This window comes from Schistocerca cancellata, chromosome 1 (assembly GCF_023864275.1).
Source record: "Schistocerca cancellata isolate TAMUIC-IGC-003103 chromosome 1, iqSchCanc2.1, whole genome shotgun sequence".
Taxonomy (NCBI): domain Eukaryota; kingdom Metazoa; phylum Arthropoda; class Insecta; order Orthoptera; family Acrididae; genus Schistocerca; species Schistocerca cancellata.
Genome location: NC_064626.1, coordinates 350,491,675 through 350,563,763, shown reverse-complemented (window position 1 = coordinate 350,563,763; position 72,089 = coordinate 350,491,675). Strand labels below are relative to the sequence as shown.

The 72,089-nt window shown below is 44.8% G+C and overlaps 1 protein-coding gene across 1 annotated transcript; it reads left to right on the top strand.

The window, feature by feature from the left end:
- Positions 1–28,522: 28,522 nt before the first annotated feature.
- Positions 28,523–67,133, top strand: LOC126175471 (uncharacterized). The gene is made up of 3 exons (XM_049922322.1): positions 28,523–28,648; positions 35,476–35,807; positions 66,798–67,133. The coding sequence occupies exons 1-3, from the start codon at positions 28,523–28,525 to the stop codon at positions 66,847–66,849; spliced, it is 510 nt and encodes a 169-aa protein (XP_049778279.1). The 3' UTR covers positions 66,850–67,133.
- The last annotated feature ends 4,956 nt before the right edge of the window (positions 67,134–72,089 follow it).

Here is a 72,089-nt window from a genome sequence, read left to right as displayed (position 1 = left end):
AGTTTACCTCCTCCTCTTGTGATTCTTTAACAGAGTATTCGCTATTACTAGCTGAAACCTGTTACAGAACTCAATTAGTCTTTTTCCTCTCTCATTCCTTTTCCCAAGCCCATATTCTCCTGTAACCTTTTCTTCTACTTCCTCCCACACAACTGCATTCCAGTCTCCCATGATTATTAGATTTTCATATCCCTTTACATACTGTATTACCCTTTCAATATCCTCATACACTTTCTCTGTCTCTTCATTTTCAGCTTGCAACGTCGGCATGTATACCTGAACTATCGTTGTCGGTGTTGGTTTGCTGTCGATTCTGATAAGAACAACCCGGTCGCTGAAGTGTTCACGGTCATATGTTTTGTGAAGTAAAAATAAACGAATGTATCAAATTATTACAAAAAATATGTCCGCCTATTTAGTTGTGTGGTAACGTGCTCGCCTCCCATGCAAGCGGGCCAAGGTTCGATTCCCGGCGGGAGATTTTCTCCGCTCGGGGTCTGGGTGTTGTATTGTCTTCATCATCCTTTCATCCTAATCACCGGCACTCAAGTCGCCCAATGTGATGACGAATGAAATAAGACTTGCACTTGGGTGCCGAAGTTCCCCGAATAGGGTCCTCCCGGCCAACGATTCCATACGCTCATTTCCATTTCCATTACAAAAATATAAATTTGGTAGGCAACTTTGTAATATTCAGAGAACATTTATTGCGATCTAAACATTCTATATGTATCTTTGGTGTAATGCTGTAAGTGAATTCAGAATCGTATGAAAACGGCGTACCTGTAACTCAATTAGCTATACATGAGGTGACAAAAGTCATGGGATATCGTGTCGGATCTCGTTTTGCTCGGTGTTGTGCTGCAACTCAACGTGGCAAGAATTGGCTGAGAAAAAATGACAGCTCCGCCAATGCACTGCCCTTTTATACCTTGTGTACGCAATACTACCGCCATAATGTATCGTTATCCCATGACTTTTGCTCGTCAGTGTATGCTGTACATTACCTGCATTCTCTGTAGCTTAGACTCTTCACAGCTGTAATACCCATATAGTTTTTTGAGACTGAAGATTATTTTTTTGTGAAGGAATGATTGTTTATACAAGTATTTCAGTCGTAATTAATTGAAAAACACGGTCCGTCATATTAGAAAGTGTGGGTTCATTTCAGCCCCTGCACTACTGCATCCATTCACAAGATAAGTACAGGTGATTTTTTATAGAATTGCCACTGAATGGGCTATTTTTATGCTGCAAAAAAGTGTTAATTCACCAAAGTTGCATGCTACAAATTTTGTTGACCATTGTCGGTAATACCACTGTATAGAATAATTATAATGGTGCTCTTATGCGCAGAACCATAGTTCTTCCTGATAAGGTGAAGTGCCAGTTTACATCGCGCAGTACAATGTGTTTATCTTATTATTACACAGTATCGTCATGTGACATAGTTTCTTTAACTTCGACTGGAAACTATCATTATAAAGGCACCTTAATTTAATTTTTGAGTTGCCGGCTTTCGTTTTCGTGTACCTTGCTGTCAGACAGCAATTAATATCGACTGAGCGAGGTGCTGCTCTGGTATGACACCTAGACTCGCATGCGACGCTTCATATCTCTATCTGGCCAGCTTGATTTATGTTTGCCTAAATTGTTTAAGATAAACCCTGGGATGGTTCCTTTGGAAAGGACACGGACATTTTCTTCCCTGTCCGAGTTTGTGCTTCGTCGGTAATGATCTCGTTGTTGATGGGATGCTAAATCCTGATCTTCCAATTTTGCTTTTGCGATAAATTCGCAGTACATTCCTCTGACGTTCTTTCCGAGTATCTGAATTCAGTATCATCTGTAAATTATAGAACTGTTCTCATAACAGCTGTATCAAACTGCATCAAATGGCACTGTATTCTCCTCTGCAGCGTTGCTTCTTTAGAAAGTGGACATTTAACATTATTTCTACTGGAAATTCTGGGGTTCAAGTGATTTTTACGAAGTGTATTAGAGAAAATTTTGGGGAACTACTAGACATGAAATTTCACAAGGAAAGTTTGTGTTAAACTTCTACTTTTTAATGTCGTACAGTTACAAGAAAATAGTGGTTGCTAAAAAATTGCGGAAGTAATATAGGTAACCTGATTCCTCGGATGTAACATGTGCTGTCGGATTGAGATCAGTGTAATTATACAGACACGACACACGATTATGCTAAAAAATAAAAAAATAAAAAGGAATCTGGCACAGCCGAAGCTGTTATGGCGATGCAGACACATACTGGGTCTGTTACACTTAAGAGCCAAAGAAACTGGCAGCTGCCTAATATCGTGTGGGGCTCCCATGAGCACGCAGAAGTGCAACAACACGACGTGACATGGACTCGACTAATGTCTGAAGTAGTGCTGGAGGGAACTGACACCATGAATCCTGCAGGGCTGTCCACAAATCCATAACAGTACGACAAGGTGTAGATATCTTCTGAACAGCACGTTCCAACGCATCCCAGAGATGCTCAATAATGTTCATGTCTGGGACGTTTAGTTGCCAGTGGAAATGTTTAAGCCCAGAAGAGTATTCCTGGAATCACTCTGTAGCAATTCTGGATGTGTGGGTGTCACATTGTCCTGCTGGAATTGCCCAAGTCCGTCGGAATGCACAATGACATGAATGGATGCAGGTGGTCAGACAGGATGCTTACGTATGTTTCACCTTTCAGAGTCGTGTGTAGACGTATCAGGGATCCCACATCACTCCAACTGCACACGCCCCACACCATTACAGAGCCTCCACCAGCTTGAACAGTCCCCTGCTGACATGCAGGGTCCATGGATTCATGAGGCTGTCTCCACGCCCGAACACGTTCATCTGCTCGATACAATTTGAAATGAGACTTGTTCGACCAAGCAACATGTTTCCAGTCATCAACGATGCAATGTCAGTGTTGACGGGCCCAGGCGAGACGTAAAGCTTTGTGTTGTGCAGTCATCTGGGGTACACAAGTGGAACTTTGGCTCCGAAAGCCCGTATCGATGATGTTACACTTCTCCCACGTTGAACGATTCTCTTCAGTCGTCGTTGGTCCCGTTCTTGCAGGTTCTTTTTCCGGCCGCAGCGATGTCGGAGATCTGATGTTTTACCGGATTTCAGATATTCACGTTACACTAGTGAAATGGTCGTACGGGAAAATCCTCACTTCATCGCTTCCTCAGAGATGCTGTGTCCCATCGCCCGGGCGCTGACTGTAACACCACGTTCAGACTCGCTTAAATCTTGATTACCTGCCATTGCAGCAGCAGTAACAGATTTAACCACTGCGCCAGACACTTGTCTTATATAGGCGTTGCCGGCCGTATCACCGCATTCTGCCTGTCTGCGTATCTATGTATTTGAATACGCATGCCTATACCAGTTTCTTTGGGGCTTCAGTGTATTTGTTAAGCGTGTCGTCTCGCTACAGTATCGCCAAAGCACCGATGTCGACTATCAAGAGATGGTGCCTGTCTGCCCGAGTGCAGCGAAAAAAGCTTCAAACTCTCAGAAGAGACGAACTAACCTGTTACTCTGTGGTGACAGTTATCGCAGTTAAAATTATTTTTCAGTATCACTTGATTTTGACGGTTATTAACAGGCATTCGTTACCTGTATTGTGATTAGCTGTTGGAGAACAGATCTTAGTTCATCATTCTAAATGTAATATCACATATATGAAGGTTTTGGTTTATAAATTAACTGCAATGGAAAAAAAAATGCTTTTTGTAACACTAACATCTATGAGAAGTCTACCACTTTTAGTAGAATTTCTTAAAATGAGATAGCAGACATTGACAGGTAAATATACAAGTTTTACCGGCTGTGACAGGAACGATCTAAGAAGCAAAAAAGTCTAGTAAACATGGGCTCCAAAATGCATGCCTTAAGAGCTGAGAGAGCATTTCTTTACCTTCTGTGCTGTGAAAAGATCTCTTTTACTGAAAAAGTGCTCATAGCTCTTAAGTCATGCACTTGGAGCCCATGTTTAGTGGACATTTTTTTCTTCATTTGGTCCATACTACATTCACCTAAAATACGGAAAGCAAAGAGCTTGCTGTAGAAGAGATTTGTTTCACTCTTCGAAGAGGAAGAAGTGGTCGTAACTCTTAAGTGCACTTCAAAGTCCATGTTTACTAGCCTTCTTTGCTTCGAATGATCGTTCCTGTCACGGCCATAATTACAGGTCATTCCTCATGGGAAAGCCTGTACAGGAAATTACCATTCCGCTATCTTGCAATGCAGCCCGAATATAGTTCAAAACTTATTACGTAGTTCATTCAGGTGCTATATTTAACAGTTATTTCCATTCTTCTGTCACATTTTCGTTGTGTTGTTGTTGAGGTCTTCAGTCTTAAGACTGGTTTGATGCAGCTCTCCATGCTACTCTATCCTGTGAAAGCTTCTTCATCTCCCAGTACCTACTGCAACCTACAGCCTTCTGAATCTGCTTAGCGTATTCATCTCTTGGCCTCCCTCTACGATTTTTACACTCCATGCTGCCCTCCAATACTAAATTGATGATCCCTTGATGCCTCAGAACATGTCCTACCAACCGATCCCTTTTTCTAGTCAAGTTGTGCCACAAACTCCTCTTCTCCCCAATTCTATTCAATACCTTCTCATTAGTTATGTGATCTACCGAACTAATATTCAGAATTCTTCTATAGCACCACATTTCGAAATCTTCGATTTTCTTTTTGTCCAAACTATTTATCGTCCATGTTTCACTTCCATACAAATACTTTCAGAAACAACTTCCTGACACTATACTCGATGTTAACAAATTTCTCTTCTTCAGAAACGCTTTCCTTGCCATTGCCAGTCTACATTTTATATCCTCTCTACTTCAACCATCATCAGTTATTTTGCTCCCCAAATAGCAAACCTTATTTACTACTTTAAGTGTCTCATTTCCTAATATAATTCCCTCAGCATCACCCGACTTAATCAACTACATTCCATTATTTTCATTTTGCTTTTGTTGATGGTCATCTTATATCCTCCTCTCAAGACATTGTCCGTTTCATTCAACTGCTCTTCCAAGTCGTTAGCTGTCTCTGACAGAATTACAATGTCATCGGCGAACCTCAATGTTTTTATTTCTTCTCCGTGGATTTTAATACCTACTCCGAATTTTTCTTTTGTTTCCTTTACTGCTTGCTCAATATACTGATTGAATAACATTGGGGATAGGCTACAACCCTGTCTCACTCCTTTCCCAACCACTCCTTCCCTTTCATGTCCCTCGACTCTTATAACTGCCATCTGGTTTCTGTGCAAATTGTAAATAGCCTTTCGCTCCCTGTATTTTACCCCTGCCACCTTTAGAATTTGAAAGAGAGTCTTCTAGTCAACATTGTCAAAAGCTTTCTCTAAGTCTACAAATGCTACAAAGGTAGGTTTGCCTTTCCTTAATCTATTTTCTAAGATAAGTCGTAGGGACAGTATTGCCTCAAGTGTTCCAACATTTCTACAGAATCCAAACTGATCTTACTCGAGGTCGGCTTCTGAAAGTTTTTCCATTCGTCTGTTAAGAATACGTGTTAGTACTTTGCTGCCGTGACTTATTAAACTGATAGTTCGGTAATTTTCAAATCGGTAAACACCTGCTTTCTTTGGGATTGGAATTATTATATTCTTCTTGCAGGCTGAGGATATTTCGCCTGTCTCATACATCTTGCTCACGACATGGTAGAGTTTTGTCAGGACTGGCTCTCCCAAGGCTGTCAGTAGCTCTAATGGAATGTTGTCTACGCCCGGGGCCTTGTTTCGACTCAGGTTTTTCAGTGCTCTGTCAAACTCTTCACGCAGTATCAAACCTCCCATTTCATCTTCATCTACATCCTCTTCCATTTCCATAATATTGTCCTCAAGTACATCACCCTTGTATAGACCCCCTATATACTCCTTCCACCTTTCTGCTTTCCCTTCTTTTCTTAGAACTGGATTTCCACCTGAGCTCTTGATAATCATACAAGTGGTTCTCTTTTCTCCAACGGTCTCTCTAATTTTCCTGTAGGTAGTATCTATCTTACCCCTAGTGAGATAATTTGTCCTCTAGCCATCCCTGCTTAGCCATTTTGCACTTACTGTCAGTCTCATTTTTTAGACGTTTGTATTCCTCTTTGCCTGCTTCATTTATTGCATTTTTATATTTTCTCCATTCATCAATTAAATTCAATATTTCTTCTTATACCCAAGGATTTCTACTAGCCCTCATCTTTTTATCTACTTGATCCTCTGCTGCCTTCACTACTTCATCCCTCAAAGCTACCCATTCTTCTTCTACTGTATTTCTTTCCCCCATTCCTGTAAATTGTTCCCTTATGCTCTCCCTAAAACTCTGTAGAATCTCTGGTTTAGTCAGTTTATCCAGGCCCCATCTCCTTAAATTCCCACCTTCTTCTAGTTTCTTCAGTTTTAATCTACAGTTCATAACCAATAGATTGTGGTCAGAGTTCACATCTGTCCCTGGAAATGTCTTACAATTTAAAACCTGGTTCCTAAACCTCTGTCTTACCATTATATAATCTATCTGATACCTTCTAGTATCTCCAGGCTTCTTCCATGTATACAATCTTCTTTCATGATTCTTGAACCAAGTGTTAGCTATGATTAAGTTAAGCTCTGTGCAAAATTCTACTAGGCGGCTTCCTCTTTCATTTCTTATTCCCACTCCATATTCACCTACTACGTTTCCTTCTCTCCCTTTTCCTACTATCGAATTCCAGTCACCCATGACTACTAAATTTTCGTCTCCCTTCACTATCTGAATAATTTCTTTTATCTCATCATACACTTCATGAATTTCTTCGTCATCTGCAGAGCTAGTTGGCATATAAACATGTGCTACTGTAGTAGGCGTGGGCTTCGTGTCTATCTTGGCCACAATAATGCGTTCACTATGCTATTTGTAGTAGCTTACCCGCACTCCTGTTTTTTTTATTCATTATTAAACTTACTCCTGCATTACCCCTATTTGATTTTGTATTTATAACCCTGTATTCTCCTGACCAAAAGTCTTGTTCGTCCTGTCACCGATCTTCATTAATTACCACTATATCTAACTTTAACCTACCCATCTTCCTTTTTAAATTTTCTGACCTATCTGTCCGATTGAGGGATCTGACATTCCACGCTCCGATCCGTAGAACGCCAGTTTTCTTTCTCCTGATAACGATGTCTTCTTGAGCAGTCCCCCCCCCCCCCCCCCCCCCCCCCCGGAGATCCGAATGGGGGACTATTTTACCTCCGGAATATTTCACCCAAGTGGACGCCATCAACATTTAACCATACAGTAAAGCTGCATGCCCTCGGGAAAAATTATGGTTGTAGTTTCCCCTTTCTTTCAGCCGTTCACATTACCAGCACAGCAAGGCCGTTTTGGTTAGTGTTACAAGGCCAGATCAGCAATCATCCAGGCTGTTGCCCCTGCAACTACTGAAAAGGCTGCTGCCCCTCTACAGGAACCACACGTTTGTCTGGCCTCTCAACAGATACCCCTCCGTTGTAGTTGCATCTACGGTACGGCTATCTGTATCGCTGGGGCACACAAGCCTTCGTGCCTTCGTTATTGTTTGTAAATGTAATATGTAAGATAGCATATAGAGCGCTGTACATATACAGGGTTTCCCACGAGGAATAGTCAACATTCAGGGCTGTAACAGGAACGATTGTAAGAAGCAGCTGACACCGGTCACTCCAAATACAGCGGCTGGACGAAAATATGGAAACATCGAAAATACATTACCGTACATAATATGGTGTAGGAAATCCGTTGTCATTCAGAACAGTTTCTGCTCTTCTCAGAACTGATAAATGCACGTCGTGTACGTCCTTACACCATTCTTCTTGCAAAATAATGGCTAGTTCAAGTAAGAGTGATTGAGGTGGATAGCGAACACACTCCATGATCTGCAAAAGCATTCCACAAAGGCTCAGTAATATTGAGATCTGGTGACTGTGGTGGACAGGGGTGATGCCACAATTCATCCTCTTTTTCACAAAATCACTCCTGATCAATGAGAGCTGTTTGAACAGGGGCCCTATTGTCTTGGGACATACACTCCTGGAAATTGAAATAAGAACACCGTGAATTCATTATCCCAGGAAGGGGAAACTTTATTGACACATTCCTCGGGTCAGATACATCACATGATCACACTGACAGAACCACAGGCACATAGACACAGGAAACAGAGCATGCACAATGTCGGCACTAGTACAGTGTATATCCACCTTTCGCAGCAATGCAGGCTGCTATTCTCCCATGGAGACGATCGTAGAGATGCTGGATGTAGTCCTGTGGAACGGCTTGCCATGCCATTTCCACCTGGCGCCTCAGTTGGACCAGCGTTCGTGTTGGACGTGCAGACCGCGTGAGACGACGCTTCATCCAGTCCCAAACATGCTCAATTGGGGACAGATCCGGAGATCTTGCTGGCCAAGGTAGTTGACGTACACCTTCTAGAGCACGTTGGGTGGCACGGGATACATGCGGACGTGCATTGTCCTGTTGGAACAGCAAGTTCCCTTGCCGGTCTAGGAATGGTAGAACGATGGGTTCGATGACGGTTTGGATGTACCGTGCACTATTCAGTGTCCCGTCGACGATCACCAGTGGTGTACGGCCAGTGTAGGAGATCGCTCCCCACACCATGATGCCGGGTATTGGCCCTGTGTGCCTCGGTCGTATGCAGTCCTGATTGTGGCGCTCACCTGCACGGTGCCAAACACGCATACGACCATCATTGGCACCAAGGCAGAAGCGACTCTCATCGCTGAAGACGACACGACTCCATTCGTCCCTCCATTCACGCCTGTCGCGACACCACTGGAGGCGGGCTGCACGATGTTGGGGCGTGAGCGGAAGACGGCCTAACGGTGTGCGGGACCGTAGCCCAGCTTCATGGAGACGGTTGCGAATGGTCCTCGCCGATACCCCAGGAGCAACAGTGTCCCTAATTTGCTGGGAAGTGGCGGTGCGGTCCCCTACGACACTGCGTAGGATCCTACGGTCTTGGCGTGCATCCGTGCGTCGCTGCGGTCCGGTCCCAGGTCGACGGGCACGTGCACCTTCCGCCGACCACTGGCGACAACATCGATGTACTGTGGAGACCTCACGCCCCACGTGTTGAGCAATTCGGCGGTACGTCCACCCGGCCTCCCGCATGCCCACTATACGCCCTCGCTCAAAGTCCGTCAACTGCACATACGGTTCACGTCCACGCTGTCGTGGCATGCTACCAGTGTTAAAGACTGCGATGGAGCTCCGTACGCCATGGCAAACTGGCTGACACTGACGGCGGCGGTGCACAAATGCTGCGCAGCTAGCGCCATTCGACGGCCAACACCGCGGTTCCTGGTGTGTCCGCTGTGCCGTGCGTATGATCATTGCTTGTACAGCCCTCTCGCAGTGTCCGGAGCAAGTATGGTGGGTCTGACACACCGGTGTCAATGTGTTCTTTTTTCCATTTCCAGGAGTGTAGTATCACAATTGGGAAAAAAAAAACGTTGTACCAAGGGATGGACCGGATCAGCCGACGCGGCCACATATTCCTTGGCAGCAATACGACATTGCAGAGTAACCATGTTATGGGTGCCCAAATAATCAGTGAACCTTCCCCCCCCCCCCCCCCCCGCCCCACCACCACCACCATCATATCTCACTTTTGGACGTAAACTCGGCCAGAAGATGTAAACAGTGTGAAACAAGACTCATCCGACCAAATGGTGAGCGGAGCGCTCTGCGTGAAGTCAGGACAGCTGCTGGGAACCTGTTAAGCGTCAACGACGCCTGTAAAATATTATTAGAATTCAGTTACTTATTCATAATGTTCACAAGTCGTTGTCTTTCTGCAGCAGCCTGGGCTATTGCTAATTCATGTGCGTGTTGGATTCTAGCTGACGTCTGTCGAGTCAGCTCAGCGTTTGCACACCCAGAGGCGATGTCAGCGACCCTGACGGAACGGCGACTGCCGGCTAGCTGGACAGTGGCTGCCCAGCGCGAAGTGGTTCTCGCGCCGGGTGCCAAATGTACTCGGTCCCAATCGGAATTCTACGATGTCCCTTAATGACCCATTCGCGATGTATCTGGTGTCGGTAGTCGTGTGGTCAGTTGACATCCTTCCTACGCTAGTAGGTTTCAGCACCCGTTGGTGCATGAGTGTTCAACAGGAATGTGAACCCCAGGAAGCCCTGTTGCTAGCTTCCGCATTGAAGTCTGGTGTTGGCAGCACTCTGCAATGTGGTGTTATTGGAAGACAGTCAGTACCACCATCAGTAGATAGTAGGCTGCGAACAGCATGAAGTTCATCAGATGAGTACGTTCGGCTAGTTTATGGACTGTGCAGGAGCATCTAGGACACATCCACTATAGTACTGTAATCATGGACTTGAGTGCTATTAATGTGAATGCCATCGATGCCAATGATCTACTCATTAAAAGAGCTGGAGTATTTAAAGGGAGCTAGCATGAGGCTATGAAGCAAAGTTCAGTTCGCAATGACCGAATGTGTCCTCCTTATTCTGTTACAATTCCTTAACAGGCTGTTAACTGTTCTGTCGGTCCCTCGCCAAGTGCTATTATGAAATAGATACATTTTCTTGGAGTATGCCTTGCGACCTAACGAATATGCTTGTCTCGCTTCCTATGGTTTCCCGTCCTCTTTTCTGCTGAATGCTTATTCCTTACTCGGCAAACATGTCGTCGACCTGACCTAGTTGCGACATAATGGCTTACTTCCTGCCTCCACTTCTGTCTCTGGCATGACATGAATTTGCCTGTGGCATTTTGAGTGAGTTTAAATAACTTTTTTTTTCTAATTTCTACCCCTTGCTATTCTGTACTACAAAACATTTTTCCATAGTCTGGGTTTTATGGCTTCGACACAACGTTCTTCTGTTACAGGCATTTGCATCTCTGATTTTGGAATTGCAGCTCGCCCAGTAATTCCCTCCGTATGGAGCTCCCTTCGTGTTGTTTTGGTGCTGACAGGGTTCGCAAGTGCGACTTTCAGTTCTGCACTGACTTTTGCAGCTGTCTTCCTCTTATTTTTCGTCACAATCCTCTTCAATGACCGTCTGTCACGACCACGCAGCACACTCTTTCGTCCGTGTTGTGATTTAGCGGATAATGCTTTTCCACTTTCCTTGTGTGCAGTGTAAAAGTTCTAAAATGCGCATCTTGAAAAACGAAGCAATTCAGCTCCCTAGGTTACGAAACCCCTCACCATACGAGCACAGACAGTTTCCCCATGTTTGAAATCACATAGCTCCGACATAACGCACTCACAACTACACGGGTCTGTCCACAGCTGACTCTTGCAACGTATTGAGGACACTGCACAGGTGCCGCTCGTGATGAGATACAACAACGTAAACATATTTTGTCTAACGTCTGGATATCCACAATATGTAAACGCATGGAAGCGCAGTTTCCATTTGGTTATAGCGGACAATGCGGTGATTTTCTGATATACGCAAGTGTAACGTTACAGCTGCTTAGTTTTGACATGGATATTATTATTTTGAATGGAACTGGTAACATTTTTTGCGGCTTTGGGAAGATCTCTTGGAAGTCCTAATGGTCTCCAACGACTTAACGAGCGTGAAGCTTCATTAAACAGTAACCAGACAAGAGCGCCGCACACTATTCATCTGAACTTATCACAAACCAGTCCCGTGTTATTGCGCATTTCATGTTTCCAAGTGTCGTCGGCGTTTTGTTGTAGCCCTCTTGTTTTAATTTTCTCCACAGATAAATGTCTAGGGGTGTTAAATCTGGCGAGCGCGTAGATAATTTTGTGTTTCTCCAACTACCGATCCAACGGTCTGCAAATTTTCTGTTAGGAAGGTCTCTAATTATGTGAGGTGCGCGACATCCGTCATGGTAGTAACACATGGGCTACCATACGTCCAGTGGGATGTCTTCCAGCAAGCGTATCTGTTTGGGGCTGTTGATTCATGTAGCTATTTAGAGGTCCATCAGTAAAATGGGGACCAATGATCTGATCCTTGGACAACCCACTGCACAAGTTGACATACCAAAGTTGTTTGACTACGCACTTCTTCGACGAGCGTGAGCCTTCCACTGACCAACCTTACGAAACCCGATTGGCCCGGGCTTTGATATGTTGCTTCATCCGTAACTAAAATCTTGCATAGAATCGCTGCGTCGCTGTGTAGATTGCGCATACACCACTCCGAGAACCGGAACTGTTTTTGAACGTCCTTGCCGCGGAATTGTTCACACTGCTAAATGCGTAAAAAACAAAGTCGGTCTCTTAATTCTGCAGATAAAAACTTAAAAATTACTTGTAAACGCTAGAATATTCGCCATTTTGCTAGCTATAGTTTAGCAAAAGCGTTACTTCAACACATTTACTTGTAGTGGGCATACACTGGCGTGCAAACACTACGAAAGTAGTGAGTCGTTGACTCACCTCGGAAGATGTTCTCCGTAGTTGAGAACGAAACGTCAGGGAGAAGAAGTTCTACAGATCGACCACGGCAACTTAGCCCGGAAGTGTTTACTGATGAAGTAGCCGGCCGTGAAAGCCTACATGGAATGACTACGAAAGTAGATTTCGCGTGATATGTCACTGTCAAGTAACATAGCTCGATGAAACTTGGGCCACACATAGAAAGTATTAGTAAGTATAGCGCGCAGACTAACAAATAAATACGCAAAGGGGCGAACAGAAAGGACACTTTTATTCAAAGACAGTAATTATACGGAAGGACCGCAATTTGTGATAGTCCCCTAGATATTACATAAGGCAGGACATGGTTCTTAATAGGGTATGTGATCACTACGGACGACAGTGCATGCTCTGAATGTTCTCCCATGCTGCCAACAAGGATGGTAAGTATTTCTTGCCGTAGGGCGTTCTATTCCTCCACCAGCCCGGCTCACAACTGCTAGATGGTCGCTGTTGCACGTGGATGTATTGTAGTACGTCTCCCAAACACATGCCTCGCGTGGGATTTAAGTCAAAGGAACAGTCAGGCCAGATCATTCGCCAAATATTCTCCCGTTCCAAGAGTTCTTTCACCTGCTCTGTTCGATGCGGTTGCGCGTTATCCATCCGAATGAACTCAGGACCGAATGCACCCCTGATAAGACGCACACGGGGAAAAAGTACCGTGGCACAATGACGCTGACTGGTGAGTGCACCGTATTCAATGATTTGGAGTCATTACGGCCATACACCATTATGCCTCCCCACTCCATAATATCTGACTACCAAAACGGTCATGTTCCACAATGTTCCTGGGTCTGTTACGTATTCCCAACTCTCGCCATATGAGGGTACATCAGCACTGGCAGTGAACATGATCGTTCTGGTGATACAAGTGTTACGGTACGGGGAAGCACTTTATTGGTTGGGAGTACTGACCTCCAAATCTTTGAACATGGTACATTATCGATCAACGCTATTGTGACACTGTATTCCCTTCCCGTATGCGTCTTTTCAGGGATGCATTCGGCCCTGATTTCATTTCTATGGATGACAATGAGCGACTGCATCGAACACTGCAGGTGGAGGAACTCTTGGAACGAGAGGACATTCGGTAAATGGACTGGCCTGCCCGTACCCCTGACCGAAATCCAATCGAGCGCGTGTGGGATTCGTTGACGAGACGTACTGTAGCTCGTTCACGTGCACCAGCGACCATCCAGCAGTTGTCACCCTGATAATGGAGGAATGGAACGCCCTACCACGAGAACTCCTTGCCAAACTTGTGGCCAGCATGGGAGAACATTCAGAGCATGCACTCACTGTCGTCCGTGCTGATCACATCCTCTATTAAGAATCATCTTCAGCCTTCTTTAATGTACAGGGACCACCATAAATCCGTGGCTTCAGTGTAATTATTGTCTTTGAATGAATGTGCCTTTTCTGTTCGTTTCATTGCATATTTCTTTCTGATACTTTATGTGCTGTACTGTAGCAGTTCTTTTTATTTATGATGCAAGTTTCATCGAGCTATGTTACTTGGCAGTGACACCTCATGCGAAGGTTACTTTAGTCCTTATGTTTTGCACACCAATGTAGTTGCCGTATACACTGTTTTTGAACGTCCCAGCCGTGAAGCTGTTGATGGAGCGAAATATGTAAAATAAAAATAAAAATCGGTCTCATAATTCTGGGTCTAAAAACGTTAAAAATTACTTGCGCACAGTAAAAAATCGCAACTTTATCCATTATAGTTTAACAAAAACCTCATCTCACTATATTTACTTGTGGATATATTTGGGCTTGTCTTTCTCAGCTGTCTTACCCCGCATAAAATGAGGGGACATTAAACACGGTGATCCGTGAGTTGGTATTTGAGGGAAATGGATACCAGATTTCACCCTCTCTCTTCACTTACATCAGTTCAACAACATAAACGAGGCACAAAAATTGCGTGCGTCAATCGCCATAATAATGTCCATTCAAAAGATGCACCAAAGACACAACACGTTTCCTCGCGGAGAAAAGATACCAGTGCGTGCTAACAAAGGAAGCCATTCCTATTAGGCAGCTGATCATTCCACTGGATCTCAGAGACAAATTATCCGTAGGACTATATTTACAACATCAGTATCCCTATTAACCTCCTTGGAATCACATCCTGGTCGAGCGATCCTAGGCGCTTCAGTCAGGAATCACGCGACTGCTACGGTCGCAGGTTCGAATCCTGCCTCGGGCATGGGTGTGTGTGATGTCCTTAGGTTAGTCAGGTTTAAGTGGTTCTAAGCCTAAGGGACTGGTGACCTCAGATGTTAAGTCTCATAGTGCTTAGAACCATCTGAACCATTTTTTGAGTCCAATCTGAAATTTCTTCTGTGCTTATGGATGACTCTCCGTTGAGAAAACTCTCTTCCATTCTTACATGAAAAGGCTGTCAGTTTAACAATACACCTTTTTTCAATATGATTGTGTTTTCTTTAGTGGGTGTACAAACTCCACCTCCCCCGGAAGCGAAACTTTGGCCGATAGTTTAGAAGACTTATCTGAGTTTATTGCTTTTCGTTTTCGTCATCTTCTGATTCACCGAACCAGCTGCCTGATTTCCATACAATGTTCTGTCACGTTTATTTACTGGCCGAGTAACGGACTCGCAAGGTCAGTGACGTGAACGGAGTGCCCTGGCTCTCCGCCAATGACGTCAGTCCGTTCCGAACTGAGGTAACGGACCGGCGGTGGCGGCCAACGGGACCACCGTGCACTCAAACTGGAGAGCGCTTGTTCGAGTCCCGTTCAGGCCATGCTGAATCAGGTTTTCCGTTATTTCTGCAGGTCATGTCGGAGAAAGAAGGCGTTGGGTTCTTTCTTAAGATCACACAACGCTCTCACGACGAACCTTCTTAACGGTAAGACGGTATATCAATCCCGACGACGTCACTTTTAAATCGAGGTGAAAGCCTTTTGACTTCAACACTTTTTGAGGTTGCTGATTAACATCCATACAGTATTTTTTAAAAGAACACACAGCCATGTGAATGTTTTATTGTATATTTAAGTACAACCCAATTTTTGACCTTTTATGCAATTTTTCACTGTTTACTGCCTGGCCAAGTCTGGCATTTGAGAATGCGTTTAAATATCAAAAGTAAAAAATGCTGAATGCATTATGATAGAGAACAGTGATCAATGTGTTACAAATATTTACTATGAAAAACGATCTTTACTTATTACGGTGACCGGTTTCGACCACTACTGTGGTCATCTTCAGACCTACAAGTCGTATACAAAGCTTTAATTAGAGGGCTACATACATTAAAGAAAATACATAAAGTTATAAAGCTATAAAACGATGAATTACCAATGAGTAAGAACCTCCTTATACTGAAAAATCACTACTGGAGAAACCAGTGCACGTCTTACTATATATAATGGAGACTCCGCCCACTTGTGACGGAATGATGGCTCATGGTATTATAATTTTAAATTCCTTCCATTTTCATTATTTTTATTTGTTTATAAGACTGGCATGCAACATAATACATAGCAATGCCTTTTTAAAAATTATCACATGTAATAAAAAAAAATGGAATCTACATACGAACTTCGTAGACAATATTTCATAAATATGAACAACTACTGTGCCCTCTCGATTTCTTTTTCATTTATTTACTTATTTTTTTCTCTTAGTATTGATCTGTAAGAATTATGTAACCCTTGTAAATCAAAGTCTCTTATTACACCAGTAAATCGTATCTGTGCAGCATGCACTATACATGTCAGCTAATGATTATTGCAGCCTACTCATTAAAAATCTTTTCAATAAAGACACGTTGCTGCTCAATAGTACATCGTCTTTGCCATTCCATTTTAGCAACAACAGAAAGAAGCCTGCTGCCACATCTTTGCACTGTCGTTTATCCTCACCATGGCACCATTCACTAGAAAGACTAGAAGAAGGGATCGGTTGGCAGGACATATTCTGAGGCATCAAGGGATCATCAATTTAGTATTGGAGGGCAGCGTGGAGGGTAAATATCGTAGAGGGAGACCAAGAGATGAATACACTAAGCAGATTCGGAAGGATGTAGGCTGCAGTACGCACTGGGAGATGAAGCGGCTTGCACAGGATAGAGTAGCATGGAGAGCTGCATCAAACCAGTCTCAGGACTGAAGACCACAACAACAACAATGATTGCATAGGCTACAGTAATACTGAATTCTCGATTAAAAATGTCACAGCCACTTCTGACACAATAACGAAGTCCGCTAATAATGAAACCAAAATGTTATCCAACACTTTTGCATCTCAGAAAACGATATCAAAATAGAGCAGTACGTCAGTTTCTGTACATCAGGGAAAGTATATCAGGAAAACAAACCTGTTGACACAAAAGCCGTCGACCGCGAGATAATTAAAAACAGACCACAAGCTCGGATCGGACAAGGAAATTTGGGAGGTTTTTTTCAAAGGAACGCTCTCGCTTCACCTTACTTGATTTACGAAAATCACGTAAATCACAGTTCTAGGGGACTCAACCCCTTTTCTCTCAAATGCGAGAATAATATCATAACCACTGTGACACAGCACTCGGTGCAAAGGATGAGTGCGCTATTTTCACAGAACCGTTGCTTTAAACTATCACGAGCGAGCCAGCAATATTGCATTTTATTCGTAACCCGAATATTTAGGAGTGGAGTGGCAGTTGGTCCAAAGAGGACAGTCAGGAGTGACCAACGGTCTATGATTAATATTTTCTTAACTGCACTCGAAAGAGTAGGGCAGCGATCCCATACAAAATGCAGTTCGTCCTACATGACTCAATTAGGAGGAGGATATCGTCGATTCTTTGTCCAGAGAACTTCGTGGAGGTGTACGAATGTGAGCCGACCACCTACATCTACATCTACATCTACATTTATACTCCGCAAGCCACCCAACGGTGTGTGGCGGAGGGCACTTTACGTGCCACTGTCATTACCTCCCTTTCCTGTTCCAGTCGGCTATGGTTCGTGGGAAGAACGACTGCCGGAAAGCCTCCGTGCGCGCCCGAATCTCTCTAATTTTACATTCGTGATCTCCTCGGGAGGTATAACTACGGGGAAGCAATATATTCGATACCTCATCCAGAAACGCACCCTCTCGAAACCTGGCCGGCAAGCTGCACCGCGATGCAGAGCGCCTCCCTTGCAGAGTCTGCCACTTGAGTTTGCTAAACATCTCCGTAACGCTATCACGCTTACCAAAAAACCCTGTGACGAAAAGCGCCGCTCTTCTTTGTATCTTCTCTATCTCCTCTGTCAACCCGACCTGGTACGGATTCCACGCTGATGAGCAATACTCAAGTATAGGTCGAACGAGTGTTTTGTAGCCACCTCCTTTGTTGATAGACTACATTTTCTAAGGACTCTCCCAATGAATCTCAACCTGGCACCCGCCTTACCAACAATTAATTTTATATGATCATTCCACTTCAAATCGTTCCGTACGCATACTTCCAGATATTTTACAGAAGTACTGCTACCAGAGTTTGTTCCACTATCATATAATCATACAATGAAGGATCCTTCTTTCTATGTATTCGCAATACATTACATTTGTCTATGTTAAGGGTCAGTTGCCACTCCCTGCACCAAGTGCCTATCCGCTGCAGATCTTCCTGCATTTCGCTGCAATTTTCTAATACTGCAACTTCTCTGTATACTACAGCATCATCCGCGAAAAGCCGCATGGAACTTCCGACACTATCTACTAGGTCATTTATATATATTGTGAAAAGCAATGGTCCCATAACACTCCCCAGTGGCACGCCAGAGGTTACTTTAATGTCTGTAGACATCCCTCCATTGAGAACAACATGCTGTGTTCTGTTTGCTAAAAACTCTTCAATCCAGCCACACAGCTGGTCTGATATTCCGCAGGCTCTTACTTTGTTAACCAGACGACAGTGCGGAACTGTATCGAACGCCTTCCGGAAGTAAAGGAAAATGGCATCTACCTGGGTGCCTGTATCTAATATTTTCTGGGTCTCATGAACAAATAAAGCGAGTTGGGTCTCACACGATCGCTGTTTCCGGAATCCATGTTGTTTCCTATAGAGTAGATTCTGGGTTTCCAGAAAGGACATGATACTCGAGCAAAAAACATGTTCTAAAATTCTACAACAGATCGATGTCAGAGGAATAGGTCTATAGTTTTGCGCATCTGCTCGACGACCCTTCTTGAAAATTGGGACTACCTGTGCTCTTTTCCAATCATTTGGAACCTTCCGTTCTTCTAGAGACTTGCGGTACACGGCTGTTAGAAGGGGGGCAAGTTCTTTCGCGTACTGTGTGTAGAATCGAATTGGTATCCCGTCAGGTCCAGTGGACTTTCCTCTGTTGAGTGATTTCAGTTGCTTTTCTATTCCTTGGACACTTATTTCGATGTCAGCCATTCTTTCGTTCGTGCGGTGATTTAGAGAAGGAACTGCAGTGCGGTCTTTCTCTGTGAAACAGCTTTGGAAAAAGGTGTTTAGTATTTCAGCTTTACGCGTGTCATTCTCTGTTTCAGTGCCATCATCATCCCAGAGTGTCTGGATATGCTGTTTCGATCCACTTACTGATTTAACATATGACTAGAACTTCCTAGGATTTTCCGTCAAGTCGGTATATAGATTTTACTTACAAATTCACTGAAGGCTTTACGCATAGCCCTCCTTACGCTAACTTTGACATCGTTTAGCTTCTCTTTGTCTGAGAGGTTTTGGCTGCGTTTAAAGTTGCAGTGAAGCTCTCTTTGCTTTCGCAGTAGTTTCCCAACTTTGTTGTTGAACCACTGCGGGTTTTTCCCGTCCCTCACAGTTTTACTTGGCACGTACCTGTCTAAAACGCATTTTACGATTGCCTTGAACTTTTTCCATAAACACTCAACATTGTCAGTGTCGGAACAGAAATTTTCGTTTTGATCTGTTAGGTAGTCTGAAATCTGCCTCCTATTACTCTTGCTAAACAGATAAACCTTCCTCCCTTTTTTTATAATCCTATTTACTTCCACATTCATGTTCTGCGCTTACAGAGTCGAAAAGTTCGTGTCTGTTATCAGTAGGTCCAAGATGTTATCTCCGCGAGTCGGTTCTCTGTTTAATTGCTCCAGGTAATTTTCGGATAGTGCACTTAGTATAATGTCACTCGATGCTCTGTCCCTACCACCCGTCCTGTCCATCTGAGTGTCCCAGTCTATACCTGGAAAATTGAAATCTCCACCTAAGATTATAACATGCTGAGGAAATTTATGTGAAATGTATTCCAGATTTTCTCTCAGTTGTTCTGCCACTAACGCTGCTGAGTCGGGATGTCGGTAAAGGAGCAGATTATTAACCTAGCTCGGTTGTTGAGTATAACCTCCACCCATAATAATTCACAGGAACTATCCACTTCTACTTCACTACAGGATAAACTACTACTAACAGCGACGAACACTCCACCACCGGTTGCATGCAATCTATCCTTTCTAAACACCGTCTGTGTCTTTGCAAAAATTTCGGCAGAATTGCTCTCTGGTTTCAGCCAGCTTTCTGTACCTATAACGATTTCAGCTTCGGTGCTTTCTATCAGCGCTTGAAGTTCCAGTACTTTACCAACGCAGCTTCGACAGTTTAAAATTACAATATCGACTGCTGCTTGGTCCCCGCATGACCTGACTTTGCCCCGCACCCTTTGAGGCTGTTGCCCTTTCTGTACTTGCCTGAGGCCATCTAACCTAAAAAACCGCCCAGTCCACGTCACACAATCCCTGATACCCGTGTAGCCGCCTGTTGGGTGTAGTGGACTCCTGACCTATCCAGCGGAACCCGAAACCCCACCACCCTATGGCGCAAGTCGAGGAGTCAGCAGCCCACATGGTCGCAGAACCATCTCAGCCTCTGCTTCAGGCCCTCCACTCGGCTCTGTACCAAAGGTGCGCAGTCAGTCCTGTCGACGATGCTGCAGATGGTGAGCTCTGATATCATCCCGCCAGCGAGACTGGCAGTCTTCACCAAATCAGATAGCCGCGGGAAACCAGAGAGGATTTCCTCCAATCCACAGCGACACACATCATTGGTGCCGACATGAGCGACCACCTGCAGATGGGTGCACCCTGTACCCTTCATGGAATCCGGAAGGACCCTTTCCACCAAATCAGATAGCCGCCGGAAACCAGAGAGGATTTCCTCCGTTCCACAGTGACACACATCATTGGTGCCGACATGAGCGACCACCTGCAGATGGGTGCACCCTGTACCCTTCATGGCATCCGGAAGGACCCTTTCCACATCTGGAATGACTCCCCCTGGTATGCACACGGAGTGCACATTGGTTTTCTTCCCCTCCCTTGCAGCCATATCCCTAAGGGCCTTCACTACATGCCTGACATTGGAGCTCCCAACTACCAGTAAGCCCACCCTCTGCGACCGCCCGGATCTTGCAGACTGAGGGGCAACCTCTGGAACAGGACAAGCAACCATGTCCGGCCGAAGATCAGTATCAGCCGGAGACAGAGCCTGAAACCGGTTCGTCAGACAAACTGTTGGAGAGGCCTTCCGTTCAGCCTTCTGGAATATCTTTCGCCCCCTGCCACACCTCGAGACGATCTCCCACTCTACCACAGGTTAGGGGTCAGCCTCAATGTGAGCATTATCCTGGGCAGCCACAGCCGAAGTCTGACTGGGGGATGTGTGGGATGAGCTGGCCGTCCCCGACAAACCCCCGTCAGGACCCCCACAGTGATGCCCATTGGCAACAGCCTCAAGCTGTGTGACCGAAGCCAACACTGCCTGAAGCTGGGAGCGAAGGGATGCCAACTCAGCCCGTAGCTGAACACAGCAGTCGCAGTCCCTATCCATGCTAAATACATGTGTGTTATGCCCATCGTTAGATGTAACTGGGCACAACAACGTGTGTGGGACTGTAGATAAACACAGAATCACTGTCATCACAAGTGAGTCCCGATTAGCCGGCCGGTGTGGCCGAGCGGTTCTACGCGCTACAGTCTGGAACCGCGTGACCGCTACGGTCGCAGGTTCGAATCCTGCCTCGGGCATGGATGTGTGTGATGTCCTTAGGTTAGTTAGGTTTAAGGAGTTCTAAGTTCTAGGGGACTGATGACCTTAGATGTTAAGTTCCATAGTGCTTAGAGCCATTTGAACCATCTGAAGTCCCGATTTGCAGTTGCCAGAAATGTTTTGATTTAGTAAGGAACCTGGCCTTAGCATCTCTGAAGGTGGCACCTGTGGCCGAAGCGGAGAGACCCCAAATGTCTTTGCGCCTCAAACTGTGCCTACAGAGGTCAGAAGTAATAACGCGCTTTAGTCTTAGAGGACGGTATGTGGATGATGTTGCCGATAATTTCAACTTAAAAGACAACAGTCACCCACAAAGTTATTTGTAACATAAGGGAAGAACCGCAGCAAAATAAAACAGCGTACTGTGCTATAGTTCGTTTCCGAATTGGAGAGTAAAGATGGTGCAACAATCCACGCTGAGCAACTGTAACTGTCCAGTAACAATGCATCATCGTATCACACGGTGGTTAGGTGGCATTGACGCCTCCCGTGTTGCCAAACAAGCGTGAATGACGAAGAATTCATAAATAGAAGTTAGTCTCGAACATATATTTTGTTAAGTTGGCAACAAATATGTAAACATACCGAAGAGGATGAAACACGTAATGGAGTCGCAATATTTTCGTTGTGAAAAACAGTGTACGACGAAATAGTTGTATCGAGTGACAAAAGAACAATAGTACACCACAAAAAAAGAGTGAGAAACATGGTGAACAGTGTGAGGAAAGCCAGAACACAAAGTTGTGATTATATGGCAGTGATAAAAGTGGTAGTGCTACCTCCAGACCAGATGTGAGGAAACGCAGATAAGCAAATCGTAAGTAATTACTGTTTTACAAAAAAATCGCGGAGTTCAAAATGGTTCAAATGGCTCTGAGCACTATGGGACTTAACTTCTGTGGTCATCAGTCCCCTAGAACTTAGAACTACTTAAACCTAACTAACCTAAGAACATCACACACAACCATGCCCGAGGCAGGATTCGAACCTGCGACCGTAGCGGCCACGCGGATCCAGACTGAAGCGCCTAGAACCGCACGGCCACTCCGGCCACTCTTTAATAATCTAAATCTAACAAAACTGTATCGTTATAGATCCCAAGGCGAAACGCGTATGTAAAGTAACTAGCAGCAGGAAAAGGCAGTACTCAATCCTGTACTCAATCATAAATCAGGGGCGATATTTGGTCAGCTTGCAATGTGTTCACTAAGCGACAGTCCGGAACTGTATCCAACGCCGTCCGGAAGGTAAGGAACTCAGCAGCAACTTGAGCGCCTTTATCTACGGCACTATGGATTTCATTGACGAAGAGAGCGAGTTGAATTGCGCAAGATCTCTGCTTGTGGAATCCATGTTGATTTTTACAAATATTTTCGTTCTCCAAGGAAACTATAATCCGTGAGCATAAGACAAGTTCCATAATGTACAACAGATTCACGTAAGCGATCTATGCCCATAATTAAGCGTGTCGTCCGCGATATTTCTTGAAAACGGGAAAGTAGTGGATTTCTTTCGAACCTCTAGGTACCCTTCCTTGCTCTAGTGACGTACGGTAGGCTGCTGCTAGAAGCTGTAACGACCACTGTCAATGGTTCTTGATAGTTAATATTTTAATTTCTGTAGCTGAATGGTTTCCAGTTTTTGAACATGTGTATTTAGAACTGTGTTCGACTATCAGCGATATCTAAGGTGTTGCTACACTAAGGATGGTAAGTTGGCAGTAGAATGGATATCGCTTGTGCATGCATGTTTTTGCGGCCAGTTATGTGTGGAATAGCGTGGGAAGCGGTCGTGTGGAACGACCGTCTCGGTGTACTACGTAAAAATATGTATTTGTTAAAATATATTCTCACCCAAACGATATTTGTTATGTCTAACTGGTACATAAATACTAAATCCAAAGAAATTTGCTATGTCGCGAGTTGGCGTCGAGAATAAGCGTGGTTACGAAACTTAGTGCCCCGGTAAGACACATTCAAAGATCGAATAAGCGGGACGAGACGCAGAAACTTGCTACGGACAAGTTAGAGAAAAGAGGGCAGTAAGTTTTTCGGACAATCTTTGTAGAAACTCAGAGGTATCTCGTTAGGTCTAGCTGTCTTTCGCTGATGAACAGTTTTAACTGATTTTCTTTCCACACTTATTATTGTCAATATCTTTCATTTTGACATAAGTACGACGTTTGAAAGGACGAACCGTATTACAATATTTTGCGGTGAAGCGATTTCCGAAGACCGATCTCAATATTCGGCTTTCTCTCCGCCCTCTTCTGTTTCTGTGCCAGTATGGTCAAAAGGCGGTATATGATTCATATGCAGAGACTGGATAAAAGTATGGGAACACCGCGAAAAGTGCACCCTGAAGTTAAATGTTAATTCTAGGCCAGACTGCAGGTTGCGCTGTTGTATTTGACCAAGAACGGCGCCTGTGCAATGTTCCCAATACGTTTCAAGTGTCAATCGCGATCAGAACAGAGTTTTGTGTAGATGTGAGCGGATATGACGAAGTTATATGAAGTCAAATAAAATGGTTCAAATGGCTCTAAGCACCATGAGACTTAACATGTGATGTCACCAGTCCCCTAGACTTAGAACTACTTAAACCTTACTAACCTAAGGACATCACACACATCCATTCCCGAATCAGGATTCGAACATGCGACCGTAGCAGCAGCGCGGTTCCGGACTGAACCGCCTAGAACTGCTCGGCCACAGCGGCCGGCGCTACATGAAGTCGAACGTGGATAAATTGTTGGTCGTATGGTGGGTACTTCAACAACCAAGGTAGCGCAAGTGCTACGTATTTCAGCAGGCAGCGTATCCAGAATTTACACCGATTAGAGGGAAAGCGGAAAAACATCTCCCGCTAAGCGACAACACGGACGAAATTGTCTGTTGAGTGACCACGACGAACGGTCATTGAAGAGGATTCTAACGAAAATTAAGAGCCTGCAAACGTCATACTAAATTCATACTGAATGTCGTTCTCGCAAACCCTGTCAGCCGTCGCTGTGACCTAGTGGTTCTAGACACTTCAGTACGGAACCGCGCTGCTGCTACGGTCACAGGTTCGAATCCTGCCTGGTGCGTGGATGTGTGTGATGTCCTTAGGTTAGTCAGGTTTAAGTAGTTCTAAGACTAGGGGACGGATGACCCAGGTGTTAAGCCCCATAGTGCTTAGAGCCATTTGAACGATTTGAACCCTGTCAGCACCAAAATGACATTGGAGCCACACTAGCTCGTAATTTCAGGGCAAGCTGGAATTCCAAAATCACTCCTCAGTGATGCAAATGTCCGTAACAGGAGAAGGTGGTGCTGAAGCCAAAGACCCAGGACTTTGGAGCAATGGCAGAAAGCGGGCGAGTCTTGTTTCACACTGTTTCCAGTTTCTGGCGGAGTTTACGTGAAACATGGCGAGAGTTTGGTTACGATTTGGACAGCCATATGGAGGTATTCTATGAGCCTTATAGGTACTCTGCAAGGTTGCATTACTGCTAAATTTTATGTAACCATTTTGGATAATCAGGGCCATTCCATGATACAATTCTTGTTCCCCAATGGTGACGCTGTGTTCGAAGACGGTTTGGCTCCTGTTGACACAGCTCACATCGTCCAGGCCTGGTTTTGCGAGCACGAGGATCAATTGTTAAATCTCCCTTGGCCAGCACAGTCATCAGATCTCAAATTATTGCGCCTTTGTGATTTACTTCGGAGAGAAGGGTGCTTGATTGCTATCCACCTCCCTCACCGTTATCTGAACTTCACACCATTTTGCAAGAAGACCGTATAAAATTAATCGTCGCTAAAGCAGATGCCAGACTGAGATTCATTGGAAGAATCCTAAGGAAATGCAGTCCGAAAACAAAGGAAGTAGGTTACAGTACGGTATATTGATAATTTTTAGTTATGGACCGTCTGACAGCAACTGAATAAAACACAATTTTAGTGCCATACGCGTTTCGCATTTATTTTCTGCAAGGCATCATCAGTGGCCTGGAATATGTACATATGTTTGCTATTTAATTTACATTTTTGTCTCTGTACCCGTAGGTTATAAACAGTTCTGGTGGTTGGTATTTCCTATTAAGTAGTAATGTTTTGAACTGTACTTACAAGTTGCGTGGACAATTTCTTACATATTACGCTCTTGTTGCATTTTTGGTGTTGTTCTTCTTCTTATGAATGCCAATTGGCGGTTTTTTTCACATTCCACAGCACTATGAACTGAACTCTTGTTTCTATGCAATGTTTTGGTTTCTGTTGCCGACTGTCAAATGTTTTTGCCAAAGATCGAGTGTCATTGCCAAACCTTCGAGTGTAATTACTGAAGTATCTGTGGTCTGTGCGTGTACGCATTTATGTGTGTGTGTGTGTGTGTCCAGAAGGTGAAGGGGGAAGAGTTTTTTTGTTTTATCTTATCATTTCCTTTATTAAGTGTAGTATGGACCTGTGCTGATGCGTGTTTGTTCATTTATCACATGTTTGTTTTCTGCTATGGCTTTCTGGATGTGGAAGTTTTCTTGCGTTTGTATAAGATGTTTGTCATGGTTGCTTATTCTCATTATTTTCATTTCTTGTTCCATGTTTGTAGGAATATACCGTAATATTAGACGCAACTGAGGAAGACAGTACTACAAAAGTTGAAGGTTACAGTACACTTGTTCGCCCACTGCTTGAACACAACTAACCGGTGTGGGATCCGTACCAGATAGGGTTGATAGAAGAGATAGAGAAGATCCAACGGAGAGCAGCGCGCTTCGTTACGGGATCATTTAGTAATCGCGAAAGCGTTACGGAGATGACAGATAAACTCCAGTGGAAGACTCTGCAAGAGAGACGCACAGTGGCTCGGTACGGGCTTTTGTTGAAGTTTCGAGAACATACCTCCACCGGGGAGTCAAGCAGTATATTGCTCCCTCCTACGTATATCTCGCGAGGAGACCATGAGGATAAAATCAGAGAGATCTGAGCCCACACAGAGGGATACCGAAAATCTTTCTTTGCACGAACGATACGAGACTGGAATAGAAGGGAGAACCGGCAGAGGTACTCAAGGTACCCTCCGCCACACACCGTCAGGTGGCTTGCGGAGTATGGATGTAGATGTTGTTGTTGTGGTCTTCAGTGCTGAGACTGGTTTGATGCAGCTCTCCATGCTACTCTACCCTGTGCAAGCCTCTTCATCTCCCAGTACCTACTACAACCTACATCCTTCTGAATCTGTTTAGTGTATTCATCTCTTGATCTCCCTCTACGATTTTTACCCTCCACGCTGCCCTCCAGTACTAAATTGGTGATCCCTTGATGCCTCAGAACATTTCCTACCAACCGATCCCTTCTTCTAGTCAAGTTGTGCCACAAACTCCTCTTCTCCCCAATTCTATTTAATACCTCCTCATTAATAATGTGATCTACCCATCTAATCTTCAGCGTTCTTCTGTAGCACCACATTTCCAAAGCTTCTTTCTCTTCTTGTATAAACTATTTATCGTCCATGTTTCACTTCCATACATGGCTACACTCCATACAAATACTTTCAGAAACGACTTCCTAACACTTAAATCAATACTCGATGTTAACAAATTTCTCTTCTTCAGAAACGCTTTCCTTGCCATTGTCAGTCTACATTTTATATCCTCTCTACTTCGACCATCATCAGTTATTTTGCTCCCCAAATAGCAAAAGTCCTTTACTACTTTAAGTGTCTCATTTGCTAATCTAATTCCCGCAGCATCACCCGACTTAATTCGACTACATTCCATTATCCTCGTTTTGCTTTTGTTGATGTTCATCTTATATCCTTCTTCCAAGACACTGTCCATTCCGTTCAACTGCTCTTCCAAGTCCTTTGCTGTCTCTGACAGAATTACAATGTAATCGGCGAAACTCGAAGTTTTTATTTCTTCTCCATGGATTTTAATACCTACTCCGAACTTTTCTTTCGTTTCCTTTACTGCTTACTCAATATACAGATTGAATAGCATCGGGGAGGGGCTACAACCCTGTCTCACTCCCTTCCCAACCACTGCTTCCCTTCATACCCCTCGACTCTTATAACTGCCATCTGCTTTCTGTACGAATTGTAAATGGCCTTTCGCTCCCTGTATTTTACTCCCGCCACCTTCAGAATTTGAAAGACAGTATTCCAGTCAACATTGTCAAAAGCTTTCCCTGAGTGTACATATGTTAGAAACGTAGGTTTGCCTTTCCTTAATCTTTCTTCTAAGATAAGTCGTAGGGTCAGTATTGCCTCACGTGTTCCAACATTTCTACGGAATCTAAACTGATCTTCTCCGACGTCGGCTCCTACCAATTTTTGCATTCGTCTGTAAAGAATTCGCGTTAGTATTTTGCAGCTGTGACTTATTAAATTGATAGTTCTGTAATTTTCACATCTGTTAACACCTGCTTTCTTTGGGATTGGGATTATTATATTCTTCTTGAAGTCTGAGGGTATTTCGCCTGTCTCATACATCTTGCTCACCATATGGTAGATTTTGTGAGGACTGGCTCTACCAAGGGTGTCAGTAGTTCTACTGGAATGTTGTCTACTCCCGGAGCCTTGTTAAGACTTAGGCCTTTCAGTGCTGTAGCTGTAGATAAAATATTTCATTTAAAACCTTGCAGGACCCGTATTTATCGATTCCGAGACGAATGGAAACTGCTTTGATGCGGATTGTTTTCCTACACGGCAACAGGCACGGTGATGTGGTTTTGGTGTTCCCACACTACAGTCCGCCCCCTGTACTCTGAGGCGTGTGTCCGTACGCTGCTCGACAGGAAGCCCTCCTAGCTGGAGGCAGCGGTCCCCGCCGGCCCAGCGACCAGCGCTCCAGGAAGCTCCGCCGGGTGACCGGCGCTGGCCGGCGCGGCCGTCGACCCCTGTCCTGTCCTGCAGACGCCGTGCTGCGGCGGCCCCTGCTCCTGCTGCTTCTGCACGGCGCTCAGTCCGACCGCAGCCATGGCGCGCGCCGCCCGCCTCCAGCTGGCTCTGGCCGCCGCCCTGCTCGCCGCCGCCGCCCTCGCCGCCCCATCCTCCCTCCTGGACGCACCCAGCGACGCCGCCGCTGCTGAAGACTGCAACAAGGTAAACGCAGCCACTCTCAGCGGTTCACTCACGCCAGGCGGCTCTGTGCCTGCATACTCAGGACATCTTTTTCATCGCTTTTAACAACAATCCACTTGTACATTAGAGATGCAGTCATAGCTCAATTGGATAAGAAAGCTGAAAAGAGTGTTAAAAGAATGACGTCAACATTTACCTGCTGTGGTTCAGAGGAATAAGTGGAACCCGAATTGGAAATGCCCAGCTGAGAACTTCAGCACCAAATTAACGTAGGCCTTATTGGCGGTGGCCCACTTTCTAAAAAAAATACGACCTATTCTTGAGTACTGCTCGAGCGTTTGGGATCCCTATCAGGTCGGGTTGAAGGAGGATGTGGTGTACATAGTTCCGTGTAGTCAGCGCGTACCCAACTTTCCCACTAGAGTGCGCCACGCTAAGCACAACAGCGCAGGCGCAGCGCTCGTCCGTCTCCGCACTACGAGATGACGCTCTCGTTTACGGACCAAATTCTGTTTCCGCCGATCCGCGAATTAATATGTAACGCAGCCAATGAGATTGCTGCTAACGTAGAACCTTTTCTCCTTGCGGATCACTCTCGCGCAGTGATACCTAAACGCTCGAGGTATTATAACGAGTGTACAGACCTCCGATTAATCAGTCTGCATTAGTCTGCAGTCTGCGCCTAATAAGATTATCATATTCCTGTACATAGCCATGAAGATAAATGAACAGACACTTTTGTCAGGTTCAAAATGGTTCAAATGGCTCTGAGCACTATGCGACTTAACGTCTGAGGTCATCAGTCGCCTAGAACTTAGAACTAATTAAACCTAACTAACCTAAGGACATCACACACATCCATGCCCGAGGCAGGATTCGAACCTGCGACCGTAGCGGTCACGCGGTTCCAGACTGAAGCGCCTTTAACCGCGCGGCCACACTGGCCGGCAATTTTGTCAGGTATCAGAGATATGTGAGAATATGATTAACGTTCCAAGACCAAAGGAACTTCAGATTGCCAATTGTAAATAGCATCCAGAATCAAGTTAAGTAAGGTTTATGATTGTTATTATTTTAATAAATGTGTGTGAAAATTACTCAAGTTCTGTTTAAAGTTGGTCACCGTCAATCTGCTACTCTAACCGTGCAAGTGGCATTTCTATCGTCTGACCTAACGGCAGAAGATAAACACGCCACGATAAGACCACGAGACATATTGCTAACACTCGCCTACTTCGTTAGAGCGACAAGTCAAATAATCTGATCGTGTGTGTACCGAAGGACTTACAGTACGCACACCACAGAGGACGTAGAAGCAATTCAGAGGCGGGCTGCTAGATTTGTTGAAACGTCCCCTTAGAAAAATTATAAATGACTGCGCTTAAACTGACACACAATATTTTTAGCGCAACGCAATCTGACTTTAAAAAATCCCTAAAAAAGAATGGCCCTGACTAACAATAACCTATACCTTTCATGAATCACTTACCTCACAGAAATCTTCGTTACTCAAACTACTGCAATACAGCGTGTGCCAATGCTGCCAGCTGAATAAAAGATTCTAACTACTGATAGGCATAGTTAGCAAATGAAAGATTTTGATAAAGAACAAACAATGTATTTACCTTGATAGTGTTCAAAAGTGACATCCAGTCTTACAAATTTACTGTCTATGATGGACACACGTCCAGATCATCCGCTCTCAAAACTCCGCCATCTCTCCCCCCACATCCACCACTGCTGGCGGCTCACCTTCAACTGCGCAACGCTACGCGCTGTTCACATCCAACTGCCCAATACTACAATAGCGCCAGCCACAGACTGCACTCAGCACAGTCAGTGATTTTCATACAGCGCGCCACGTGGCGTTACCAATATAAAAGCCTAAACAGCCTACTTACATTGTTACTGGTAGGTTTCATCATCACGCGAGTGTTACGGAAATGCTTCAGGAACTCGGATGGGAGTCTCTAGAGGAAAGGAGGCGTTCTTTTCGTGAATCGCTGCTGAGGAAATTTAGAGAACCAGCATTTGAGGCTGACAGCAGTACAATTTTACAGTCGCCAACTTACATTTCGCGGAAAGACCACAAAGGTAAGATAATAGAGATTAGGTCTCGTACAGAGGCATATAGGCAGTTATTTTTCCCTCGTTCTGTTTGGGAGTGGAACAGGGAGAGAAGATGCGAGTTGTGGTACGAGGTACCCTCCGCCAGGAACCGTGTGGTGGATTGCGGAGTATGTATGTAGATGTAGATGTAGACGTAGTTAAAACTTTATTTACTAACGTTTATCAAACGTCCATCACCATATCGTCTGCCAAAAACATCAAAACTGCTATTAAACCATGAAAACAACTTATAGATGACATATTAAGAGGCTATTGCATCAGTACCCAAATTCTGGTGGTTCTCTTACGTCATAACGCGCTTATACATCCACATCTTTTTATTTATTTATTTCTAGAAAGTGGGCCACCGCAATAAAGCCTGCGTTAATTTGGTGCTCAAGACCCCAGCTGGGCATTTTCATTTCGGCTTCCACTTATTTCCTAAACCACAATAGGTAAATGTTTACATCATTTCTTTAACAGTCTTTTCAACTTTCTTATCCAATCGAGCTGTGACTGCATCTCTAATGTACTCGACACCGAGTCATCATCCTGCTTTTTCCGTGCAATAGATTCTGTAGCGATCGACGTCCGTATTCAATCAAATGGAACTATTTGGTTCCCAGGACTTTTTAAGTCTCAAACATCTACTATGTATATGTGCAGACTAAAGCGACGAATGCAAATTTGTACCAAGACCGAGATTCGAACCCGGTCTCCTGCTCACGAGGCAGTTGCGCTAACGACTACATCGTGGCTTTGCAGATCTACACGGACTACCCTAGGTCGCCTGCCTCTGCAATGCTTTCCGAGTTTAGGGGGAATACCAAGTTGGTTGAGGCGTGAATGGGAATTTGGACTGAGGAGGGAGGCGAGTTAAGGTAGTCCATGCACCTGTGCAAAGCCACCACGCCGAAGCAGCGTAGAGGTTAGTTAGCGCACTTGCCTAGTGAACAAGACCCAGGTTCGAATTCCAGCGTAGATACAAATTATCATTCATCCCTTCAGTCTGCATATAGACACCTGTATTGTTCTTGGATATTTTCTGATGTCAGCTTCGCCCCTTCCATTAGAGTGTAATCTTCCACTTTTCTTATCCACTGGGATCAAGCAAAGTATTTTCTAATGTCATTCATTGGAGTGCCATCTTAACCGTTGCAATTCAGCCAAGTGTATTGTAATGCCATCTACCCGCCTTCCACCTGATTTTCCATCTTCGTCTTTTCTTATCCACAGGAATCCAATGCTATCTACCCCCTCTTCCATCAGAGTGTCATCTTCGTTTTTTCTTATCCATCGGAATCCACCAAAGTGTTTTCTAGCGGCATCTACCCACCTTCCATAAGAGTGTCATCTTCGTCTTTTCTTATCCACAGAAGTTCAGCAAAGAACTTTCTTGGTCTGCCTATAACTTGATGTCGTCCTTGCAGAACTTAAACTGGCGCCTGTTGTTTCTGCTAGGATCCTCATACGCAGGAGCACAATACGTATGTATACCATCGTGGACAAACAGTGGGGTTCTGAAACAGACTTCATCATTATGCTTAGGAACGAAGGAAAATTAGCGTTTAATGTCCCGTCGACGACGAGGCTATTAAAGAACAATCTCGGATGGAGGAATGATGGCGAAAGAATTTGGCCGCGTTCTTTTCAAAGGAACCAGCCCGTCATTTGGCTAAAGCGACTTGGGGAAATCAGAAGACCAGATCCGTATGGCGAGACGGGTGTTTCAACGACCGTCCTCCCGATTGCGAATCCAGTGTGCCTCACCATCACCTCTGACAGAATTGATTATGCAGGATGTTGCAAATCAAGTACGTCGAGCATCAGTACGAGAATCACCTATTTCATTGTTTTCCAGACTCTCTTAGAAATTCACAGTAAGCATCTCATACAGTATTCAGGCCAGTGTTAACACTTTCACTATATTTAACCCAGTATCATTGGCGAGCAAGAGATCGGTCATGTTCATAGAGCATGTACTTCATAACATATTCTAAAATGTTCAGACTCTGCTTCATGGACTGAATGCGCACATGACTCTGGTTTAGAGTGGAATAAGGTTCACGGTGCCACTTGACTTTTTCATGTGCGCGAAGTACTACCCTGAGTGAAAACAACGTTAAGCAATTGAAAAATTTCAGGAACTTGAACTGTTGAATTTGTAGGCTGACGTCCTTCTACTCATAAAGCAACGTAGTTTTTTACTTGTAGCACAAACAAGTTCCATTCAGTTCAGTATACCAATTGGAATCTTTTCTGTGGTACGTTTCTCTACTTCCATACCAAAGTTGTCTGTGCATCAGTTTGGAAATCGCGATTATCAAAAAAGTTAGGATCGCTACAAAGTGGCCAGCAGAAGAAAACGTAACACTGATCAGTCGATTGTATGCGAGCACCATGGACTAATTTCAAAATCTCTCCAATGTACTCTACAGAGATGATCCGTAATCAGCTCTCGGTGATAGTTCATCGAATGAGAACTTCAACATCGGTCAACCCACTTAATGGATTTATTCGGGATGAGTAGACTCGATTTCAAACTTGCCCTCTCCCATTTACACTATTAACATAACGGATTTAACCATTACACAACACGATGCTCTACAGACACACATTTCAGACATCTGGAGCCAGAGTGGCCGTCCTGACGGTCAAGCTCGGTGCAAGTTACTAAGCCTTCACGCCACTGTCAGATATTATCTTTTTGGAGAGCAACGTTTGATAGCCCACTGAACACTATTAGCCCCCTTGTGCCGAACTACCAAGAGTTTAGATGTTCACTACGCGCTGTCAAATCATGGACCACATATTCATATTAAAAGAAAAAAAATACAAGAAGGCGCAGTGCTTAAAACAATGCAACGATGTCGTTAACGTTTCTGCTACACTGGTTTATGTTATTGCACTTTCTTTAAATCACACGAGGAGGGTGGCAGGATGGTTCCTGCAACAATGCAATAGTTCGCTTTATTTTCATCCCTGTTAAGGTGACCTATCGTTGCGTGCCTAATGAGCTAGGCGATGAAGGGACGACACACGGTAATCTTCGTTTATTGCATAAAAAGAACGATGAATCCTAGCAGCAATTCCTAATGGTGGTAGTAGCCATAGTTAACAACGGGGCTACTAATGGTGATGGCTTAATAATAATAACAATAGTAGTAGAATTAGTCATAGCAGACATTTAGAATAAAAATAAAATTGATAATCTGAGTACTTTTGAAGCTGTGTTAATGTAAGTTAAACATGAGGAATCATGACTTACGAAAGTATTGGAATGTCAGTGATAGTAATTGTTAAGAAGGAAAGAACAACTCATTTACAAGAGAGTCTTATGGGTAAGTAGCGGAAGGAGAAAGGGAATTGAGAGTAGAGAGGAATGAGCTGCCGACAAGTATAGTAAAGGTATTGTTGAATTGACTGATGTGCGATGTAAGGAGTAAACTGAAACTTCCTGGCAGATTAAAACTGTGTGCCGGACCGAGACTCAAACTCGGGACCTTTGCCTTTCACAGCCAAGTGCTCTGCCAACTGAGCTACCCAAGCACGACTCACGCCTCGTCCTCACAGCTTTACTTCTGCCAATACCTCGTCTCCCACCTTCCAAACGTTACAGAAGCTCTCCTGCGAACCTTGCAGAATTAGCACTCCTGAAAGAAAGATATTGCGGAGACATGGCTTAGCCACAGCCTAGGGGATGTTTCCATAATGAGGCATCTCATTCAACAAGAGGTGACCGAGACGTGTAACCAATGGTACCCCATACCATCACGCCGGGTGATACGCCAGTATGGCGATGACGAATACACGCTTCCAATGTGCGTTCACCGCGATGTCGCCAAACACGGATAAGACCATCATGATGCTGTAAACAGAACCTGGATTCATCCGAAAAAATGACTTTTGCCATCCGTGCACCCAGGTTCGTCGTTGAGTACACCACCGCAGGCGCTCCTGTCTGTGATGCATCGTCAAGGGTAACCACAGGCATGGTCTCCGAGCTGATAGCCCAAGCTGCTGCAAACGTCGTCGAACTGTTCGTGCAGATGGTTGTTGTCTTGCAAACGTCCCCATCTGTTGACTCAGGGATCGAGACGTGGCTGCACGATCCGTTACAGCCATGCGGATAAGATGCCTATTATCTCGACTGCTAGTGATACGAGGCTGTTGGGATCCAGCACGGCGTTCCGTATTACACTCCTGAACCCACCGATTCCATATTCTGCTAACAGTCATTGGATCTCGACCAAGGCGGGCAGCAATGTCGCGATACGATAAACCGCAATCGCGATAGGCTACAATATGACCTTTATCAAAGTCGGGAACGTGATGGTACGCATTTCTCCTCCTTACACGAGGCATTACAAAGACGTTTCACCAGGCAACGCCGGTCAACTGCTGTTTGTATATGAGAAATCGGTTGGAAACTTTGCTCATGTCAGCACGTTGTAGGTGTCGCCGGCGGCATCAACCTTGTGTGAATGCTCTGGAAAGCTAATCATTTGCATATCACAGCATCTTCTTCCTGTCGGTTAAATTTCGCGTCTTTTGCACGTCATCTTCGTGGTGTAGCCATTTTAATGGCCAGTAGTGTACTAACCAATTTCGCATTGCATAAAGGTGTCCAGATACTTCTGATGTGGTAGTGTAAGTAGGAGTGGTGAAATGGAGCAGATGATGGAGCAGAGAGAGGGTGGTGTATTCTGTAGTCTGCGCGGTGGCGCGGCTGTCGGCAGGACGAGACGGTGTACGACCAGCGGCAGAACGGCTCAGAGAACTACCGCGTGCACGTGGACGGCGTGGTGGTGGCCGTGGTGCCGGCCGAGGTGCTGGTGCCGCTCGTCGTGGGCGCCTCCTCCAACAGCGACCTGGAGCACCAGCTGGAGGAGCTGCTCGCCAGCGCCGGAGCCGGAACTGGGAGCTCGGGCTCAGCCTCCGGCAAGCCGCAGCCGCCTCCAGAGGGCGGCCACACCAAGCCGCCCGCCAAGCCGACGCCTCCTCCACCCACACCTCAGCCCAACACCTCTGCGGACAGCAAGCTGCCTCAGGGAGGCGAGAAGCCCAATAAGTAAGTACACCGCACGAGGACAGGGCCGTTTCACGTTAGCAGGACGGTTCGATATACTGGTTAGCCTTTAATGCTTACATGAGCTGTAGGGGAGGAAGCATCCGGCATACACAGGGGTCCAGAAAAATGTATCCACTGTTTAAACGTCCGTAACTTGCAAACTAATTGACGGCGTTGTCTCATTTTTGGTGAAAGTGTAGCTTGAAGTCCAACTTAAAGATACCACCGTAGGTGTTCGAAATGGTCACCATTAACATTCCCACACAAACGATGCCGCCGAACTGCAGCACAAGCTACTGACTGCAACGTGTTCAGTTGGATATTTGCACATGAATGTACGATGGATTCTCGAAGTTCATCCAGTGTGCGTGGCTTACGTCGATAAAAGACGTCCTTTAGTGTTCCCCAGAGGTAAAAGTCCAGAGGAGTTAGGTCTGGAGAACGTGGTTGATACTCCACAGCACCTCTACGGCCTGCCGGCCAAGGTGGCCGTGGGGTTCTAGGCGCTGCAGTCCGGAACCGCGGGACTGCTACGGTCGCATGTTCGAATCCTGCCTCGGGCGTGGATGTGTGTGATGTCCTTAGGTTAGTTAGGTTTAAGTAGTTCTACGTTCTAGGGGACTGATGACCTAAGAAGTTAAGTCCCAAAGTGCTCAGAGCCATTTGAACTACCTCTACGGCCTATCCATCTTCCTGGTAGATTTCCGTCGAGATACGCCCTAACGCGATTTTGGTTGTGGGCTGGGGCACCATCTTGTTGAAAGTAAACTCTTCCGTCTCCATACAAGTCTCGGATGGCAGGTAAAATGGATGTCTGAAGCTTCTGAAGGTAAACCTCAACGGTAACTGTGCAGTCAAAGAAGAATGGCCGAATCAAGAAGCTCCGGTAAGACAAGCCACCAGAGACCAAGAGCCTCTTATACCAAAACTATCAGGAAATAACCCTGAACTAGCCCCGAAGTTATTGTTGCTGGATTTCGGGTTCATCCTGCATGGGAACTTGGACGATATTTTATCCGACTCAGTTGTTAAAGTCATTAACGTACGCTGGTGCGGTGACATTCGACTTAGAAGTAACCGGTTCATACCTTGGCTTCGGAATCTTTAGAGGTCACATCCATGTATTAAATACTCAGAAGAAGGCGATAGTGAATATCTTATTAAGCTCGAGTTTCATCCCAAACATGATGCGGTTTAAATAAGGAGACCGTTGTATACTGCGTCCTTGCCGTGCTGACGCAGATATACTTCATTCTGAATGCTGAGAAAAGGAAATGTCTTAAAGAAGCCTTAAGCACTAAGCCAAGTGCTATAGGGCAGAAAAGAACCTCAACTAGCTTTTAACGTTCCGATTGTTCCTTATTATTCCGGAATATCGTTTAAAGTCAGAAGCTGTGCAGCCAGAGGTAAGACAAAAAAAGCTTTTTTTCCTTTCACACATGACCTCTTTCTGGACATCCAATCTCAAGCTAAAAAGCACCTTGTTCTGTTATATGGGAAGTGATATCAGGGCACGAATCCTATGATAACTGTGATATAGCCCAAGCCCAATAAGTATGTACACCGCATGAGGACAGGGCCGTTTCACGTTAGCAGGACGGTTTGACATACTGGTTGGCCTTTAATGCATACATGAGCTGTAGGGGAGGAAGCATCCGGCATACACAGGGGTCCAAAAAAATGTATCCACTGTCTAAAAGTCCATAACTTGCAAACTAATTGACGGAGTTGTCTCGTTTGTGGTGAAAGTGTAGCTTAAAGACCAACTTAAAGATATCACTTTAGGTGTTCGAAATGGTCACCATTAACATCCACACACAAACGATGCCGCCGAACTGCAACACAAACTGCTGACTGCAACGTGTTCAGTTGGATATTTGCACATGAATGTACGATGGATTCTCGAAGTTCATCCTGTGTGCGTGGCTTTTGTCGATAAACGACGTCCTTCAGTGTTCCCCACAGGAAAAAGTCCAGAGGAGTTAGGTCTGGAGAACGTGGTGGATACTCCACAGCACCTCTACGGCCTATCCATCTTCCTGGTAGATTTCCGTCGAGATACGCCCTAACACCTTTTTGGTAGTGGGCTGGGGCACCATCTTGTTGAAAGTAAACTCTTCCATCTCCATACAAGTCTCGGATGGCAGGTAAAATGGATGTCTGAAGCTTCTGAAGGTAAACCTCACCGGTAACTGTGCAGTCAAAGAAGAATGGCCCAATCAACCCCCGATAAGACAACCCACATCACACATTTACTCCTGCCAGTTCACGGCTTTGTCTACATGGACGTTCGGATTTTCGGCGGCCCAGTAGATGCAATTGTGGCGATTTACTGTACCATTAAGTTTGAACTGTGCCTCATCAGACCACACAATCATCTCTGCAAACTCTTCATCGTTGCGCTCCATGTTAGTAAACTACTTGCAGTGCTCCATTCTACGATCTGGGTCGTCCTCGTTCATTGCGTGTAGCAATCGTGGGATGTAGCACTTCCACTTTGCTGTCTTCAAAATTCGCCGAACACTTGAGCAACTCACTCCAGTTTCACGGGCACGCTGTCTCATAGACTTCTGTGGTGAGCGAGTGAATTGTTGTAACACACGACGGGAGTTAGCTGGACTTGTTACTGTTACAGGTCGTCCAGATCGTTGTTTGTATTCATCTTTAACACAGCCTTCGGCTTCAAATTTGTCTCGAATGCAACGAATCGTTAAACTTGTCGGTGGCTCTGTTTGATACTCATTTTGCCATTGCCGTTGAACCTCATTAATGTTTTCGTACTTAAAATATCACTTCAAAACTGATTTCCTTTCATCGAATGTAAGCCTTGCGCCATCCATGTTTACTCGAGTAACTAGGTGCAACAAAACACTGACTATCTGGCGACTGTCATCTGACAAAACAAAACAACGCAATACAACGCTTGTGTGGCGATTGCCGGAACTACAAACTATTACCCTACCAAAGATGAGACAACTCCGTAAATACGAGGGTTGTTTTTTAAGTAAGGGCCGTTTTTATTTTTAAAAAAGATACAAATACTTTTGTAAAAAAACTTTTATTTTCTGATTCTACACACTTTTACCTATTATTTAACATAGTTGCCTTGTTTATTTAAGCACTTGTCATACCGTACAACTAAGTTTTTAATTCCCTCTTCAAAGAATTCGGCCGCCTGCTCCGACAGCCATGAGTTCACGGCCGCTTTCACTTCATCGTCGTCATTGAAGCGCTGCCCGCCAAGATAGTGTTTCAGGTACCAGAAAAGGCGAAAATCGCTAGGAGCAAGGTCGGGGCTGTATGGTGCATGGTCCAAAACTTCCCAGCCAAAAGAATCAATCAAATCCCGAGTCTTTTGAGGGATGTGAGGCCTAGCGTTATCGTGCAGGAGCAAAACTCCTTTTGTCAGCATGCCGCGCCATTTGTTTTGAATTCCTCTGCGGAGCTTCTTTAGAGTTGCGCACAGTAGGCATCTGAGTTGATTGTCGTTCCTCGTGGCATAAAGTCCACTAGCAAAACACCGCGCCGGTCCCAGAACACAGTTGCCATAATCTTGCGCTTTGACAGTGTCTGTTTGGCTTTGACCTTGACGGGTGAGGTTGTGTGTCGCCATTCCATCGATTATTTGCTTTCGGGAGTGATATGGGATACCCATGTTTCATCTCCAGTGACAATGTGACTCAACATGTCATCCCCTTCTTCCTCATAACGAATCAAAAAGTCCAATGAAGTGGTAAATCTCTTCCCTTTGTGGTCCCCTGTGAGGAGTCTGGGTACCCACCGAGAACACAGTTTCTTAAAGTTTAGGTTTTCAGACGCAATTTTGTACAAAACCGATCTTGAAACTTGTGGAAATTCCAAAGAAAGAGTGGAAATTGTGAATCTTCTGTCCTCACGAACCTTTGTTTCGACTGCAGCCACCAAATCATCAGTGATCACAGAGCGTTCTTCGTCATGGACGTTTTGACGACCATTTTTAAACTCTCTAACCCATTGACGCACTTTACCTTCACTCACTGCATTCAAGCCATAAACTTCTGTTAACTGACGATGAATTTCTGCAACTGATAGGCTTCTCGCAGTCAAAAAACGTATCACTGACCGTATCTCACACGCGGCGAGCGATTCAATAATCGTAAACATTATAAAGTAGCACAGCGATGCGTACACGTCAGCTACAGAGCTGCAACTTACATCAGTGTGAACGGGAATGATGCCGGCAAGTGGCGCGGTGGCTTGTTGCGGCGTCCGCGCGAACTACGGGACTATGCGCGCGAACGGCCCTTACTTAAAAAACGACCCTCGTAAGTTTGCCAGATATGGACTTTTAAACAGTGTATACATTTTTTGGACCCCTCTGTATAATAGCCGGACGCTGCTGACTGAGTAGATTCGTTTTAATCCAAGTCACAGGTGGGATACAGTGGGAGACGGCGCGAACTGTTGCAGTCACAACTGTTCAGAAATCTGTAGATCACATTTGCTAAGAAAACGCTCAAGTGGATTGGCTGGAGTTCACGGTCTGAGCACCGCAGCTTCTGCCTACCATTGGCGCTCGCTGCTCTATGTGTTCCTTTGGATACGGCCGCGAGAATCATATACTGTAGCGTCCAGCTGTTCATCCTGTTTTTTTTCCTACAAAAGTAATCTGCTGCTCCCTATCGGTGCAGATATATGCGTCCACAACGGGATGAGGTCAAAGCAGGGCGCTCGCCCCCTCCCCCCTCTGGGATCTGGTGTACAGAGTTTAGTCAGTTGCATTATTACGCTACATTTGTTCTTGTGGCATCACTGGTCTCGAAACTGACCAACTCATTTACAAGAAAGTGGCAATTTCAGAGTCTTTGGCCCCCTTATTTGTCGATAAATTTCTCCGGACACCCATGGCCCCGTTGTCTCGTCTTCTTTTCTAATCACTGAGGCACAAACATGAACAGCCTCTTTGATAGTCATATATCTAATCTCTCTTGTATCAGTCTGTTGTAGAATTTCAAGGCAAGAGACAAGAAGCCGCACTATTCATTTCCGCATTTAAAAATGTGTTCACGCATTGGAATACAAGCGTACCAATGTTTCATCGCAACCAACTAGAAAAAGTGTGATACATTGTTTGCAGTAATACTAAAATTACGAATGCGGAGGATGTAAAAGGTATAACGTTAATATCCTTCTATCACAGGACCCTAGAACATATTTTAAGCTCTGGTGCTCTGACGTTCCCGAACGAACATAAGCTACTGTAAGAGAATCAACATGTGTTCAGGGAAAAATCTACTTCGACAGATATATATGAACTCTGCAAACCACATCGAAGTGAATGCTACCGTATGTTAGGGGTTTTTCTCGTTCCTATCGCGGATGGAGCGGGAGAGAATGACCGTTTGGACACCTCTGAGCTTGCTATAATTAGTCTAACCTTGTCTCACAGTCCCTATGGGAGAGATACCTAGGAGAATGAAGAATTTCTCTAGATTATTCACTTAATATTGGTTCTCCAAACTTTTTAAGTAGGCCTTCGCTGGATGATTGGTGTCTGTCTTTGCAACATGTATGTGGTACTGTCCCGTGAGTCGAATCTGTGACAGTTTGTATCGGCTACCTTTATAGATGTTCCATATTTCTTGTTAGCTCCATTTGGATTAGGTCCCATACATTTTAGTTATATCCTAGAATGAGCCACTCGAGTGTTTTATACGCAATCTCATCTGTAGATTGATTATTATTCCCTAGTATCCTGCAAATGAGCTAGGTCTACCCCTGAGCCTACGACTGAGCCTAGCGATAAATCTATTTCATATTCCTACAAATTATGACACCCAGGTATGATTTGACTGATTCCAATATAGTCGAAGGATGCTACGAGAGGAGTTCAGTAACAAATGCAACACATTTTTTCTGAAAGGAAGGAAGTTTTATTCATGTTTCCAACACATTATTCTCCACTCTTTCAGCACAATCTTCGTTCAGTATCACGATCTTACGCCACCTTACTGGGGGGGGGGGGGGGGGGGACCTGTATGCCCACTTGGTACCACTCTACTGGTCGATGTCGGAACCAACGTTTTGTTGCATCAGCAGCCTCCCCATCATCCGTGTACTGCTACCCGTGGAGTGCATCCTTCATTGGACCAAACAGACGGAAGTCGGAAGGAGCGAGATCCGGGCTGTATGCCTGATGAGGAAGGACAATTGCGATGATGACAGATGCCTCGCTCAACGACTCACTCGCTTTTGTTCACTGCCAGGTCTCCGTAGACTTCTGCAAGAGCCTTTTAATATATGCGATGCTCTGCTTTCTTGCCTAAAGAAAATCTCTGACAGCTCTCTGCTTCAACAGACATCAGTTTGAAGGATACGTACAGCGTCGCTACCTATCGGAACACCATTAAACTACAGGGATTGTAGCGGGAATATTCCACGAAGTCCCACAACAAATTCCGCATTTTTTCAACCAAAACTGACGGAAAAACTGATGAAAGCCCCTCGTATGTTTTCTCGTTTTCTCAAGCGCATACTTTTACAGTTTGTACATTCAAAGCAAGTTAATACTCTTTGTACCTCTTAAAATCTTACCAAGATCTGACTGAATATTTGTGTAATTTTTTCAGACAGTAGGCTTATTTCATTATAGGTAACTGCGTTAGGCCGGCCGGAGTGGCCGTGCGGTTCTGAGCGCGCCAGTCTGGAGCCGAGCGACCGCTACGGTCGCAGGTTCGAATCCTGCCTCGGGCATGGACGTGTGTGATGTCCTTAGGTTAGTTAGGCTTAATTAGTTCTAAGTTCTAGGCGACTGATGACCTCAGCAGTTAAGTCGCATAGTGCTCAGAGTCATTTGAACCATAACTGCGTTATCTGCGAAAAGTCGGACTTTACTTTAATATTGTCCGCAGGTCACAAATATTGAGTACGAGCAATAATGTTCCCACACACTTTCCTGGACCACTCCTAAAGTTACATCTATTTCTTGTCGACGACTCTGCACCCAAGATAACATCCAGCGTCCTCTCTACCACAGGATCCATAGTCCAGTCGCAAATTTTGTTTGACGCGCCATATAATCATTCTTTTGTTAATAAACGTTTGTGTAGTACAGAGGTGAATACTGTTTGGAAGTCGATAAATACCGCACCCATCTGAATGCCTTCATTTCAGGATTTCATGTGAGAAAACGCAAGCTATGTTTCGCATGATCGATGTTTTCAGTAACCATACTGTTTGGTATGGATGAGGTTATTCTGTTCCAGAACACTCATTACATTTGAAATTGCCGCGCGGGATTAGCCGAGCGGTCTAAGGTGCTGCAGTCACGGACCGTGCGGCTGCTCCCGGCGGAGGTTCGAGTCCTCCCTCGGGCATGGGTGTGTGTGTTTGTCCTTAGGATAATTTAGGTTAAGTAGTGTGTAAGCTTAGGGACTGATGACCTTAGCAATTAAGTCCCATAAGATTTCAATCACATTTTGTGATTTGAATTTAGAATATGTTCTAGGATTCTACAACAAATGTACGTCAATGACATTGGACTGTAGTTTTTGTGGATTATCCATCTTGTAGACGCATGTGACCTATGGTTTCTCCAAGTTACTGGTTGCAGATTTTGTTCATGGGATCCACGGCATATTATACACTCCTGGAAATGGAAAAAGCAACACATTGACACCGGTGTGTCAGACCCACCATACTTGCTCCGGACACTGCGAGAGGGCTGTACAAGCAATGATCACACGCACGGCACAGCGGACACACCAGGAACCGCGGTGTTGGCCGTCGAATGGCGCTAGCTGCGCAGCATTTGTGCACCGCCGCCGTCAGTGTCAGCCAGTTTGCCGTGGCATACGGAGCTCCATCGCAGTCTTTAACACTGGTAGCATGCCGCGACAGCGTGGACGTGAACCGTATGTGCAGTTGACGGACTTTGAGCGAGGGCGTATAGTGGGCATGCGGGAGGCCGGGTGGACGTACCGCCGAATTGCTCAACACGTGGGGTGTGAGGTCTCCACAGTACATCGATGTTGTCGCCAGTGGTCGGCGGAAGGTGCACGTGCCCGTCGACCTGGGACCGGACCGCAGCGACGCACGGATGCACGCCAAGACCGTAGGATCCTACGCAGTGCCGTAGGGGACCGCACCACCACTTCCCAGCAAATTAGGGACACTGTTGCTCCTGGGGTATCGGCGAGGACCATTCGCAACCGTCTCCATGAAGCTGGGCTACGGTCCCGCACACCGTTAGGCCGTCTTCCGCTCACGCCCCAACATCGTGCAGCCCGCCTCCAGTGGTGTCGCGACAGGCGTGAATGGAGGGACGAATGGAGACGTGTCGTCTTCAGAGATGAGAGTCGCTTCTGCCTTGGTGCCAGTGATGGTCGTATGCGTGTTTGGCGCCGTGCAGGTGAGCGCCACAATCAGGACTGTATACGACCGAGGCACACAGGGCCAACACCCGGCATCATGGTGTGGGGAGCGATCTCCTACACTGGCCGTACACCACTGGTGATCGTCGAGGGGACACTGAATAGTGCACGGTACATCCAAACCGTCATCGAACCCATCGTTCTACCATTCCTAGACCGGCAAGGGAACTTGCTGTTCCAACAGGACAATGCACGTCCGCATGTATCCCGTGCCACCCAACGTGCTCTAGAAGGTGTAAGTCAACTACCCTGGCCAGCAAGATCTCCGGATCTGTCCCCCATTGAGCATGTTTGGGACTGGATGAAGCGTCGTCTCACGCGGTCTGCACGTCCAGCACGAACGCTGGTCCAACTGAGGCGCCAGGTGGAAATGGCATGGCAAGCCGTTCCACAGGACTACATCCAGCATCTCTACGATCGTCTCCATGGGAGAATAGCAGCCTGCATTGCTGCGAAAGGTGGATATACACTGTACTAGTGCCGACATTGTGCATGCTCTGTTGCCTGTGTCTATGTGCCTGTGGTTCTGTCAGTGTGATCATGTGATGTATCTGACCCCAGGAATGTGTCAATAAAGTTTCCCCTTCCTGGGACAATGAATTCACGGTGTTCTTATTTCAATTTCCAGGAGTGTAGTTAAAATGGGAGCCAATTCAGCTGCAGATTCTGTACAAACTCTGACATGGATTCCGTCGGGCCCAGGAGCCTTGTTTAGTTTCAGTGATTTTAAATGTTTGTCAGGGACATAAGCACTGCTATGTACCGCGTGCCACTCCTATGGGACGCCAGGCTCATTTTCTCTGGTGCTTGTGCAGATATTTGTAGTTTCATTTTTGCAACGTGTAGCTGGACTCAGCCCACAGTCATCCTGCGTAGCATGACTCACGTACGCCGCCCAGCTTCGACGGAAACCGTCTATTTGCTTTCCTTACAAATAAAATGATTTTTAAATCTTGCCCATTCGATAGAGCGATGCTAAGTCAGTCTGAAGCGTTATTCGTTTTACAGTGGAATGATGAGAATTGTGACAGCTACCGATAAGGCCATACATCTTCAATGGAATTTTCTTACCACAAGGAAGACGATTTTTTCCTTTTTATAACTGGGATTCACAGTCATGTGAAATTTCTTGAAAGACATCATGTTGACGCCAGTGACTGTTAAACTTTTTATTTCCACTATCGCAATTTATCAAATGCAGCTGCTGTGGTTTAGTGCAAAAGTTACTAGTGATGGTGGAACGAACATATGTATATGCAGACTGTGCTGTTTTACGACATATGGACATGTGCGCTCGTACTACTTAGTAGCGTCAGTGGCGTAAACATGATGTCTTTCAAGAAGATTTTTTCTGTCTTATCATTTACGAGAAATCATGAGAGACAAGATCGTAGCACTGTGGCCATTTCACGTAAGGATTATCCGTTCTACATATTTCAGAAATCATCAAAATATTTAATAAGCATGTGAGTCATTCAACGTTGTTGAAACTCCAACCTCTGTCCAGCCTGCTTCGAGCACACGAGGATCTTATTCTCACGTCTTTGCATCGTAACGTGACCAAAACACTGCACTCCGCGAACAAACATGACTGTACTCGGGTTTATGAAAATAAAACCTGTCCAGATAATGAGACCTGAAATGATTTGAACATGAGCCCCTTTCAATTAATAATGCAAGTTTTTACTATGTTCCTCCTAAAACTCCGTTCGAATATGCCTTGGAAGGGCCAATGGTATTGACCGGCTGCCGTGTCATCCTGAGCCGACAGGCGTCGCTGGATGCGGATAAGGAGGGGCCTGTGGTCAGCACATCACTCATCCTCCTGTTCTCAGTTTTCGTGACCGGAGCCGCTACTTCTCTGTCAAGAAGCTCCTCAGTTAGCCGCACAACGGCTGAGTACACTCCGCTTTCCAGCAGCGCTCGGCAGCTCGGACGGTCACGTATCCAAGTGCTAGCCAAACCCAACAGCGCTTAACTTCGGTAATCTAACGAGAACCGGTGTTACAAATGCGACAAGGCATTTGGCATTCTTACTATGCACTTCTGGAAACTAGCTCGTTCAAAGGTTTTTTTTAATTAGCTCTTCCCGGTGACCCGAAACTGTGGCTGTGTGGTTAAATGGAAAAGAAAGTACACGTTTTTAAAAGGCCCGAATGGTCATTAGAGCATTTCGTTAAAATTCAAAGTGAATCGGTCAGTAACTTTTCGAGATTTTTGGTAAAACGTTTCCTCTTTATATGTTACATATTTATTTATGTATTGTATTAAAAATAGACATATGAAAACATGTGTATATTCGATTGCAACGTTGCATCAAAATTTCAAAGCAATCGGTGAAGAGCTTTCGAAATTTGCGATTTTGTACCAACGAGCATTAGCATTTTTATTAATAATAAATGAAAAGCATTAGTTTGCTTTTATTATAATGTTGTTCTACCAAGAACTGACAGAAGATTCAGTTAACAACATTTTTATTGATTTTCCCCTTTTCACACTTTAGAGGAGTTCAGGTCTGACAGGAAAACAATGTCAATTATTCAACAGGCATTAACAGATACAACCTCCAAAGTTAAATTCATGGGATATACATCAGAAGCATTGTTCATATCCATACTGGTGTTCGCCAAGGAGATGGAATGTACCCCCTTCTGTTTAACGTGGTTGTGGAAAAAATTGTGAGGACATGGGGAAAGGAAATAAAAGGAATTCAGCTTGGGATTAAAAAAGAGCAGAGAATTAGAGTGAAATGTCTGGCTTTCGAGGACGATCTTGCCATTCTAACGAACAATAGAGAGGAAGCCAAACTAGCGTTGGAAAAACTACACGAAATCTCACAGAAAACTGGGCTACAAATCTCCTACGAGAAAACACAGTATATGGAAAACAAACCTGTAGATAATCTCTCGATTACTAGTCAATACGGGAAAATGGCACAAGTTGCCCACTTCAGATATCTGGGAGAGATAATCCAACCATCAGGACTGAACTCAATAGCCAGTAAAGATAGAATCTCCAGATTGCAAAAAGCATATAAGCTCACTTGGAATCACTATAATAAAAAGTCTATTTCTGTCAATGCGAACTTAGGCATTACAACATAGTAGTCCTACCAGAAGCACTTTATGCTGCAGAAACTACCGTGATTCATGGTCATATGAAGATAAGAGAGATTGGAAAGAAAAATTCTGAGGAAAATATATGGACCAGTGTTTCAGGAAGGAGTTTGGATGAAGAGGCCAACTAGAGAGATTTACAAAGACGTAAAAACAACAACAGACACCACTAGAAAGAGAAATATGAACTTTTATGGACGTATCAGCAGGATGAATAAAAGCAGGTTCACAAGACAAATCTTTGAGATAGTAAACAGAGCAAAAACAAGACAGAGTGGATCACTTAAGCAGAAGAAGGCATTAAAGAACTGGGGATCGCAGGATCACACAAGACAACATAAACAATAGAGAACCGTTTAGAAACATCATAAAGAAACACACACTTAAACAAGAACATACGGAGAAGAGAACGGAAAAAAGATGATCGGGAGAACGCAAGAGAGAACACAATGAACGTATGAAGATAATTTGAGAAGAACGAAGAAAGAAGAAGAAATAATGACTACTCAAGTTCAATCGCTCTCTCAAAAGGATATATACAGGGTGTTACAAAAAGGTACGGCCAAACTTTCAGGAAACATTCCTCACACACAAATAAAGAAAAGATGTTATGTAGACATGTGTCCGGAAACGCTTAATTTCCATGTTAGAGCTCATTTTAGTTTCTTCCACCTACGCTCAATGGAGCACGTTATCATGATTTCATAGGGATACTCTACCTGTGTTACCTTGCGTTGGAAAAACTACACGAAATCTCACATAAAACTGGGCTATATATATATATATATAAAACGAGCGTAATCAAATGCAGCGTTGTGACAAAGCAATCGGTGAAAACCTTTCAGAGATATATGATTTCGAACGAACGGACGTTTTCATTTGTATGGGTAACACAGCAGTAGGTTCAGCAGTAGACATGTTCAGCATACTCAGCAATGTGTAAACGTGTAGGTAGAAGATGCAGTTAGCTAAGAGGAAAACCATGCTTCAAAGCTGCTTATGCATTTTAGCGATATAACCGCAGCACGGCACTGCTGTGCGGCTTGCCGTTCCGCTCCTTTGAAGGCGTAATAATGCGAATTTGAGAAGAACGAAGAAAGAAGAAGAAATAATGACTACTCAAGTTCAATCGCTCTCTCAAAAGGATATATACAGGGTGTTACAAAAAGGTACGGCCAAACTTTCAGGAAACATTCCCCACACACAAATAAAGAAAAGATGGTATGTAGACATGTGTCCGGAAACGCTTAATTTCCATGTTAGAGCTCATTTTAGTTTCTTCCACCTACGCTCAATGGAGCACGTTATCATGATTTCATAGGGATACTCTACCTGTGCTACCTTGCGTTGGAAAAGCTACACGAAATCTCACATAAAACTGGGCTATATATATATATATATATATATATATATATATATATATATATATATATATATATATATATATATATATATATGTGTGTGTGTGTGTGTGTGTGTGTGTAGTAGGCGTATAAAAAACGAGCGTAATCAAATGCAGCGTTGTGACAAAGCAATCGGTGAAAACCTTTCAGAGATATATGATTTCGAACGAACGGACGTTTTCATTTGTATGGGTAACACAGCAGTAGGTTCAGCAGTAGACATGTTCAGCATACTCAGCAATGTGTAAACGTGTAGGTAGAAGATGCAGTTAGCTAAGAGGAAAACCATGCTTCAAAGCTGCTTATGCATTTTAGCGATATAACAGCAGTACGGCACTGCTGTGCGGCTTGCCGTTCCGCTCCTTTGAAGGCGTAATAATGCGCTCGTTGCTCAAAGGATACATATACGGGGTGAAATCCATCTTCACGAGAAAATTTCTGAGGCTGTTCGGGAACATTTTCTGAGTGTTTTGAAGCATTGCTCGATCTGGTTGGAAACAGACTTGCTCCATTCTCTCACGGTACTTACCACTGATAACTCTTTGGCCTTAAGCTTGCATTCAGGACTGCTCGGTCCTGTCTCGTGTTTGTTTTCCAGCAGTGCTAGTTATATGTTAATGGCGATACAGTGTAGTAGTTATTGACGAAGAGTTGGCTAACATCCACCTCTTGCATGGATTCATTCAATGCAATGGAACAGATGCAAAACGACGATAATCCCACAGCGACGGCAATTACGTCCAGTAGGAACCTGAGTTACTCTGCGTGTATAAAATGTTCAAATACGAGTAACTTACGGGAATGCAACCGGGTGACGTCTATCTCATTCAACTATTCAATTCGTCGAACCTCCGCAAGCGACGACACATTTCCTTATTGCAGAAGTAAACAATGTGAAACTTGAGTTCCTGAGTTACTTACTGGCAAACAAAATGTTGATATAAATTACGGGAATGCAGGCGGGTGACGTCTTCACGCACAAACATCACGGTATTTTTGGATATGTAAACAGGTGCCGAAGAGAAACCACGCCACTTATTAGAATTACTGCATTTTACAGGCTTTTCCACTATGGTGAATCTATTTTCAAGAAACAAAGGTAATTGCGTACACACCGAGTTAATCACATAATCATAATAACATTAATACTCTGCAAAGAGCCACCGGAGACCAAGAGCCTCTTATACCAAAATTGTCAGGAAATAACCCTGAACGAGCCGCGAAGTTATTGTTGCTGGATTTCGGGTTCATCCTGTATGGGAGCTTGGACGATATTTTATCCGACTCAGTTGCTAAAGTCATTAACGTACGCTGGTGCGGTGACATTCGACTTAGAAGTAACCAGTTCATATCTTGGCTTCGGAGTCTTCAGCGGTAGCATCCACGTATAAAATACTCAGAAGAAGGCGATAGTGAATATCTAATAAAGATCGAGTTTTATCCCAAACATGATGCGGTTTAAATAAGGAGACCGTTGTATACTGGGTCCATTCCATGGGGTTGGATATGGACCAGTATTTACTGACGCAGATATACTTCATTCTAAGTGTTGAAAAAAGGAAATGTCTTAAGGAAGCCTTAAGCACTAAGCCAAGTGCTATTCGTCAGCAAAGAACCTCAACTAGCTTTTGACGTTCCGTTTGTTCCTTATTATTCCGGAATATCGTTGAAAGTCAACTTAGAAGATGTGCAGCCAGAGCAAAGACAAGAAAAGCTTTCTTTCCTTTCACACATGACCTTTTTATGGACGTCCAATTTAAAGCTAAAAAGCATCTTGCCGGCCACGGTGGCCGTGAGGTTCTAGGCGCTCCAGTCCTGAGCCGCGCTGCTGCTACGGTCGCAGGTTCCAATCCTGCCTCGGGCATGGGTGTGTGTGATGTCCTTAGGTTAGTTAGGTTTAAGTAGTTCTAAGTACTAGGGGACTGATGACCACAGCAGTTGAGTCCCATAGTGCTCAGAGCCATTTGAACCATTTTTTAAAAAGCATCTTGTTCTGTTATATGGGAAAAGTTGAATAAAGTCCAAACGGAAGTGATAGCAGGGCACGAATCCTATGCTAACTGTGACATATCCCAAGTTGCTCTTATTCTTCTTCTTTAAATGTGAACGAAGTATAGCTAATATGGTTGGCAGCGGCACGACATCACTGTTCATATATATTTGTCACTTTTTGTCCATATTATCACAATACTTATATTCGTCAAAAATAGCGCTTATCTGTGACAACTGACTAGTTTCTAAACCATGCATTAGCAGTTGCTTGAAGGGACAGTAATTCATGAAGAACAGTGAAACTGGAGCTATTTCATAGACATTTCCATTCATTCAGTGTTAAATAAAATAACGTTACATAAAATTTTAAAAACGGAAATAAATTAAAGTGTTATAAAGCCGCACAATGCATTGTCTTGTGAGTAATGCAGGTGACTCCAAACCTATGTATGACGTTTTCACTTGACCATGATTGATCTGATGATAATGTATAAGTTGAAACGCATAATTAAACAAAATAGTCACTGTAGAACCTGTGACTTATATGTAATTTTTATAGCGTTGATACATCGTTCAAATTGCCTGAAAGTAGGAGGGTCGGTCAATAAATAAGTCACAAACTGGGACGCAGACATTAGAGCCACTCGTACCAGCCTGAAATTTATTTTCCTTTTCTACATGCTCCCCTTATTATCTTAAATCGCTCATCGCTCGACAAGGTGTTAAAAGCCTGCAGCATAGAATTGTTGTGGCTGCATTCGCATCTAACGAGTGACCTTTCGTGATATGACAAGTTCATTTGGTTTCTTATATTGCTGCTATCCACAAGACCGATGCGTCCTTCGAGTAGCGAAATAACCCCTGCAGGAGGAAAGAATGTACTATAGCTGGATAACCAAGCCCGCTAGAACGCTCCTTGTTTGTGACTTTTTTGTCCTTTGTTGAATTCCTGCATCCAGTCGAACAAAAATTTCCACGAAATACAGTTCTAACCACATATGGGACGAATTTCGCTATGGACTTGCTATGCAGACAGTTTATCGGCTCACAAAAATCGCGCTGTTCTTGACGGGTACACATTCATAGCAATATGCCGTATTTATTGGCTCACCCTTGTTACAGCGGACTGTTTCTCATAAGAGTTTTTTTATTTAATTATTATTATTTTTTAATTTTTTTTTACAATGTGAGACGCTAGAACCCCTTTTATTGTCTCCATATTGCGTGTGAGATAGGACCAGACTGGGCATAGTGGTATCGATGACAAGGTGCGACATGATCATCAGTATTTGACGCAAGTGGATCTACGAGATAGCTCCAAGTGGCGCCCTTGGGGATCCCATACGTACCGTTGTAGCGGACAATGGGAATGCGATAACACTGCAAAGGCATTTCCACGACGGCCTTGTAGTGTACTGCTGTCCATTGTCCTGTTGTAAATTGTCTTGTGGAACCAAAGTAACATGCACGGCCACACGGTGTCTGCAAGTAACTCTGCACTGTTGCAGTTGCGGGTATCACTACGAGTGTCACCATCTGGCTGCTCTGACCAGCAAATCGTTAGCGAAGATTTTGGGTCGTGCCTCTGTAAAAATGAAGTGAGGCGCTCGTCACGAATCCGTCAAACACATGTATGGACGACATCAAGCTCGAATAAACTAAATATGTTATTGAACGACTGCAACGGTGGGATGATGCGGGAAAAACAACTTTAGCGGCGCGCAGGCAGCAGTCGTTGACAAGGCCCTACATGTACACGCAAAACAGGCAAGACAACAGATGGTACATGGGGCTCGAAAAAGAACAACAACTGGCTACCGGTTAGCCTCTCCCACTTCACTCGCTGAACGTCAGCCACCAAGTTAGCTTAATTGAAGTACAGTGTGTTTATAAATGAATATCGAGGTTTTAACGCTTTATAATATTTATTGTATTAAACTTACAGTTATAAATGATATGTCAAATGAAAGAGCAACTCAAACAGCTTTACCAAGAACCTTATAAATGTTCACTGGCATAGCGAAGTAGGCGATTGGTTGAACTTCACTGTACACAAGCGCTGGATAGGTCGCAAGGGGCCCAATGACAAGGCTTGCTTTGCATGGCCTCCACAATCACCCGACCTAACGCCATGCGATTTTTTCCTTTGGGGCTTCAAGGATCGTGTATACGTGCCTCCGCTACCAGCAGACCTCCCTGAATTAAGAAGCCGGATTGAAGCAACTGTTGCTTCACACACTTATCGATGTTTGGGAGGAACTCGGCTGTAGACTTGATGTGTGCCGTGTGACAAATGGTGTTCACATTGAACATTTATAAGGTTCTTGGTAAAACTGTTTGAGTTGCTCTTTCATTTGACATGTAATTTATAACTGTAAGTTTAATATAATAAATGTTATAAAGCGTTAAAACCTCGATATTCACATATAAACACCCTGTATAGTGGCCGACACAGACTGTATTCGTCGCTAAAAATGGCCAGCCATTGTCGTCATATGCCATAAATCATTAAACATTACAGTTAGTCAATAAGACTCAGTTAAGCTGATCGGATGATCATGCCATCGAAGCTAGAGGCTGAATAAAGTAACGCTTTATTGTAGCTTTCTGGTGGCCATATCTCCCTTTCTCAAGCTGTTGAGCACCATCCGCTAAAATATACACAAACCGTTTCCAGTTTGTAACAGTCCATTATGTACTTTCATGACACCATTGCATAAGGTAGTGACGGCAGATTGGGGTCACTTGGATGGCAGGACTCTATTGGGGGAGCCTATTCATGGCATGTAGAAGACAAAAAAAATGTTCATATGTATGGGAAATCTTATGAGACTTAAACGCTAAGGTCATCAGTCCCTAAGCTTACACACTACTTAACCTAAATTATCCTAAGGACAAACTCACACACCCATGCCCGAGGTAGGACTCGAACCTCTGCCGGGACCAGCCGCACAGTCCATGACGGTGCGTCCTAGACCGCTCGGCTAAACCTGCGCGGCATGTAGAAGACACACAACAACATCCGAGAGGGACGAAACATTTATTTAATCTCGATAACAGTTTGTGAATGGCGTACAGAAATTAGCCACTTTGCATGTCCAACGTGAATGGATCGATCCCTGTTATAAACATAGAAGCAGTTAACTAACTTGACGTCTACCACAACAGACACGAGACTGTACTACAAATACTAGGTATGAAATATAAATGTAGATACAACAAGCACGCATGTAGGACAAGAGTGACATAACCTGGAAAACTAGGACCAATCTGAGACAAATCTACGAGACTATACATTACAACAATTGTCCACCGTGAAATTCCATGCCTCTGCTGGCGATGCCGGCACGTGACACGCTAAGGAAAGTATTGTTTGGTACATACACTCGTAGTGTATCTGTTTTGCATTTTGGTATTCCGGATGTTGTGGGTTTATTTATCGATCTGAGTTTACATATTGTCATTTTGTCATTTGGAGACAGCGATTGGAGGTGTGGACGCCAGAAAATGGAGTGCCAAGTGAAGAAATCAGAACGTTTCCGACGTATTCTTCTGTTTGAGTTTAGTAGAGGCAGCTAGAAACATTTGCGCCGTGTATAGGATAATCCTACTGGAGAGAGCACAGTAAGAGAATGTTTTTCTTGTCTTAAGGAGGATCGTTTTGACATTAGTGACACTCCACGTTCAGGAAGACTTTCGGGGTTCGATGAAGATCGTTTAAGCGCATTAGTCCGCAATGATTCACATCAGTATACTCAATAACTGGCAAATGTGATGAACTGTGATCACTCCACTATCGTGCGACATTTTCGTGTAATGGGGAAGGTTCAAAAATCGGGTGTATGGGTACCGCATGCACTAAGCCAAAAGCACGAAAATTAGTGGGTGGACATATGTGCATCTCTCCTTGCTCGTCGTCGATTGGCTCGTGAACAACGCCGACACATTCCTATCCTGTATCGTTACCGGTCACGAGAAATGAAGTCCGTATACTAACATAAGGAAAAGAAAGGAATGGTTAAGGTCTAACAAGGCGGAACTCCCTGTAGAAAGATCTGCGCGCGTCCACAAAAGATAATGTTATGCATCTGGTGGAACAGCGACGGTATGGTACGATATGAATTGCTTCCCCGAGCTGTAGCCATCGCTTCTGACATATATTGTCAACAGCTGAGACGTCTGACAGTGCAGTCCAAGAACAACAACCAGGAAGAACGCGTCAAGTGACGCTACTCCACGATAACGCCCGTTCGCATTCTGTTAGACCGTCACTATATAGGAGTTGGGTTGCCGACGTTGCTCACCTGATCTTGTACTCTCAGATTTTCACCTTTTCCGCTCTCTATCGAACAGCCTTCAAGGAATTTCTTTTCCGGATGAAAATACTCTCCGAACATGGCTCGACGAGTTCATCGCCTCAAAAGCACGTGCTTTCTACAGTCGCGGAATCGAAAAGATACCCCAGTGTTGGCAGACTGATGTAAACACTGAAGGAGAGTATATTATTGATGACTCGAGTCTCTGTCATCACATGATATCTTGCGAACCATGGATGAAGGGTATCAGACGGATGCCATATTCCTTGACTTCCGGAAAGCGTTTGACTCGGTGCCCCACTGCAGACTCCTAAGGTACGAGCATATTGGATTGGTTCTCAAATATGTGAGTGGCTCGAAGACTTCTTAAGTAATAGAACCCAGAACGTTGTTCTCGATGGTGAGTGTTCATCGGAGGTGAGGGTGTCATCTGGAGTGCCCCAGGGAAGTGTGGTAGGTCCGCTGTTGTTTTCTATCTACATAAATGATCTTTTGGATAGAGTGGATAGCCATGTGCGGCTGTTTGCTGATGATGCTGTGGTGTACGGGAAGGTGTCGTCGTTGAGTGACTGTAGGAGGATACAAGATGACTTGGATAGGATTTGTAATTGGTGTAAAGAATGGCAGTTAACTCTAAATATAGATAAATGTAAATTAATGCAGATGAATAGGAAAAAGAATCCCGTAATGTTAGAATACTCCATTAGTAGTGTAGCGCTTGACACGGTCACGTCGACTAAATATTTGGGCGTAACATTGCAGAGCGATATGAAGTGGGACAAGCATGTAATGGCAGTTGTGGGGAAGGCGGCTAGTCGTCTTCGGTTCATTGGTAGAATTTTGGGAAGATGTGGTTCATCTGTAAAGGAGACCGCTTATAAAACAGTAATAACGACCTATTCTTGAGTACTGCTCGAGCGTTTGGGATCCCTATCAGGTCGGATTGAGGGAGGACATACAAGCAATTCAGAGGTGGGCTGCTAGATTTGTAACTGGTAGGTTTGATCATCACGTGAGTGTTACGGAAATGCTTCAGGAACTCGGGTGGGAGTCTCTGGAGGAAAGGAGGTATTGTTTTCGTGAATCGCTACTGAGGAAATTTAGAGAACCAGCATTTGAGGCTGACTGCAGTACAATTTTGCTGCCGCCAACTTATATTTCGCTGAAAGACCACAAAGATAAGATGAGAGATTAGGGCTCGTACAGAGGCATATAGGCAGTCATTTTTCCCTCGTTCTGTTTGGGAGTGGAACAGGGAGAGAAGATGCTAGTTGTGGTACAAGGTACCCTCCGCCAGGAACCGTATGGTGGATTGCGGAGTATGTATGTAGATGTAGATGTAGATGTAGACCTGCTGTGTTTATTAAACTTGTGGAAAAACGCCTCGAGCTTTTGCACCAATCCAGTAAATATAAGCGAAGTAGAAACGAATAGGGATCACTCTTGCGACGATACGGGCCGCAAATGGAGAAATCCATTGAAGTAGGCGACTTTGATAAATGACACATTTTTATGGCTAGGTGGCTGGAAAAGAGCAGTTCGGAAACGGTGTAGCCGGTCGGCTGATACCACGAGAAGGCGAAGAGATGTTGGATATCCGCGCCTCGTCATAGAACACGGAGCTCGGAAACTTGGTCGCCCACTACAGCAGGATATTCGGTGAGCAGTGGCAAATATGAAGACAGAGTACCATGTGGGTGCAAGCACAAGTGTTTAGGAGCACACCATTCAACGCAGATGGTTGAGCAAGGGACTCCGTACAAGACGAGCACTGTACCACCTCATATTGAAAGAACGACTTTCTCAATTACGATTCCAGAACAAACTGGGTCATCGAGACAAGATCGTGGATCAATGATAACGTATCTGATCGAAGGAATGACATATATTGCTAGACCAGGGCGACGGCCGTGTGCGGATACGCCGTCATTCAGGCGAAACGATGCTCGAAACATGCACTGCGTCAGGTAAGCAGATCGGTGTGGTAAGAGAAATGTTCATCTGGGCTTCCTAGGAACCATAACAGCTACGGGCTTCCTGGACAGTGTTGCTGATCACTGCCTCCTTTCGTGCTTGATGTCTTTCCCGGAAGCGGTGGCACCTTCTAGGAAGGTAACTGTCCGTATCACAAAGCCTAAATCGTGCTATCGTGATTCGAACAGCACGATAGGGAAGTCACGTTGATGTCGTCGCCAACAGTCCCGCTCATCTCAATTCGATGGAGCATATCTGGAAAACTTCTTGGATTCTAGATTCCTCTCCGCAGACCACAGGTCCATAATTTACAGGAATTGTGTGTCCTGTGGGTAGGCATCTACTGCCACTTATCTCAGGAAACCTAACAACGATTTGTCGAAGCCATGCTACGCAGAGTCGCTGCTGTATTGCGTTTCAGAGGTGTATCAGTAAGCGGGCGCTCACAACACTTATCTTCACCAGTGCAATTTATACTGACCGTATGATCCTGAAAGAGAACCTTCTATCAAAAACGTCGCAGCTGATGTAACGAGAAATTGTACGTCGTCAAGTATTTGCGTCGCAGCCCCTGCGCAACGTACCTAAATAAAATACAGAATAAAACTCTTGTGTAAAAACTGCATACTTATTGCGTTTTGCGCGCACTTCTAGGGGATGGCCCTTCACCTTGGGAACCGTTCCTTTAAGGCGAGCGGAATTTACCGTGAAAGAAGGTGCAGAGATGAAACCTTGAGCTGCGCCCGTGTAATTCAAATGTCAGACACTAGTGGCGTCATCTCCTGATCGGACACGATCTTGGATTGCCAGTAAATGTTGAGGTCGCATATTAATGTGCAGCAGTTGCTCCGAATAGTACGAGACCTGTTCAGTCGAACGAGATGATGTAGCAGCTAGATGGACTTGTCTTTTGTTCAAACCACTGTTCGACCAGCCTAATTTAGGTTTCACGCTATTTCCCTAAATCGCTTGAGGTGAATCTCAAGATTTTTCCTTTGAAAGAACGCGACCAGTCGCAGCTTTTATTTCACCTCTAATGACTTTGTCGTCGACTGTAGATTAAACCCTAATCTTTTTTTTTTAGGGCAGTTCATACTAGGCTACCGATTTGTGCGTGATACTATCTATAAAGACCTCGCAGGCGAAGGGACATGAAGCTCTAATCTTCTTTCATTCTTTACGGCCTGTTTACCTTTTTGTAACATACTGAGCCACCATACAAGTTTCTAACATACTCAAAGACTACTGCCTGTTTCCCTTTCTGAGTGCGTCATCAATCAAATTAACTTTTTATCAGAACGGCTTTAAACAAGACTGTTATCTCAGGAAGAGGCAAGGTCACAAACAACTGGTCGGCGTGTCACAAACACAAGTAATAGCCAATAACTGACCATAAGGACGGATCATTTTCACTTCGCCTATTATGTAGAGTGTACTTTTATCTACAGCGAACAAGCTAACAAATATTGAGCAAAGTTGTCAAATGTTTGTACCAACGTTTCCAGAGAATTAAGCGGAAAATAAATGTAAGCTTTGGAATACCTGTCAACAACATGGGATATTTTTCGATACGTTGGAACTGATTAGCTGTTGTACATTTCACGTACATCATTAAAGTTTAAACAGCAGCCTCACTGATTGACAAGATGTCTTGAGAAGACGATTCCAAAACTTTAGTGGGTAGCGTACATCGAGGAAATCTAACAGTGAGTGAACCTCTGTGTTCATGTAAGCACAGTGCTTCAGTACGTCAGACTACTACAATAACTTTTAATTTGTAATACAGGTTCAGTCCAAAGGTTTTCAAATTTTAAAATGATATGAAGGACAGAAGAAAACTAATAACTTGAGTAGCGTTATATGATCAGATGAAGCGATGTTCCATGATGAGGGGCTCGCCAACCTGCTACTATGTGCCTCATTGCACAACAAAATCCAGAATTTAAAACAGACTAACTTAAATTGCGTTTCTCTGTGAGTGTGTGGCGTGATATTCAAAGTATTTCTCTTCTGGCTTTGTTTGACGCTGACACGTAGAATCCACCTTGTTCATTGTAGTTTCCATATTGTGTGGCTGGTCAGAAGATATCTTTTGCGACCTCTTGGCGGTGGCAGTCTGCGTTAGCAGTCCTGATGTTCGTATTTGGCGTATCTCTCATCAGTTTTTGCGAAAATTTTAAGAAAAAACTTTAATGACCATTATGCTAACTTACTCCGTATTTCAAGTGTTCTTGAATGTAGAAAAGATGTTTCAATGTCAAGAGAGATAAGAAAACTTACAACAGCCGACAACGCACTTCGTCGTTTTATTTGTGGGCTATCATAGCAGTATCTTGAATTATACAAGAAGGAATCGAGGCTAATTCATTACATACCCTGTTGTACGCCGATGAGGGAAAACATTACGACAGCCCACTTAATATCGCGGTGGACCACCTCTGGAACGCAACACAGCAGCGATTATGCATGGCATGTATTCGACAAGTCTTAGACAATTTTCCACAGGTACGTGGCGGAAGATGTCCACGCACAGGCCAGGCAGTTCCCGTGAATTACGCATCAGTGGTTTAAGGGCGCGGAGGTGGTACCCGATTGCGGCCCATGTATGTTGCCTCGGGTTTAGATAAGACGAATTTGCTGCCATGACATCAGATCACTGGAGCACTCTTCTGGCCTTGTGACACGGGCAATTATCCGGCTGGAAAGTGCCATCGCGTCGACATGAGAATGCAGGTGGTCTGCAGTAACGTAACAACGTTCTCGTAGTCCACAGGTGTCGTTGTTCCTTCAATTACTGCCACAGGTTCCATGGAAGCCCAGGCGAACGTCCCCACAGCGTAGTACCACGCTCACTAGCCTGACATCCAAACCTCCAGATCTCAGACACACAGATCTTTGCCAAACGTTGTATGCCGATAAAATATCAACCAAAACTCTGACTTAGTTCGTACTATGTGTTGTCGTCCGGTAGAACATGCGTAAACGGTAATTAAAACTAACACTAGAATTAAGTAGCACAGGAAAAGCATAACTCTGAGTAGCTAATACGTATACTATCCGGGAGGAAATCTGTAGAGCGATAGATTGTCGCACCAAGGGTCCTGGGTTAAAATCCCAGTGGTAACAAATTTTTTACTGTATTGTGTGTGATAGTGTCTATTAAGACTTCCACATGTGTGATGCGGTTGTTTCTTTATTCTACTGTTAGTTGTTTGGTTGCTTGGTTGATTCGGGGGAGGGGACCAAACAGCGAGGTCATTGGTTCCATCCGGTTAGGGGAGGATGGGGAAGGAAGTCGGCCGTGCCCTTACGAAGGAACTATCCCGGCGTTCACCTGAAGCGACTAATGGAAATCGCAGAAAATCTAAATCAGGATGGCCGGACTCGGATTTGAACCGTCGTCCTCCCGAATGCGAGTCCAGTGTGCTAATCACTGCGCCACTTCGCTCGGTATATTCTACTCTTCCGATTTTTTTCCGTTTGTTCTGTGGCACTGCAAATGCACTAGCTGCTACACCAAGAGTGATCTCTGTTCTATCGTCCGTGTCGGACAGAACACCACATCTAACCTACACAAACGTATTCTATAGAGTTGCTACCTTCCTAACGAGGCGAACGCAGATTGCCAAAAGAACATTGCTACAAAGTCCGAAAAGTCCTTTCACATGTCAGGGAAATGTTCTCCCGTATAATACACTCCTGGAAATTGAAATAAGAACACCGTGAATTCATTGTCCCAGGAAGGGGAAACTTTATTGACACATTCCTGGGGTCAGATACATCACATGATCACACTGACAGAACCACAGACACATAGACACAGGCAACAGAGCATGCACAATGTCGGCACTAGTACAGTGTATATCCACCTTTCGCAGCAATGCAGGCTGCTATTCTCCCATGGAGACGATCGTAGAGATGCTGGATGTAGTCCTGTGGAACGGCTTGCCATGCCATTTCCACCTGGCGCCTCAGTTGGACCAGCGTTCGTGCTGGACGTGCAGACCGCGTGAGACGACGCTTCATCCAGTCCCAAACATGCTCAATGGGGGACAGATCCGGAGATCTTGCTGGCCAGGGTAGTTGACTTACACCTTCTAGAGCACGTTGGGTGGCACGGGATACATGCGGACGTGCATTGTCCTGTTGGAACAGCAAGTTCCCTTGCCGATCTAGGAATGGTAGAACGATGGGTTCGATGACGGTTTGGATGTACCGTGCACTATTCAGTGTCCCCTCGACGATCACCAGTGGTGTACGGCCAGTGTAGGAGATCGCTCCCCACACCATGATGCCGAGTGTTGGCCCTGTGTGCCTCGGTCGTATGCAGTCCTGATTGTGGCGCTCACCTGCACGGCGCCAAACACGCATACGACCATCATTGGCACCAAGGCAGAAGCGACTCTCATCGCTGAAGACGACACGTCTCCATTCGTCCCTCCATTCACGCCTGTCGCGACACCACTGGAGGCGGGCTGCACGATGTTGGGGCGTGAGCGGAAGACGGCCTAACGGTGTGCGGGACCATAGCCCAGCTTCATGGAGACGGTTGCGAATGGTCCTCGCCGATACCCCAGGAGCAATAGTGTCCCTAATTTGCTGGGAAGTGGCGGTGCGGTCCCCTACGGCACTGCGTAGGATCCTACGGTCTTGACGTGTATCCGTGCGTCGCTGCGGTCCGGTCCCAGGTCGACGGGCACGTGCACCTTCCGCCGACCACTGGCGACAACATCGATGTACTGTGGAGACCTCACGCCCCACGTGTTGAGCAATTCGGCGGTACGTCCACCCGGCCTCCCGCATGCCCACTATACGCCCTCGCTCAAAGTCCGTCAACTGCACATACGGTTCACGTCCACGCTGTCGCGGCATGCTACCAGTGTTAAAGACTGCGATGGAGCTCCGTATGCCACGGCAAACTGGCTGACACTGACGGCGGCGGTGCACAAATGCTGCGCAGCTAGCGCCATTCGACGGCCAACACCGTGGTTCCTGGTGTGTCCGCTGTGCCGTGCGTGTGATCATTGCTTGTACAGCCCTCTCGCAGTGTCCGGAGCAAGTATGGTGGGTCTGACACACCGGTGTCAATGTGTTCTTTTTTCCATTTCCAGGAGTGTAGTTTCACGCGTAAACATTTAAAAAAAGTCACCAGAGAGGTCTGAACGACTACCTCAAGCTCTACCAACTGACCCACAAGAGATCTACAAGATAATCATTCACAGATACGCTTTTCCTGTATGCGTAATTCTGGTGTTACTTTTAATTACCTTTTATGCATGTTCTACTGGAAGACAGAACATAGCACGAACTAAATCGGTGTTTTGGTCGATACTCAATCGACATGCAAGGTGTGGTATCAATCTGGGTACCTGACATCTGGAGGTCTGGGTGTGAGTATATGGCACGGTGCACGTCACGAGCGGGCGGTCGTCTGGCTGACGGCGTACTCGTACCCGAAACGTGACTCATTCGACCAGCAGCTCATCCACGGTTCACTCTCGATGAGAACGTGCACGCTGCAAGCATCAGTGACGATGTCATCGGGTCATCGTGGGAACATATAGACGTAGTATTTTGCGGAGTCCCACGTTCAACAATATGCGCTGAACTGCGTGCTCCGAAACACTTGATGCTGCACCAGAATTTTACGCTGTCGTCAGATCTGTCACTGATCGCTAACTGTCCTGTTTTCGAGAGCGGCCAGGCCTCCGACCTCCACGTACCGTGATGAGGCGTTGATGTTCAACAACTTGTCGCCTGTCTACTGGCAAGAAGGTTTCAAATAACATAAAGAACAGCTTAGATGAATGGGAATAAAACTAGATCTACGGAGACTACAATATGAAAGAAGCGAGAAACTGGGATAGCCCATATTCTAAGTTATAAAAGTAGAATGAAAATTAAAATAAAAGTTGTGTTGGAGATGTATTACACTGAAAAGTTGATGTATTTATAAAGGGTGAAAGAACGGATGAAAATTTGTATCGAGGCTGGGATTCGAACCCTCTCCTGCTCACTAGGGAGATGGCCGAACCACTACACCATCCTGACACAGTGTCTTTGCACAACTGCACGGACTACCATTACGCCCCTCCATTCTCAGTCCAAATTCATATTGACACCTCGGCCTTCTGGGTATTTCCTTTACATTCAGACTGAGGAGGGCGTAGTGTTACAGCAGGTAGCGCATCTGCCTCCTGAGCAGGAGACTCGGGTACGAAGACCGCCCTCGGTACAAATTTTCGTTCCTTGTTCGGTCTACATATATACATCATACACTATGTGATCAAAAGCATCGGGACATACACAAAAACATACTTTTTTAATATTCGGTGCGTTGTGCTGCCACCTACTGCCAGGTACTCTATATCAGCTAACTCAGTAGTCATTAGATATCGTGAGAGAGCAGAATGTGTCGCTCCGCGGAACTCACGGACTTCGAACGTGGCCAAGTGATTGGGTGTCATTTGTGTCATACGTCTTTACGCGAGATTTTCACACTCCTAACCATGCCTAGGTCCACTGTTTCCGATGTGACGGTGAAGTTGAAACGTGAAGGGACACGTACAGCACAAAAGCGTACAGGCTGACCTCGTCTGTTGACTGACAGAGACCGCCGACACTTGAAGAGGGTCGTAATGTGTAACAGGCAGACAGCCATTCATACCATCACACAGAAATTCCAAACAACATCAGTATCCACTGCAAGTACTGTGACAGTTAGGCGGGAGGTGAAAAAACTTGGATTTCATGGCCGAGCCGCTGCTCATAAGCCACACATCACGTCGGTAAATGACAGACGACTGCTCGCTTTGTGTAAGGAGCGTAAACGTCGGACGATTGAACAGTGGACAAACGTTGTGTGAAGTGACGAATCACGGTAACAATGTGGCGAGCCGATGGCAGGGTGTGGATATGGCGAATGCCGGGTGAACGTCATCTGCCAGCGTGTGTAGTGCCAACAGTAAAATTCGGAGGCAATGATGTTATGGTGTGATCGTGTTTTTCATGGAGGGGGCTTGCACCCCTTATTGTTTTGCGTGGCAGTATCACAGCACAGGCCTACATTGATGTTTCAAAAATAGTTCAAATGGCTCTGAGCACTATGGGACTGAATATCTGAGGCCATCAATCCCCTAGACATAGAACTACTTAAACCTAACTAACCTAAGGACATCACACACATCCATGCCCGAGGTAGGATTCGAACCTGCGGCCGTTGAGGTCGCGCGGTTCCATACTGTAGCGCCTAGAACCGCTCGGCCACTCCGGCCGGCTTGATGTTTCAAGCACCTTCTTGCTTCCCACTGTTGAAGAGCGATTCGGGGATGGCGATTGCATCTTTCAACACTATCGAGCACCTGTTCATAATGCACAACCTGTGGCGGAGTGGTTACACGACAATAACACACCTGTAATGGACTGGCCTGCAGAGAGTCCTCACCTGAATCCTACAGAACACCTTTGGGATGTTTTGTAACACTGACTTCGTGCCAGGCCTCACCGACCGACATCGATACCTCTCCTCAGAGCAAAACTTCGTAAATAATAGGGGTACCATTCCCGAAGAAACCTTCCAACACCTGACTGAACGTATGCCTACGAGAGTGGAAGCGGTGATCAAGGCTAAGGGTGGACCAACACCATATTGAATTCCAGCATTGCCCATGGAGGGCACCACGAACTTGTCATTTTCAGCCAGGTGTCCGGGTACTATTGATCATATAGTGTAGACGTTTGAGATTTCGAAGTGTCTCTGCAATCACGTGGTTTCATTTGATTAAAACACGGAAAACTGATGAACATTAAATGATGCAGGAACTACTACCATCTCAAGAGATTGGCTACAGACAGAGAAAATATGAAAATGGCTACTGCAAACGAAGCTGTGGATTAAAAACAGAAGAAGAAACTTTTTTAAAGTGATTTTTTTTTAATATGAAACTTCCTGGCAGATGCAAAGTGTATACTGGATGGAGAATAGAACTCGGGGCCTTCGCCTTTCACAGACTAGTGCTCTATCGACTGAGCTACCCAAGCACAACTCACGGCACTCTTACTTCCGCCATAACCTTCCAGTACCTCATCTTCTACCTTCCAAACTTCCTGAAATAGTTCCCAAAGTTTAGTCGGATGAAAGGACTGACGTTTCAAATATTTTTTTTTCTTTTTTGCTTAATCACTTATGTTAGACTCCCTTCTGGTACTTGTAAAAATGCACACAAAGTTGTAGCTACATCGATTGTAAGTTATTACTGAACATTTCGGTGTTTACCTCTACGGACTTCGCCTGGCGAGAAATCTAGATCATCAGAAGTGCTGTATACATACACTACTGGCCATTAAAATTGCTACACTACGAAGATGACGTGCTACAGACGCGAAATTTAACTGAAAGGAAGAATATGCTGTGGTATGTAAATGATTAGCTTTTCAGAGCATTCACACAAGATTGGCACCGGTGGCGACACCTGCAACGTGCTGACATGAAAATTTCCAACCGATTTCTCACACACAAACAGCAGTTGACCGGCGTTGCTTGGTGAAACGTTGTTGTGATGCCTCGTGTAAGGAGGAGAAATGCGTACCATCACGTTTCCCACTTTGATAAAGATCGGATTGTAGCTTATCGCGATTGCAGTTTATCGTATCGCGACATTGCTGCTCGCGTTGGTCGAGATCCAATGACTGTTAGCAGAATATGGAATCGGTGGGTTCAGGAGGGTAATACGGAACGCCGTGCTGGATCTCAACGGCCTCGTATCACTAGCAGTCGTGATGATAGGCATCCACGTCTCGATCCCTGAGTCAACAGATGCATGACAACAACCATCTGCACGAACAGTTCGACGACGTTTGCAGCAGCATGGACTATCAGCTCGGAGACCATGGCTGCGGTTACACTTGACGCTGCATCACAGACAGGAGCGCCTGCAATGGTGTACTCAACGACGAACCTGGGTGCACCAGTGGCAAAATCTTACTTTTTCGGATGAAACCAGGTTCTGTTTACAGCATCATGATGGTCGCATCTGTGTTTGGTGACATCGTGGTGAACGCACATTGGAAACGTGTATTCGTCATCGCCATACTGGCGTGATGGTATGGGGTGCCAGTGGTTACACGTCTCGGTCACCTCTTGTTCGCATTGACGGCACTTTGAACAGTGGACGTTACATTTCACATGTGTTACGACCCGTGCTCTACCCTTCATTCGATCCCTGCAAAACCCTACATTTCAGCAGGATAATGCACGACCGCATGTTGCATGTCCTGTGCGGTCCTTTCTGGATACAGAAAATGTTCGACTGCTGCCCTGCCCAGCACTTTCTCCAGGTCTCTCACCAATTGAAAACGTCTGGTCGATGGTGGCCGAGCAACTGGCTCGTCACAATACGCCAGTCACTACTCTTGATGAACTGTGGTACCGTGTTGAAGCTGCATGGGCAGGTGTACCTGTACACGTCATCCAAGCTCTGCCTGACTCAATGCCCAGGTGTATCAAGGCCGTTATTACGGCCAGAGGTGGTTGTTCTGGCTACTATTTTATCAGGATCTACGCACCCAAATTGCGTGAAAATGTAATCACATGTCAGTTCTAGTATAATATATTTGTCCAATGAATACCCGTTTATCATGTGCATTTCTTCTTGGTGTAGCAATTTTAATGGCCAGTAGTGTAGATAAAGAGTTACATATAAAGATGCCGAGGAAAACGTTGGCTTGGTATTTGCGTTGCTGGTGACAGTCGTCACACGTGGTTGTTGTGGTGTTACAGGGGTAAGCTGCGCCTGTCGCACCTGCTGCTGCCTCTGCTTCGGCGGTTGTAGGCAGGGAGTGGCGGGCAGCGGGAGCCGCCACCCTGCTGCGGCTGGACGCAGCACGCAGGTGCTTCTTCCCTCCACGACCCCGGCCGACCTCTTCACTCCACACGACGACGCGTCTATTACGAAGATTGTCACTCTCCGTCGCTAACTACCGTCTCGCGGATGAGCTCTGACAAAGCCTGACGTCTCTGTCATTTATTTATTGTTTTGTAATGCAAAACATATGGACATTCCATATTGTTATTTATACCGATATTTATACTGTCTGCTCTGCTTCACGGTTGCAACCGTACTTTTTTTGTTTTTTAATAAAACAATGTAAAACTCATTCACTTTACTTGTTTGTCTCCCTGTGTGGCATCCCGCGTGCTTATGGCTTTATCTCCCAGTGTACAACATTAATAATAAGCTAAAACTCATTATGGAGCCACGTGAATGCACCGCACGCAAACCCTCAACAGCTACCAGCTCCTCTCCACTCTCGTGTGCTGTCATTAGCACGGCGTCGCCAAAGAGCCTCTGCGAAACAGGAGAAGTAACAGAGACAGTCCATCACCGAATTACAGTTTTCAGTAGGTCCATGAGGCCTCCTCGGGAGCATCAGTGGGTGACGCTTACACGTACATGTTACGTAGCCTTAAAAAAAAAAAAAAAAAAAAAAAAAAAAACTCTACGTTACGTGTAACACAGTTCTCATGTTGCATTATTCGACGAGCCAATCAGATGAGAGTCAAGCGCAACACTAACGTGTTATGGCTCTAACCTGAGAAATATAACGTGTAGGGCAGCCAATTAGAATACTGGCAGGGGATGAAATCTTCATCGTCAGTATCTGTGCGTGAGGAAACGAAAGGTGCCCTCATATCTTTTCCCATCACTAGCAGCAGCAACATTATCCTTGGTCAATTCCCAAAATTTTTTCGCAGGTTCTTTTTTTTTTGTTGTTGTTGTTCGAGAGAGATATCGGGTATGGACCGACGCTGTGTTTCGCCCTCTCCATTTTCTCATGAACAATAGAAACATTACACAACACTCTATACGCAGACATCGCAGTCAGATACAATAAAACTGTCATACCTACACTTCTTTGTCACAGGAGTAATGCGGCAATATTAGGACAATAAGAAGAAAACCAGAATGAGATTTTCACTCTGCAGCGGAGTGTGCGCTGATATGAAACTTCCTGGTAGATTAAAACTGTGTGCCCGACAGAGACTCGAACTCGGGACCTTTGCCTTTCGCGGGCAAGTGCTCTACCCGAGTTCGAGTCTCTGTCGGGCACACAGTTTTAATCTGCCAGGAAGTTTCAAGAAGAAAACCGTTCAGATCAGGTGGCTCAACAATCTCTCTGGGTCGACGAAGCACTGTAAAGACCTTATATAAGCCAGTTAATGTAGGCTACCTAATGTATGGCTACTGTCATATGGAAAGAAGTCAACGATGTACATTTTATCCAGGTCTAATGAAGTAAATAGAGAGGGCGGGGGGGGGGGGGGGGGGGAGGCAGGGACGGAGAGTTGTGCCACAGAAAAATGTTGAAGATTATATCGATAGATGCGACAACAAATGGAGAGACACTGAATCAAATAGGGTAAAAAAATAAATTTACGGCAGAATTTGACTAAAAGAAGCTACTGGTTGATAGGATATATCCAGAGGCATCAAGGAATGGTTGTTTTAACGATAGAGGTAGTGTGGGAGGATGGGAGGCGGGAGTAAAATAGAGGGAAACCAAGAAATGAATACAATAAGCAGGTTTAAGAGGATGAAAGCCGCATTAGTTATGCAGACATGAAGAAGTTCGCACAGGATAGACCAGGGTGGAGAGCTGTAACAAACCAGTCTCCGGACTGAAGGCCTTTACAACAACAAGGATGCTAATATTAATTTTAGTATGACCGAAAACACTAATTTTAATAGTTACTGCGGATATACTATTCAACGGAGTAGATAGACTTGTCCAACTGAACGATCTTTAGTACATTCTTAAACTTCCCGAATTTATTCGCTATCTGCGAATTCCTTGACGTCAGCTGTGTTGCTTACAGACCTACTATCCAATAGTGGCGTTTGAAAATTTGTGCAGGATGGGGTTGGAGTCCCGGTCAGTCACAAATTCTCATATGTTACTATTGGGTAGTAGATCTATACGTAATAAAGCTGATGTCAAGGATTTCTCAGGCAGCGAATAAATTTCGAAAGTATTTCGTATTGCTGTAGATCATCAACAGTGTGTTCTTTCCGATGCATGAGAGTGCTATTTTAAACTTTACCATGTTAATCACAAAACCTATAATATACATTGTAAGTCTGATAAACAAATGTCTCCCAATGAATATGACTTTTCGCACGACTATAAAAATTCTGAATCCTTTGTAGGGATTGTTTTTGATAGCAGTATTGCATACGTGCTGACCGCTATGTTTTGAGAAAAGATAAACAAAATGTTAAATCCTTTAATTCCTTGTACAGGTTGTTTTTCGTCGTGATTTTATGTTTATACTTAATATTATTTTTTGAGAAAAGCGAAAAATTAGCAACCTCGAAAAATACTGCGAAAGAATTATGTATACAGTACCACTGAAACCAATAGTTTTAGCTTCCTAAAGAGACTATCAATGGCCATTCAAATACTGAGAATTACAAATTATTTAATAATTAAAAATGTTAAACTCAACTGCAATACAAAACGTGCATGTAATTCCTTATGATTTCTTCAAGATAGGAAATTCTTCAGTCACCCACGAAAAACCTTTATAAGCCAAAAGAACAACGACGGGCACATCGTAAGGATCATTTTATAACTGACACTTTTGAATGTACTGTGAGGCGCCGAATTCTTCACTGATGATTGGCCCAAGGTATCGAAATGAAGTTTTCTGCAAGTTGGGATGCATACAGGGGCAAGTAAGTAATCTGATGTATAGTTAACACTGTTAAAAAAAATGTTCAAATGTGTGTGAAATCTTATGGGACTTAACTGCTAAGATCATCAGTCCCTAAGCTTACACACTACTTAACCTAAATTATCCCAAGGACAAACACGCACACCCATGCCCGAGGGAGGACTCGAATCTCCGCAGGGATCAGCCGCACAGTCCATGACTGCAGCGCCCCAGACCGCTCAGCTAACCCCGCGCTATAGTTAACACTCATAAGCTATTATTAACTAAGATGTTTATGAAGGTAATGTTGTATCTTTTTTGTAGTCAGGAAGAGTGTTGCACCTAGAGGATAGCGTACCTAGGAACACATGATGTTTCCTTGCCGGTGTTTCAATATGGTGCCTGATTTTAGAGTCGTAAGAAGGAATGCGCATTAGCAGCCGCCATCAGCAGTTTCTGGCACTGTCTTCTATTTTTGTTGTTGTGAGACATGGGACTATGTATTGTCCAGCGTTTGAAAAATATTACGAGTTCTGCATATTTTTGTGCTGTATTTATTTGGAATAGCGACGGGCCAGCGATAAAGCCGTTGAATGAAATATCCACAACTTTCCTCTTACTTCACAAACGGTTTCAGATATGGAAATGAGATATCTGGTGAAACGAGAAATGCTATGGGTTGGAACATCACGTATGAAGACATTATACGTTTTATTGTACCGTGAAAGTGATTTTTCATAAGATACTGACTTTTCCTCAGTTCCTCACTTAATGTACGTAAGTACCACAGTTTTATAATTCTCTCGCAACTGTGTCTGCACAATATGTTAGTGAGGTGGAACAATGTAAACTCAGCGGTCTTTCGGCAAAAGAAGCAAATTTTGATATGGCAACCAGAGAAATGTGTAGGTTTTACTCAAAATTCGTCACTCGCGACGCTTCTCAGGAAGTGACAAATGGTTAACAAGTCAGGCGAAAATAAATCGCTGCATTTTCGGCGGAACTTCTTTTAGATACTAACGAAAGCAGAGGTGACAGTAGATCTTTTTGAATAGTCAACATGGAAATGTGGGCATGGAGGGGTCCCACTTAATATTTACAAAAAATGTGAGCGTAGGCTTCAGTTTATAATGACATTTCCCTCCAGCGCTCGGCGCTTTACCAACAGCACTCTGAGTGACCCCATCAATGCCACTCTCTCTGGAGCGTTGTAGATGATACAGAACTGATACTAAGCTACATTGTGACCTTCCACTTCTGATGGAAGTCGTAGCAGTGAAGTGGTTTGTGCGTTTGTGTACGTGTGTTTGTGTGGGAGGGTGGGTGGGTGAGTGGGAGGGTGGTTGTGCGGTCCTGCGCGCGCGCGCGTCTGTGTGTGTGTGTGTGTGTGTGTGTGTGTGTGTGTGTGTGCATAATACCTGGAGGCGTGACAGAATGACAGAAAGGTGCCATCGTCTTTGGACATGCCTACGACAACAATGTGACTGAAGTTGTCTTCCACGGTACAACCTGTCTGCAAAGAATGGTGTACCAGTAGCAGCCATATAACACGGCATAAGAACAGTGACTGCAAAAAGATTGCAACCGCGAGGGACTTGAACAAGAGTCACGTCTTGTCAATCGCTAGCGGGTTCAAATACGACTGGAACTGCTGCTGTCAATAAATTCTTGTCGTTCTCATCTAGTTTCCAAGAGAACAATGCGAAGAGAACTGTGGACATCTGGAGCTGCGTACCTCGCGAAAGCCTGCTGCTCACTGCGACGTCTTCAGTGGGCCAGACAACACTCCGACTGGAAGCGTGGGGTGTGGTTGACAAGTCCCTAGTTTTCCTCTTTGGGGAAGCTACAAGGCGGCGAATGCAACTATAGCCCAGTCAGACGTATGACCTGCAGCGTGTGGAGGCCGTAGGTCAGGCCGGAGGCGATTTGTGCGATGTTTTCGGGGGTGTTTTTCGTACCATGACTTGGGCCTACTCATTCAGTTCACCGTGAACATGAAGCAGGATCTTTACTCAACCTTCTCGATGCCCAAGTGCTGCCCTTTCTTCTACATTCTGTGGGCAGTCCTCTCTTCCAAGAGGACAATAGCTTTTATTAATTTCTCTACATGCTGATTCTTCTGCTTAAAATAATGAATAATCGCTCCAGCTGCTGTGTAGAAATTAATCTAGTTCACTTCCGTTATCGGCCATTCTACACTGACGGAGAAGTAATATCAACAACAAGAAGGAGTTGTACGATTTAAAATATCTAGGCGTGTTTCCACGCCTGAAAGATGATGTGTATTCAAATTTAGCGCCAGTCACATAAGAGTGGCGCTAGTAGTGCCACTATGATGGTGCAAATCAGGTTTGCTTT

Excerpts from the sequence above, each read along its gene's own strand:
- LOC126175471 (XM_049922322.1), top strand. The coding sequence starts at position 28,523 with ATGGCGCGCGCCGCCCGCCTCCAGCTGGCTCTGGCCGCCGCCCTGCTC. Across the intron at positions 28,649-35,475 it reads CTGCTGAAGACTGCAACAAG|GACGAGACGGTGTACGACCA; the intron begins GTAAACGCAGCC and ends GGCTGTCGGCAG. Across the intron at positions 35,808-66,797 it reads GGAGGCGAGAAGCCCAATAA|GGGTAAGCTGCGCCTGTCGC; the intron begins GTAAGTACACCG and ends GTGGTGTTACAG.